The sequence below is a fragment of the Tachypleus tridentatus genome, chromosome 7, assembly GCF_004210375.1.
Source record: "Tachypleus tridentatus isolate NWPU-2018 chromosome 7, ASM421037v1, whole genome shotgun sequence".
NCBI lineage: Eukaryota > Metazoa > Arthropoda > Merostomata > Xiphosura > Limulidae > Tachypleus > Tachypleus tridentatus.
Genome location: NC_134831.1, coordinates 118,529,165 through 118,601,253, shown reverse-complemented (window position 1 = coordinate 118,601,253; position 72,089 = coordinate 118,529,165). Strand labels below are relative to the sequence as shown.

At 32.6% G+C, this 72,089-nt stretch overlaps 1 protein-coding gene across 1 annotated transcript; it reads right to left on the bottom strand.

Annotated features, from left to right (window-relative positions):
* Nucleotides 1-27,154: 27,154 nt before the first annotated feature.
* LOC143257790 (puromycin-sensitive aminopeptidase-like) lies at nucleotides 27,155-51,663 on the bottom strand. The gene is made up of 13 exons (XM_076516822.1): nucleotides 51,504-51,663; nucleotides 51,310-51,343; nucleotides 49,280-49,479; nucleotides 42,085-42,192; nucleotides 41,505-41,618; nucleotides 40,043-40,197; nucleotides 39,096-39,208; nucleotides 36,822-36,970; nucleotides 35,870-36,034; nucleotides 31,788-31,943; nucleotides 31,380-31,440; nucleotides 30,928-31,064; nucleotides 27,155-27,668 (listed from the first exon to the last, which is right to left on the bottom strand). The coding sequence occupies exons 1-13, from the start codon at nucleotides 51,636-51,638 to the stop codon at nucleotides 27,534-27,536; spliced, it is 1,662 nt and encodes a 553-aa protein (XP_076372937.1). The 5' UTR covers nucleotides 51,639-51,663; the 3' UTR covers nucleotides 27,155-27,533.
* Between the last annotated feature and the right edge of the window lie 20,426 nt (nucleotides 51,664-72,089).

Below are 72,089 nucleotides of genomic sequence, written 5' to 3'. Positions count from 1 at the left end.
TTTTTGATACTAATTACAAAAGCTATCGTAATTCTAAATATCGTGCGATTTATCTTATTAATTATGTACGAAGTAAAGGGTTTTGAAATAACGGCAAATTTCAAACAGTATCCGTCATACGGTTTCGAATAAATACTACGTTAAAAACAGACTGAAATCACAATACTTCGAGTACAGTTGGTCTTTTGTTTTATAGCAAGGACAGATTAACATGAATTAAAAACAGACTGAAATCACAATACTTCGAGTACAGTTGGTGTTTTGTTTTCTAGCAAGGACAGATTAACATGAATTAAAAACAGACAGTAATCACAATACTTCGAGTACGGTTGGTGTTTTGTTTTATAGCAAGGACAGATTAACATGAATTAAAAACAGACTGAAATCACAATACTTCGAGTACAGTTGGTGTTTTGTTTTATAGCAAGGACAGATTAACATGAATTAAAACAGACTGTAATCACAATACTTCGAGTACAGTTGGTGTTTTGTTTTATAGCAAGGACAGATTAACATGAATTAAAAACAGACTGAAATCACAATACTTCGAGTACAGTTGGTGTTTTGTTTTATAGCAAGGACAGATTAACATGAATTAAAAACAGACTGAAATCACAATACTTCGAGTACAGTTGGTGTTTTGTTTTCTAGCAAGGACAGATTAACATGAATTAAAAACAGACTGTAATCACAATACTTCGAGTACAGTTGGTGTTTTGTTTTATAGCAAGGACAGATTAACATGAATTAAAAACAGACAGTAATCACAATACTTCGAGTGCAGTTGGTGTTTTGTTTTATAGCAAGGACAGATTAACATGAATTAAAAAGACTGAAATCACAATACTTCGAGTACAGTTGGTGTTTTGTTTTCTAGCAAGGACAGATTAACATGAATTAAAAAGACTGAAATCACAATACTTCGAGTACAGTTGGTGTTTTGTTTTCTAGCAAGGACAGATTAACATGAACTAAAAACAGACTGTAATCACAATACTTCGAGTACAGTTGGTGTTTTGTTTTATAGCAAGGACAGATTAACATGAATAAAACAAAAACAGACTGTAATCACAATACTTCGAGTACGGTTGGTGTTTTGTTTTCTATCAAGGACAGATTAACATGAAATCAATATACATCGAGAGCTGTTGGTGTTTTGTTTTCTGGCAAGGACAGATTTACATCAATTAAAAACAGACAGTAATCATCATATTTCGAGTACCGTTGGTGTTTTGTTTCCAAGCAAGGACAGATTAACATGAATTAAAACAGACTGTAATCACACTACTTCGAGTGCTGTTGGTGTTTTGTTTTCTAGCAAGGACAGATTAACATGAATAAAACAGACTGTAATCACAATACTTCGAGTGCTGTTGGTGTTTTGTTTTCTAGCAAGGACAGATTAACATGAATAAAAACAGACTGTAATCACAATACTTCGAGTACTGTTGGTGTTTTGTTTTCTAGCAAGGACAGATTAACATGAATAAAAACAGACTGTAATCACAATACTTCGAGTGCTATTGGTGTTTTGTTTTCTGCAAGGACAGATTAACATGAATAAAAACAGACTGTGAGGGCTATCACAATACTGAGTGCTGTTGGTGTTTTGTTTTCTAGCAAGGACAGATTAACATGAATAAAACAGACTGTAATAACAATACACCTGTTGGTGTTTTGTTTTCTAGCAAGGACAGATTGGGCTACTGTAATCACAATACTTCGAGTGGGATTGTTTTGTCTAGCAATTATAGATTTACATGAATAAAAACACGGCTGGAAGGGCGAGTACAGTTGGTGTTTTGTGTTATAGCAAGGCGACATGAATTAAAAACAGACTGTAATCACAATACTTCGAGTACGGTTGGTGTTTTGTTTTCTATCAAGGACAGATTAACATGAAATCAATATACATAGAGAGCTGTTGGTGTTTTGTTTTCTGGCAAGGACAGCAAGGACAGATTTACATCAATTAAAACAGACAGTAATCATCATATTTCGAGTACTGTTGGTGTTTTGTTTTCAAGCAAGGACAGATTAACATGAATTAAAACAGACTGTAATCACAATACTTCGAGTGCTGTTGGTGTTTTGTTTTCTAGCAAGGACAGATTAACATGAATAAAAACAGACTGTAATCACAATACTTCGAGTGCTGTTGGTGTTTTGTTTTCTAGCAAGGACAGATTAACATGAATAAAAACAGACTGTAATCACAATACTTCGAGTACTGTTGGTGTTTTGTTTTCTAGCAAGGACAGATTAACATGAATTCAATATACTTCGAGTGCTGTTGGTGTTTTGTTTTCTTCAAGGACAGATTAACATGAATTAAAAACAGACAGTAATCACAATACTTCGAGTGCAGTTGGTGTTTTGTTTTCTAGCAAGGACAGATTAACATGAATTAAAACAGACTGTAATCACAATACTTCGAGTACAGTTGGTGTTTTGTTTTCTAGCAAGGACAGATTAACATGAATTAAAAAGACTGTAATCACAATACTTCGAGTACAGTTGGTGTTTTGTTTTCTAGCAAGGACAGATTAACATGAATTAAAAACAGACTGTAATCACAATACTTCGAGTACAGTTGGTGTTTTGTTTTATAGCAAGGACAGATTAACATGAATTAAAAACAGACTGTAATCACAATACTTCGAGTACGGTTGGTGTTTTGTTTTCTATCAAGGACAGATTAACATGAAATCAATATACATCGAGAGCTGTTGGTGTTTTGTTTTCTGGCAAGGACAGATTTACATCAATTAAAAACAGACAGTAATCATCATATTTCGAGTACCGTTGGTGTTTTGTTTCCAAGCAAGGACAGATTAACATGAATTAAAACAGACTGTAATCACACTACTTCGAGTGCTGTTGGTGTTTTGTTTTCTAGCAAGGACAGATTAACATGAATAAAAACAGACTGTAATCACAATACTTCGAGTGCTGTTGGTGTTTTGTTTTCTAGCAAGGACAGATTAACATGAATTAAAAACAGACTGTAATCACAATACTTCGAGTACAGTTGGTGTTTTGTTTTCTAGCAAGGACAGATTAACATGAATTAAAAAGACTGAAATCACAATACTTCGAGTACGGTTGGTGTTTTGTTTTCTAGCAAGGACAGATTAACATGAAATCAGACTGTAATCACAATACTTCGAGTACGGTTGGTGTTTTGTTTTCGAGAGCTGTTGGTGTTTTGTTTTCTGGCAAGGACAGATTTACATCAATTAAAAACAGACAGTAATCATCATATTTCGAGTACCGTTGGTGTTTTGTTTCCAAGCAAGGACAGATTAACATGAATTAAAACAGACTGTAATCACACTACTTCGAGTGCTGTTGGTGTTTTGTTTTCTAGCAAGGACAGATTAACATGAATAAAAACAGACTGTAATCACAATACTTCGAGTGCTGTTGGTGTTTTGTTTTCTAGCAAGGACAGATTAACATGAATAAAAACAGACTGTAATCACAATACTTCGAGTACTGTTGGTGTTTTGTTTTCTAGCAAGGACAGATTAACATGAATTAAAACAGACTGTAATCACACTACTTCGAGTGCTGTTGGTGTTTTGTTTTCTAGCAAGGACAGATTAACATGAATAAAAACAGACTGTAATCACAATACTTCGAGTGCTGTTGGTGTTTTGTTTTCTAACAAGGACAGATTAACATGAATAAAAACAGACTGTAATCACAATACTTCGAGTGGTGTTGGTGTTTTGTTTTCTAGCAAGGACAGATTTACATGAATAAAAACAGACTGTAATCACAATACTTCGAGTGCTGTTGGTGTTTTGTTTTCTAGCAAGGACAGATTAACATGAATTAAAAACAGACTGTAATCACAATACTTCGAGTACTGTTGGTGTTTTGTTTTCTAGCAAGGACAGATTAACATGAATTAAAAACAGACAGTAATCACAATACTTCGAGTGCAGTTGGTGTTTTGTTTTCTAGCAAGGACAGATTAACATGAATTAAAAAGACTGAAATCACAATACTTCGAGTACAGTTGGTGTTTTGTTTTCTAGCAAGGACAGATTAACATGAATTAAAAAGACTGAAATCACAATACTTCGAGTACAGTTGGTGTTTTGTTTTTTAGCAAGGACAGATTAACATGAATTAAAAACAGACTGTAATCACAATACTTCGAGTACAGTTGGTGTTTTGTTTTATAGCAAGGACAGATTAACATGAATTAAAAACAGACTGTAATCACAATACTTCTAGTACGGTTGGTGTTTTGTTTTCTATCAAGGACAGATTAACATGAAATCAATATACATCGAGAGCTGTTAGTGTTTTGTTTTCTGGCAAGGACAGATTTACATCAATTAAAAACAGACAGTAATCATCATATTTCGAGTACCGTTGGTGTTTTGTTTCCAAGCAAGGACAGATTAACATGAATTAAAACAGACTGTAATCACACTACTTCGAGTGCTGTTGGTGTTTTGTTTTCTAGCAAGGACAGATTAACATGAATAAAAACAGACTGTAATCACAATACTTCGAGTGCTGTTGGTGTTTTGTTTTCTAGCAAGGACAGATTAACATGAATAAAAACAGACTGTAATCACAATACTTCGAGTACTGTTGGTGTTTTGTTTTCTAGCAAGGACAGATTAACATGAATTAAAACAGACTGTAATCACACTACTTCGAGTGCTGTTGGTGTTTTGTTTTCTAGCAAGGACAGATTAACATGAATAAAAACAGACTGTAATCACAATACTTCGAGTGCTGTTGGTGTTTTGTTTTCTAGCAAGGACAGATTAACATGAATAAAAACAGACTGTAATCACAATACTTCGAGTGCTGTTGGTGTTTTGTTTTCTAGCAAGGACAGATTAACATGAATAAAAACAGACTGTAATCACCATACTTCGAGTACAGTTGGTGTTTTGTTTTATAGCAAGGACAGATTAACATGAATTAAAAACAGACTGTAATCACAATACTTCGAGTACGATTTGTGTTTTGTTTTCTAGCAAGGACAGATTAACATGAATTAAAAACAGACTGTAATCACCATACTTCGAGTACAGTTGGTGTTTTGTTTAACCATTCCCTTTTATCTATCTTGAGTTTTCTAAAAAAAACTTTTACACTTCGTGAATTACGTCATCTGAACACAACTATCTAGCATTAAAGCACACAAACGTGATTTTTTTCTGCGTGATTGTCAAAAACAACAAGATATTTTTATTTTATTTTAAAACAATCACTAGGTGATTGCGATCCAATTAACTGGAGTTAATTTCATACGTTATTTTTAGATTTAGAGGTTACAGTTAAATGCGCTTTAGGTCAAATTATATAACATGTTCTTTGTGTGATTTTCATCATAGAACAGGCTTGATGCATTCTGCTGGGTTAAAGCGCTTGACTTGTAATCTGCGGATCGTGGATTCGCACCTCGAAACCAAACATGCTCGCCCACATCATCCATGTTAGCGTTATAAAGTGACGATCAGTCCCACTACATAAGAACAAATGAAAGAATGTGTAGATATTTTAGAATTGGCCCCTGTTTCTAATAAATTATTTATTGTAAAACTGTATTTGGAGTTGGTCCCTGTTTCTAATAAATTATTGTAAAACTATATTTGGAGTTGGTCCCTGTTTCTAATATATTATTTATTGTAAAACTATATTTGGAGTTGGTCCCTGTTTCTAATAAATTATTTATTGTAAAACTGTATTTGGAGATGGTCCCTGTTTCTAACAGATTATTTATTGCAAATTATATCTATAGTTGGCGCCTGTTTCTAAGAGACTATTTATTATAAAATTACATTTAAAGTTGGCCCCAGTTTCTAACAAATTATTTATTGTAAAGTTATATTTACAGTTGGCTCTAGTTTTTAACAAATTTATTTCAGTAAAGCTGTGTAATATGTAATTATCTGCTAGAAGTGTTGTTTGATTCCATCATAGATGCGTGACTTCCTTCAGACAACTAGTGTATCTTACTTCCATGAAGGAAAGAGTTTATACTGATGCACATTAGATAGCATTAAGAACACAAACAACAGAAGAAAACAATTTACATAACCCAGAAGTAGATTAACAAGGCATTCCAAAATTGTACAATGCATTAAGTGTTAGAAGAATTTCTTGTTTTTGTCATTAAGAATAAAACTTAAACAATGGGCTAAATGTGCCGCCCCCGCCGAGAGTATCGAAACCTGATTTCTAGCGTTTAAGCCCTGACTTATCTCTGCGCCAGCGATAAGCTGAAACAATCTAACAACTAAATAACAGAGATCTTTACACGGACATTAGAATCCATATTTATGTCCTGTAATTATCAAACAGCCATATCATAGTTTGTTTAATTGTTTGAATTTCGCACAAAGCTACATGATAACTATCTGCCCTAGCCGTTCCTATTTATCAGTGTAAGACTAGAAGGAAGGCAGCTAGTCATACCAGCCACCGCCAACTCTTGGGCTACTCTTTTACCAACGAATAGTGGGATTGATCGTAACTCATAACGCCCCCACGGCTGAAAGAAGGAAGATGTATGGTGTGACGGGGATTGGAACCCGCGACCCTCAGATTATGAGTCGAGTGCCTTAACCACCTCGCCATGCCGGATCGATAATTTAATAAATAAACCAGGTGCTGTATTTTTAGTAATTGGATCAATCATTTGGAGATTAATAAATATATATATAAATACATAATATATTTAGCCTACATTCTTAGGCCTACTTGTAAACCTTAAAGTTTAACTTTTGATTATTTTGATTTTATTTTAAGAATAAATAATAAATCAATGAGATTTAGAAATAATTTATGTTTCAATATATAGTAACAATCATGATGTTATAACACCATATTTACCAACAATACTGGAAATGTATACGAAGTTGTTTGTAAATTAGACCTAACTGAATTAGTGTGTTTTCACTGTGTTGCAACAAATTACACAGACCTGCGATGGTTTTATTGTCTTGAATTTTTTACGTCTTCTTTTGCAATTCCTGTATGCTGAATCGAAAATGATATCCATTTTTTGATATCACGAACAAAATTGTCATAAGGCGTCATATGTACTTTTAAATAAGTGAATCATTTTCATTGAAATAGGGTCACGCTTAGTTAAGCCTAAAATGTTCACAGCCACTGGCTGCAGATTTCTCTTGGCCAATCGTGACGTGAGAGTCTCATCGATTGTTCTAGAATCCATACAAAACAAAAATAAAAATAAAAAATCTTATTTGCAGTAACCGAAATAATAGTTTGATCTGAGTAATGGTTTTGATTTAATCATGATTTATAAATCATTTTTACGTGATAGAAAAAATATATTATTTTTAAAATCTGCATAGCTGAATTATGGAAAATCCGTTATCACAACCTAAACAACTTTTATGAAGTTTAACTTCGCAGACGACCCGGTATGAAATCTGAGGGTCGCGGGTTCGAACCCCTGTTACACCGAACATGCTCACCCTTTCAACAGCGGGGGCACTATAGTTGCAGTCAATCCCATTATTCGTTAGTAAAAGAGTAACCCAATAGTTGGCGGTGAGTGGTGCTGACTAGCTGTCTTCTATCTAGTCTTATATTGTTAAATTTGGAACAACTGGCGCATATAGCCCTTGTGCAACTTTGCTCGAAATTCAAAAGTAAACAAAAAAAAATTCGTATGCCTGTGTTATGCGCTAGCCATCCCTAATTTAGCAGTGTAAGACTAGAGGGAAGGAAGCTAGTCATCACCACCCACCGCCAACTCTTGGGCTGCTATTTTACCAACGAATAGTGACACTGACCGTCACATTATAACGACCCCACGACTGAAAGAGCGAGTATGTTTGGTGGGACGGGGATTTGAACCCGCGACCCTCGGATTACGAGTCAAACGCCTTAACCCACCTGGCCATGCCGGGCCGGTATTATTGATACTACATACAATAGTTCAGGGCTCTCAACCTGTAATAGCTAGGCCTAACATTTAAAAATATTCATTCTTTAATCCATCACACACTCAAATTACAGCAAATTATTAAACATCCTCTTAAAATATCCATTATCATAATGTTTCATGATATCACGACAACCTCCATATTGAGAAACTCTGCAATACTTTACGACTGACGCACAAATAAGAATGATCCAAACAGCTGCGCTAATTTCGATTTTATATATTAAACCACGTGGTTTTTCTTATTTTCATGAATCATTACAACATAATGGACTGGTAAGCACTGTTGCCTTCCGTAGCCTCCTACACAGTTTCTAGACAGTCCACATAGCTCATAATTGCAAGTTCACTTTACAGCATACAACACCGAGTAATGGACACACACACTAAGTAGCTCACGAGTTTCACGTACTTTCGGTCTTTTTTCAGCTCTAACCTGAATGGATACTTGTGAGTTCATCTCAAACTTTCTATTGAAGTGATTCTGTTAAAACTGTACCCAGGAGGATTCGTAAGAAACATTAGTATTGCTTCTATAGAAACAGGCCGCTCGGCGTTTCGCTTATCAGATTTATGGCCTTCTTTCAATATGAAAAGTACATCCAAAAGAAATCCGTATTTAAGTTAATTTATTACGAAAAGTAAGAAGAACAAATAACTATAAGTTTCTGTAACTATTGACAAACTGAAAATCATATCCACTTTCTAGGTTTCACTTTATAATGTGATTGGTCCAACTACACTCTTGAAACCCTACGTGACGTGATACACAAAACAAACGACACTGAAAAGTAAACACTTAAAGCAGGTTTTAATTAATCTTAAGAAGATAATAAATAAGGATGTTTATTAAAAACACTAAAGTCGTAGCTCTGTTCTATATTACACTCATTAAGTGTTGAATATCTTATTGTCGCAAGTAAAATAAAAACATTTTTCTCTTGAGGTCTGTCCTACCTATAAGTTAGTCAATTTCCATATTTCTGAGAACAGTTATCTGTATCAAATATTCATGGATTTCCCACAATTAGAAAATTAAAATTAATTTCTACCACTTTGTATAACTGATACTTGAAACCGTCAGTACTTGGTGAAACAAAATTATTACAGAACAGACGAAAAACAAGAAAACTACATTTCACAAATACATCATTTATTCACGACCACGGTTTCGCCTGATGATACCTTCACTTACTAAACCATGGTCATAATAAATGATATATTTATGAAGCGTCCTGTTTCTTCTAAATTATGTTATTTACCACTTTACTTTCTACCAAAATAAAAATATAAATAGCTAAAGAAGTTCTCGGCATTTGTAAAACTCAGTAGAAACAAATAACAAACAAAAACCTGTTGAAGTTGCTTCTAATTAAGCACTTCTTTAAACAGTCTTTGATATTTATATCTTAGGGAGAGAGAAAAAGAAAGATAACAGGCTATAACTTAATTTGTAGTACTTTACGTAAACCATGATTCAGATGAGGGCACACCACTCACAGCCCGCGGTTTGCAGGTTCGAATTCCCGTCCCATCAAATATGTTCGCCCTTTCAGTCGTGGGGGTGTTATATAATATAAAGATCTATCCCACTACTTCTTTTTTTAAATTGTAACCTAAGAATTGCTGGTGGGCGGTGATCACCTGGTGCTTTCCCCTCTAATCTATTGCTGCTAAATTAGGGACGACCAGCGCAGACAGCCCCTCGTGTAGGTCTGCGTGAAATTCAAAACAAACACAATCCAGAAATTAGGTTAACAAAATAAATCACATTATACTTTAACATCACCAAGAGTTTGTTCTTAATAATTATTACATATGAAAAAAGAAAATAACTATTGCGTTATTCCATCCCATATTTTAGAACATAATTATGATACTCAGCTGCAGAACGACAAGTTCCACTTCTACGTGAAATAAGGTAACAAAAAGCCTATATGAAAACTGTAAACGTATGTCAAAATAGAGAAAATCATGCATGTATAAAACCAAGAGTCTTACGTATTTTAATTTAGAAGAACCTTGAAGGATAAATGTCTTTCATTTCAATTCTCTTTCATCGTCTCCAGTTTACACTAAGAAATTCTATAATCTCCACTCAGATGTCTTCCACAAAGCTCTGTGTATTTCATACAACAAAATACATATATATATATATTTGAACACTACCCTTTTCGCACACCCGGATCATTTCTTTCTGAACACATCTATATGTTATTGAATTAAAAAATAATAAAACATTTTCTATGGTGTCGTAAACCATCATTTTGAAGTTCATTGTTTAAGTTCTGTCGTATATATTGGTGTATATGGAAGGCATATGAATACCAGAAATAAACGACCTTATAAAAATGTATTTTTTTATTTAATTAGACACTCAACGTTTCGCTTTCTCAGTAGAGCTCGCGAGCCGAAACTCTTCCACATATTTATCTACACGAAACAAATAAACTTAAATCAGTTAGATGAGCAGGGTGTATAACTGGTAGATATTTCATGTTTCCATCACTCTTATTTGGTTATAAGTTCATTTCAAGATAAAGGCTAAAAAAAAATGTTATTTCGAGTTAGTTTACTCGGTTTTATTATGTGCTGTCAGATATAAAATCTTCATATGAGAGGGAGAACAAGTTTTCTCCTTGTCTCTGTCAAACTTCGTAGAATACTGATGTGAAGAAATACCTCCAGTTGCGTCAAATGAATACTTATATGTATCTTATAGGGTAAAACATATTAAAAACTGAATATTTCATGGGAAACCCTACTTTCTGTATTTTCAATTGAACAATCGAATGTTTCAGAAGAAATATGGAAAAAAAATTCTTGACATAAACACGAGGAGAAAGAAAGAATTGATTTTCCCCTCTACCCAGGGAAGAAAAACATATCTTAAAGGGTCAGAATCGAACAAAAGTGAGAGTTTGTTTTGAATTTCGCGCCAAGCTACTCGAGAGCTATCTGCGCTAGCCGTCCCTAATTTAGCAGTGTAAGACTAGATGGAAGGTAGCTAGTCATCACCACCCACCGTCAACTCTTGAGCTACTAGTTTACCAACGAATAATGGGATTGACCGTCACATTTTGTGAAAGTCCATCCAAACCATGTGAAGTAGTTACATGGACATACAACAGACAGTACTATTATATTTATATAGATAAGTAGTTACATATACATACAACAGACAGTACTATTATATTTATATAGATAAGTAGTTACATAGACATACAACAGACAGTACTATTATATTTATATAGATAAGTAGTTACATGAACAAACAACAGACAGTGCTATTATATTTATACAGACAAGTAGTTACATGGACATACAACAAACAGTACTATTATATTTTTATAGATAAGTAGTTACATGAACAAACAACAGACAGTGCTATTATGTCTATATAAACAAGTAGTTACATGGACATACAACAAACACAACTATTATATTTATATAAATTTGTAGTTATGTGGACAAATTAACAGACAGTATCATTATGTTTATATAGATTACAAAATGGAGGATAAAATTACATTCAAATTACTTTACGGCGAGAACTGGATTTAATTGACAGAGTATAATATTTATCAGTTACTTTTCTGTCTCCACATGTCAGAATTAAGTGAGTATGTTTTAACACTATGTTGTATATTCATACATTCTACTCTAATCAGCCTACTCATCATTCAAAGGTACCAGCAAACTATAGACTTCTTGATACCGGAGTGAGTGAAGTAACCCCAGCACCAAAGGAAGAAGACTACAGTGGTAATTTTAAATAAGAACTTGTTAGTCAAATTAAAGAAAATGCTAAATCAAAATAATGTTAAATATGCATGTGAGCAAATCACGTGACAAGCACACCCAATATACACTCGCGATAGAAAGTCATATGTTGAAACTACATTTTGATAAATAACAACAGAGAATAAATTAACGCGTCTAAACAAAATATATGCAATGTTTCGAGAAGATGCCCTTTGTAAAACAATAAACACCTTATTACAGTGGACTTTGGTTCAGGCTGTTATATTTAAACTATATTTATATTGATTTAACAACTGTTACGAAGTGGACTTAGTTAATTTGGTCATGTGTATTTCTGTAAATCTTAGTTATGCCATAACGTTTCAGAAGTGGGTTAACTATTTTTAATACAATATGATGTTTCCATTTTAACACAGAATTGTTTATTATTATTTGTCTGCTTGTAACATTGGATTCATCACAATGTAAACTATTTTAATGTATTTCGGTTCTAATTTCTATGTTACATTGATCCAATAGTACGGAAATTTTGGGAAGGCAGACCTTCCTTCACCAAGGTTATACTAACGTTAAAATAGGTTTCAAATCTAATTATTTATTTATTCCAGTTAAATAGGATCATTTTTAAACACTTAAATATTGATAAACAAACGACAACTTTCGCTAAAAATAATAAAGGTCCCTTTGTTGTTTTACGGCCTGGTGGTTTGGTCTCTTTCTTGGTTTGTGGCCTGGCATGGCCTGATGATTAGGTCCCTTCCTTGGTTTATGGTCTGACATGTCTTTATAGCTAGGGCCCTTGATTCGAGACCTGCAAGTTACGAGTTCGAATCCTATCACTGAACATTTTCATTTAGGCGTATGACCATTATGTGCCAACACTTACGTTTCCTTCTGGGAGAAATTCTGTACATTTTTCCAAATGAAAAACAGAAAGCAGTAAACAATTTGTGAATCGAATAAAGCCAGACTAGTTTTAGTGATCGAGTTATTGTGGTAAATAATCATAATGTGTCATATTAAATAAACAGAAAAACGGAAACAAAACCACGTTGTAAAAGAACTTAGCGATAAATAATATACAACAGTACATCCTTTACAGATAAATATATAAAAGTAAAGTACATGCTGCTATTATACTAATTCGAGGAATAATGTATGTTATTATATATGTATATATACTGTGTACCTTCATAAATCACATGTTATAGTTGTTATATTATATCAGTAGTGATATTTCTATCTGTTATAGCTCACTTAACAAAGTTTTATCACTTTTAGTGCTGCATTTGCTATCATATTTGGACATAAAACTTTTTTCACTTATTTCTTAAACATTCGTATAGCCCTTACATTAACCCAGTTAGACAGCTACACAGCAGAGCTCAGAAATAATTTTAACACAAATTTCATAATTAATGCTTATAAATTATATAAAGTTTTCCTACATCCAAAAATGTGTTATTACTAATAATGAATCATAAATAATTACAACGTATAATCTTTATCGTTACTGACTTATAAATAATTATATTATATACAAACTTTTAAGTTACTGATTTATAAATAATTATATTACATACAAACTTTTAAGTTACTGATTTATAAATAATTATATGTACAAACTTTTATGTTACTGATTTACAAATAATTATATTATGCACAAACGTTTAGGTTACTGATTTATAAATAATTATATTATAAACAAACTTTATGGTTACTGACTTATAAGTAATACTTCTTTTAAATAGCGCCCCTATGATTAACGACTTATAATTTTTCTCTAAACCTTTTAATTATTAATACACTCTAAACAATTTCTTAAATATAAATTTTCGATTAACAAGATCTTTATATCGGAAGTATGTGGTGATGGTATTTAGTGATTGTTTTTTATGTTTAAAACGCTGTAATGCATTTTTTTTCTTCAGAAACACTCCCATCTCTTGATAAAATAGCCACGCCTAGTTTTCACTATAAAGATGGATAAATTAGAAATAAAACTGTGGTTCTAAGACAACTACAAACGTAGATGAACAATGGGATACCCAATTTGTGTCCACTGCGGCGAGACTAGCCGATATTACAATAGCTTAAGTGGTGGGCTCTAATTATAGGCAAAGGTTTCTAACAGAGAGACTGTACATACCCGTTATGCGCTTCTTATTAGTGGAAACATGCTTGGGAATTTCAAATTCTATACCAATTATTCTTCATATAAGACGACCGAATGTCTATTATATATAATTATTTTGCTGGATTAGACATGGGTTGAACTTAACACCCACTATAAATCAATGGAAAATATTAGAATTAACAACACGTGTTTTGGTAACAACCCCCAACCTACACCTCACCACTTCCCTGTTAACGCCCCTCGCTAGTACAGCGGTATGTCTCCGGATTTACAACGCTAAAATCAGGGGTTCGATTCCCCTCGGTGGGCTGAGCAGATAGTCCGATGTGGCTTTGCTATAAGATAAACACACTCCCTATTAACACTGCTGTTGTTAAAAGAACCTGTTGTTGAATATGCTTAGAAATTTAGGGTTAAACTAATAATCGGTCTCCATACGTCAAACCACACTAACAAAAAAGAAAGTCGTATTTGTTTAATATAAAACTGATTCTGACGGACATCGTCACAGGGTAATATAGATATTGTTCTGAAGCTATAAAGAAATAAACTATATCAACGTTTCATTTCTTGCCTAGAACATATGGCCGAAACGTTCTCCGTCACCTCTTTGTAATTTTGTTTTTCTTCTTACTTGACATCTCTGTAACTACAACAGTTTGTGGATTTCGTGAGAACTACGTTTCGTTTTAATCTCTTATTTGTACGTTTATACTTATAATAAAGTTTGATCAGGACGATATATGTTATCTCAGCTTGAAAGTATGTAAGAACAATAGTTGTATACTTTCGATGAAAAATATATATTCGCATATATTATACGAAATAATCGTTCGCCGCGGTCTCATTTATTTATTCGTTACATTTTCAAGGATCAATCTGTATTTTGTCTGCCAATAAATATTGTAAAGTATTGTGTTTGTATCTCATGCTCACAAAGGTTATATTCATAGCGTAATAAACATTGTCATTCTTTAAGATAGTGTTTTAAAAAAAAATTCGATGACCTACAATTAAGTAATCCTTTCGAATTTACTTTGTATTCTGTTTCACGAAAATAAAGCACCTTGAACAAACTACCTTTGCAACTAAATTTTTAGTGTTGATTACATAATTACCATATTAATATGTAATATTAAATATAATTCCCCAATACTTTAACTCACGCATTAAATCAACAACAAGAATATGACGTAAACTGCAGCGCCCCCACCATCCTCATTCCTCTTTAATTTATTCATATTCGATTTATTTAAGGGTGACGTGATTTCGATCACATATCTTAGGCCTACTGATTTGCTTCGCCAGTTTTACATTCAGACATAAGAAACTCTTGTCTCTCATTGACTAGTTCTGTTATTTAATTAAACGATTCTGGATAATGACATCTAGAAGACCAAAAATACATTTGAAATGCTATGATTTGAAAAATTAAGAAAAAATATCAACAGTCTTCGTTATTTTAACATAAATTTTAGGCCTAATAATTTCTAACGTTTCGCCAAATTTCGGCGTCCATACCTCTGTCAGTACAGGAACGTTCAAACTTATTTTTTATCATCTAATTTCCGAGAAAACATAAGTTTCTGAAATAATTACCTCGATTTCAAAAAACGAAAAGAAATTAAATGTTATGAAGTAATTACGTTCCATATCTTGTGAATTATAAGTTCAGAGAAATATAACTGGTTAAACTCGTGTGACGTTCGTGTTCAAAACCGAGAAAACGTATTAAACACTGTCACTTTTTTATCTCGAAATTAAGTAGACCTTATTTATCTTGTATGATATACTACAAACAAAAATATCTCGAAATATAAAACTCCAATTTCACTTTATAATGTTGAATTATAGGCATTTTATTTTATAACCACAATTTATAATAAAGTTTAGTAAAAGATCTGATACATTTAGGGCACAGAACGAACTGACATTCTTTCAAATAAATTTTGAAAATATTGTGTTAACTTTCCAAAAATCAAACCAAATTATGATTAATATTCCCAGTTGTTATTTATTGAGACTAACGACCTAAAAGTGACAAGTAAAACTAAAAAAACTAAAATGTTTGTAACGATCTAATAAAAAGTATATAACTAAAACAACGAGAAAAATCAAATCATCAGACGAGAGAAGAGAATGTTATCTTTAGATATAAACCTTATCAACTCATCCTGAAAGTTGTGTTAAGCTACAATATAACATCACGTAGGGTTTAAACTTAACTAGAATGGGAGTTTAGCTGTAAAACTTGATAACCTCAGAGTTAGTTAGACATTAAGTTTGTTTCACTTTTTAAAATATTCTTGCTTTATCTCACAATTAATTGAAATCCTTGTAAACGGAATAAAGTTTCATAAATGTGTGTTCTTACAGCAAAGCCACATTAGGCTATCTGGTGAGCCCACCAAGGGGAATAGAACCCCTGATTTTAGGGTTATAAATCCATAGACTTACCGCTGTACTAGCGAGTGGTAAAGTTTCATACCTAAATCCTAACTAATAATGTAACGTTATAACTCTGTAATTAGGAACTTGTGAATGAAAAAATGTCCATATATTTGTTCTTTTTTTTTACTTATGTAACATGCTAATTATTTAGGCTTAAAAAACGATTAAATTATCAAATCTGACCGTGTTGAAATAGAGTGTTTGTAGACACACCAAATAAATCCTTTAATATGTTCGACGCTACATCTTGTCAAATATGTAATGAAATATTATCTCAGACTGCAGATGTTTTAAGAAACATCCTTCTTGTGTTTATTGAAGTTGCTGGTCAGAAGTCTGTAATGTGAAAATAGAGTGAATCGGTGGTATTTTGATGTGTAACGTGAAAATAGTGATTTGGTTTGGTTTGAATTTCACGCAAAGCTACACGAGGGCTATCTGCGCTAGCCGTCCCTAATTTAGCAGTGTAAGACTAGAGGGAAAGGCAGCTAGTCATCACCACCCACCGCCAACTCTTGGGCTACTTTTTTACCAACGAATAGTGGGATTGACCTTCACATTATAACGCCCTCACCGCTGAAAGGACGAGCATGTTTGGTGCGACGGGGATTCGAACCAGTGACTCTCGGATTACGAGTACACTGCCTTAACCACCTGGGAAGATAGAGTGAATGCATCAGTTATATTTTGATGTATAACATGTATTTAGAGTGAATGAGTGATAATTGACATTTAACAAATAATCCGAGTTGACCAGTCATACATTGAAGCATTATTTGTAATTAGAATGGATCAATCACATTTTGGTGTGTAACCTGTAAATAAAATGGATCAGTCGTATTTTGTTTCAATCGCTAACTCAAAAATATTGGACGATGTTAGCCCGGCATGGCCAAGCGTGTTAAGGCGTTAGACTCGTAATATGAGGGTCGCGGGTTCGAATCCACGTCGCACCAAACATGCTCGCCCTCCCAGCCGTGGGGGCGTTATAATGTGACGGTCAATCCCACTTTTCGTTGGTAAAAGAGTAGCCCAAGAGTTGGCGGTGGGTGGTGATGACTAGCTGCCTTCCCTCTAGTCTTACACTGCTAAATTAGAGACAGCTAGTGCAGATAACCCTCGAGTAGCTTTGTGCGAAATTCCAAAACAACAACAACAACACAACAAGCTATTCAACAGTCGTAACTTAAAATACGTATATATCCTAAGAATCAACAGTAATGTAAATAAATATTATCTCTCATCAATACTCTGGTAACACTTCATCAGCACGTGGCTCCTCTCACTCTCACCTGGTGGCGCTGTGTTAGTCTAAAGAGCTTATAATGCTAAAATATGGAATTTCGATATTCGCAGTGAGATAAGCACAGTTAGTTTATAGTTTATGCTTAACAAGCAAGCAGTTCATCCATACTTTGCTTGTTGTACCTCAAATACAGAAAGGAAATAATGACTTCCCAGCTTGACGATTGTATGTATAAGTATATTTAAGTCGTAGCATATTATATATGATATATGTCATTGGAAAGGTACTTTGTTCCCATCAGACTAGGGCCCGGCATGGCCTAGCGCGTAAGGCGTGCGACTCGTAATCCGAGGGTCGCGGGTTCGCGCCCGAGTCGCGCCAAACATGCTCGCCCTCCCAGCCGTGGGGGCGTTATAATGTGACGGTCAATCCCACTATTCGTTGATAAAAGAGTAGCCCAAGAGTTGGCGGTGGGTGGTGATGACTAGCTGCCTTCCCTCTAGTCTTACACTGCTAAATTAGGGACGGCTAGCACAGATAGCCCTTGAGTAGCTTTGTGCGAAATTCCAAAACCAACCAAACCAAACCAAACCCATCAGACTGCACGACAATTGAGAAAATATTTTTGGAAATTGTTTGTTTGTTTTAGAATTTCGTGCAAAGCTACTCGAGGGCTATCTGCGCTCGCCGTTCCTAATTTAGCAGTGTAGGACTAGAGGGAAGGCAGCTAGTCATCACCACCTTCCGCCAATTCTTGGGCTCCTCTTTTACTAACAAATAGTGGGATTGAACGTAACATTAAACGCCCCACAGCTGACAGGGCGAGCATGTTTGGTGCGACGGGGAAAACCTGCCAACGTTCATACCAATGTATTGTACCTGATTGTCAAGGCTCATACGTATATAATATTACATTATCGCTTTGTTAAAAAAATCAAATCAAAAGAGAACTACATAAAAGCCTATTTCACAAACGTTTAATAAAAGACTGGTAAGTTCAGATTTAAATTTGTCAAAACATCCATCACATAAAAATGTGACTATTTTCTAAAGTAAAATTATAGTTTATATTTTTAAAAAATCAAAACACAAAAAGTAAAAAAAACAACAAAAGAAAACAACGAAAATCAGTTGTTTGTTATAAAATAACTTCTTTAGTAATTGTCCCCCGCTGGGACGGCGGTAAGTCTTCGGATTTACAGTGCTAAAAATCAGGGATTCGATTTATCTAGGTGGTCACAGCAGATAACCGGATGTGGTTATGCTATGAGAAAAACAAAACAAAAAAACTTTTAGCAAGTAAATAAATCATCTTTGGTAATTTAATCACTAAAGGAATATGTCTAAGCCTATTTTCTTTGTATCATGGTTTAATACTGCCTGACAAAGTGGTTTTACCAGAAAAATTGCAAATTAATATAAAGCTTTTGTCATAGACGTGTGTTTTTACTTATTTTGAACACTTTTTTTTTCATTACGTCATCGTAAATTGACCAATACTACTGCGTTTGCGCTTCTTCGGTGTGTAATGTGCGAAGTAAGTAGTTTGGTAAACCTATTTCTCAAATCGTAACAAATACCAATCTTAAATGATAACTTTGTATCGTCCGCTTAATTAAGTTTATACATTCTCGTTTCCTGAAAATCAAACACTTATTTATCCTTGGTGTCATAATGCAAACCGCAGTAGAACTTATAAAGGACATTGATACACTGTACTCAGGGGCGTAGATTCTGGGGGGATGGAGGGTATATATCCCCCCTTCATTTTACGTGGGGGGTATGGTGCATACAATTATCCCCCCCTACAGTTTGGTCTGTTGAATTGTTTTATTGCATCACAGGCCTACAAATTGTGTATTTGTTCTTGTGATTGTCGTGTTCTTACCAATCGAATAACATGATTAGGCCTAGATGTAGGCTTTTTCAGTAGCCGAAATGTACATCTTTAATATAGGCGTGCTAGTTCGTAAGTATAAGTCAGTAGGCCTAAGTATACACGCAAGTATCGTGGCAACAAGATTACTCTGTGACTGCATGTTTACAGCTTTCAGGTTTACGTAACCAGAGATTACCAATTTGCAAATTGAACAGACCATATAAGTGGTTGCAAAAATCATCCCCCATTTCGGGTGTAAAAAATCTACGCCCCTGACTGTACTGACTTTCTACCTACATTACTTGTGAGAAGTCGACAAGTAAATTAACCTAATTGTTCTAAGAAACGCAAAGAAGCGAAATGCAACTTTTTTTAAAGAATATTTTTATGATTGTTTAGGATTATAAAAGATACAAATATGGATTAATCGCAAGTTTCGTGTAAGAAACACGGAGAAAACGAGGGTTAAAAAGACACTTCTTCAAACAAGCCCGTCGTGCAAGTAAGATATGTATTGTAACAATATGTTACAATACTATTGTGAATACAATAAAATAATTGTCAATTCAGTGAAGAATTGAAACAATAAAAGTGAGGCGGTTTTGGTTGTGATGATACGGAACAATTAGAGAAATTTGATTTAAGAAAAACAATATTATCACCTGCCACCTGATAAGATAAAAAATGTCTACATTGTGTCGTGCCATCTGCAAAACGCGTCAGTAGGAGCTGCCTACAAATATTGTACTTCAAGAACTTGTAATCAGAAGTCTTTAAAATAGGCCCCGCATGGCCAGCTAGTTAAGGCACTCGACTCGTAATCCGAGGATCGCGGGTTCGAATCCCCGTCGCACCAAATATACTCGCACTTTCAGCCGTGAGGGCGTTATAATACGATGGTCAATTCCACTACTTGTTGGTTAAAGAGTAATCCAAGAGTTGGCGGAGGGTGGTGATAACCAGCTACCTTCCCTCTAGTCTTACACTACAAAATTAGGGACGCAAAATTCAAAAGAAACCAACGCCTTTGAAACGTCGTGGGAAGTTACAAATCAGGTTTCGTCTTCGTTTCTTCTGACGGAACAATGCTCATTCGTTTCGCCCTCGACGAGAATTTTAACACCTTGTACATTTTTCTTTTTTTGTAGTAAGTTCCGGAGGCTAGGATTCTGTTTTTATTACGTATTCTATTAAATAATTTACAGTAATAGCATTTTTTTAGAGATCAGATATTTCGACACCAACCCGAGATTTTAACCACATTATCAAGCAGGCCCGGCATAGCCAGGTGGGTTAAGGCGTTAGACTCTTAATATGAGGGTCGCGGGTTCAAATCCCCGTCGCACCAAACATGTCTGCTCTTTCAGCCGTGGAGGCATTATAATGTGACGACCAATCCCACTATTCGTTGGTAAAAGAGTAGTCCAAGAACTGGCGGTGGGTGGTGATGACTAGCTGCCTTCCCTCTAGTCTCACACTGCTAAATTACGGACGACTAGCGCAGATAGCCCTCGTGTAGCTTTGTGTGAAATTTAAAACAAACCAAACTATATCAAGTGATAAATAATCCTGACTAATGTTATTATATCATAAAATAGCTCATTTAGAAGTGATTCTCTTCTATAGTTTATACATACAGGAATCATTTTACAAACGTCTGCATTATATTTCTCTTTCACAATAGAGCTAAATATACATATTCATGACATGTATGTGTTCACAATCCAAAGTAACATCTGATAAAGTTTCGCCACAATGTTAGATTAACGACGTGTGGTTAGCAATAAAGAAATCTAGAATTTTGTATGACAAAGACAAAATAACGAATAGATTAAAAATGCCCCCCCCCCCACTGGCTCAGCGATAATCTCTAGAATTATGATGCTACAAATCGACTTTCGATACCCGTAATGTGTAAAGCAACACTTGAAATTCTTTCATGCAGGATTAGAGTAAATTAATCTAAGAGTCTTCAATCTCCTTTTTTATTAAGTATATTTTTGTGCGTTAGTAATACCAAAGGTGAGTGGGGCGCGCGTGGATCCGATTTCATTTGATTACTCATCAGGTTCTATACTAGCCTACACTCAAACTTAAATTCTTTCAGGCAGGATTAAATTAAATTAGCCTGTGAGATCTTTAATGTGGTCAAATACATCAGTCTAAAGAGTTTGATTTCCTGAATTGAAAACTACAATCGGTCAAGAGATGATAGAAATATTAATTAAATGTTTGTATTTGAAGAAAAAAAAAAGAAAAGTTCAGAGTCGTTTTATGAGCCCTTTTGCAGCGGCTAAAAATCATAAAAGTACACAAGCTCATTTGAACTTCTTCCAAAATTCAAACGAGTCATAATTTTCATTTTCTGTTTAAGCGTAGGACAGTGCTATAAATATCTTTGTTTCGTCAAATAGGTGTTTCCTTCTTGGTCTATAAAACATTAATCGATACGTGCAGCACATTGTGTTAAACCGATTTTGAATAAGCAACTCATCAAGTCACATGACAACTACAGTCAATGGGAAGAGTTTATAACACCACCTTAGAGACTCAGATCAATGATTTAGAGCTTCTGAGCAGGAATTATCGCTTGTACTTAATGAAATTGGAGAACAAGGAAATATATTACACTTTGCAACACAAGGGCTATACAGAAAACCATCTGCAACTAGTAAAATCCATACCTTAGTAACAAGTGGATCAATAGAACAAGCAGTGTGTGCATGAGTTTTTAGTTGTTGTTTTATAATCTTCATACCTTATGTCAAACGAATTTTGATGAAAGTAAACGTCACAGAACAGATAATCATACTCATTATAGTATAGCGCCCTCTAGTTATACTACCATATATTTCTTAAGAATTTCGCTTTTGTCAGCTCACCTTCTAGTTCAGTTATTAATACAATGTTTATATGCCAGGGATTATCTTAACCAGAAAAAAACAAAGATTCCTATTTAAAGTAGTTGTCTGACAAGATGATATAATAGACATTTAACTGTAGGATTGTTTGTTTGTTTTTTTAATTTTGCGCGAAGCTTGTTTTGTTTGTTTTTGGAATTTCGCACAAAGCTACTCGAGGGCTATCTGCACTAGCCGTCCCTAATTTAGCAGTGTAAGACTAGAGGGAAGGCAGCTAGTCATCACCACCCACCGCCAACTCTTGGGCTACTCTTTTACCAACGAATAGTGGGATTGACCGTCACATTATAACGCCCCCACGGCTGGGAGGGCGAGCATGTTTGGTGCAACGGGGAATCCGACCCGCGAACCTCGGATTACGAGTCGAGTGCCTTGACCACCTGGCCATGCCGGGCCGCCAACTGTAGGATATCTTGCTTGAATGTGGAACGTTTTGTATACTTTGATCTGAAGAAGGATTCACTCTAAAATCCAAAACTTCGTACTAGAGAAAAACAAACCAGACCAAAACCGTGTGCATAAAATATATACAGACTTTTAAATCCACAGCCTAATATATCTTTCTCTGAAATATAGGTGGAAAATTTTAAAATCGCAACCACGAAAAGAATAATTTCACATTGAAGTTTCTTATTAACTGTAGAGGTACAAATTAAAGTATTTTTGAAATAATATAAATGAAGTTTACTCTAACAGTAAATGTTTTACATGTATTTTATAATGAATTAAAGTAAGCTGCGTTTTAACATGAAGCGTTAGGTTGGAAACCAATACTCTAGCGTCATGAATAGCTGTAACGTAGTTCAATAAATTAATAATGTTACTGAAAATTGAAACTTTACTATTTATAAAACTGTTCTTAGACTTCGAAACGACTTTTAAACTCACGATAAATGTTCAGAGTTCTACCTAATCTAGAACTGAATATTTTATCGACAATCCACGACAAACAAAGAAATTCTGAATTAAAATTGTTACAGCTCGCTTAAGCTAGCTAGCTGTTTTTTTCTTGGCTGGCCTCACATCGCTTACAGGCTGACTTCTTGCCGATGAAGGTATTTAATGTCTTTGTAGAAATACCAACGTCCGAAGTTAATTCTCAAAAATTGATCAGTTCGTAATGTTAGAAATGTATAAACGTTCCTGGTCAAACTCTGTCATATTCCAATTAATAAGCGTTAACCACAATTACAGCTTCTGAGGCATATAATATACTAACTGTAGCTAACCAACAATATATTCTGTTCTGTTTCATGGCGCGTTGGTTTTTCGTTTAGAGCGAGATTCTCGAATGTTCAACAACATTCAAAGTACGCTAGCATTTTCGTAAATCATATATTGTTGATTCTTACTCTCGATAATCTTCTACAAATTTAAAGAACAGGTGGGACTTGCGTAATATACATCACATGCATCAAACTGAAACAAACTTAGGTATTAAAATAAATTCATAACATTAAATCCGTTATAGCTATACAAATAACTTAATGGTACACTCGTTCCAAATGAGTTGTTCAAAACTTAACGCGATACTCGTTAATATTCTCAAGAATCAGTTGCACTTACAAAGTTAAATAAATAGAATTCATTGCAAAGTCTTAAATTCAATAAATATTGTAAAACAAACTTACAAAACACCAGTGAATTACGTAATAACAATATCTATCCCAGAGGGTTAACGTTCATTTGTAGCTCTGATATACCCAGTTTTATTTAAGGTATAACAGATGTGCTTCTTCAAAAATTAAGAGCAATAAATATTTTTATTTATTGCTTTTGAAGTTCATGTGCAACATATAGAGTGCATAATTCTTCTCATGATTCATGACATTCGCACGTTTTACTGACATCACAACAGTACATATTACAACTATAACGTCTCTTATGTGACGTAATTGTACTGTATAGTGACTAATTGATAAACAATACACTACTGTATTATGATATGAGTGGTTAATACAGGTAACGCCTGCAAAAGGGCTTCGACCCCCTATCGACGAAATAAACCGAAGTGATCGTAAAAGCTCTGAATTGTCACAATAGATTTACAGTACAATGATGAGTAGTCGAGAAGATGTCATACTAGTAATAATATTTCCATCTGTGTTTTTTTGTTCTACTTTATTGCAAATCTGTTCGTGTACTACCAACACTTTGCTTACCTCAGGAATCAAATCTCGAAGTTTAGAGTTATAAGCCTTCAACTTTACCGATGAATCGCTGAGGAATATATTAAAGTAAAAATTAATAACACCTTTATTGGTAAATTCTCAATAAATACATGACATAGCGGAACATAACGGTTTATTATAATGTCTCCAAAAATTCAGCGATAAGTTTGAGGGCTTATAACACTAAACCTTGAGGTTTAATCCCTGAAGTGGAACAGTAGAGGTAGCTAATTATATAATAAAATAATTTGTAGAGAAAAATCTCACATATAAACTTTAGTTTTAACACGGTGACATTTCAAACCAGAAACAAAGCTGTTGGTTTGGGGCAACAAGAGCCCCAAAATTAGGGACGGCTTGGTGCAGTGGGCTGACAACCTACTCACTTAAATACTTGTTGAAGAATCCGCAAGCGATTGCGGCCCTATGTTCCTAGATGGAATCTAATGGTGATAACTATCTAACATATTGTTTTTAAAGGTGATTTTTTTCGTAATACTAATCTTAGTGTAGTTTACAACTAAAATCAAAAATTATCAAAACATCATTTTGTTTTCTTGTTCATTATTAGCTTTCCAACTTAGGTAAAATCAAAATGTATTTTATCCCAAAACATCATTTTGTTTTCTTCTTCGTTATTCCAGATTTCCATTTCCTACTTAGGTAAACAGGTTTGAAAGATAATATCTTTATTCGTAGGCGTCTCAAAATTATAATTTTTAAATAATATTTTTAGTTTATTAGGTTAATATACCACATAATTACTCTTTCAAGAAACTGTATATTCAGAGGATGTTGCATCGGCGACATCGCTATTTGAAACAACAAAATATGTATTATTACAGAAATAATGTTTTTACTTCTCTTTTTATCTGTAATGCTTTAACGAAAATTGTATTCTATGTAAGATTACTAGAGAAACATATGAATTTGTTTATTTCATTTCAAAGTTTTAAAATGAACTGTTGTATTTATTTTGTTAATAAACGTCAAAAGCTGGTTAAAATTCGTCTCTCTGAGCTAAGCGTCATTCTTTCTTCTATCACAAGAGGTTTTATATAGCTAGACGTCTGAATTATTTACGAAACGTTCTCCACTAGGAGAGCAGGAAGTCTTCGGATTTGCAATATTAAAATTAAGGGTTCGATTCCCTCAGTGGAAACAGAAGATAACTCGATGTGGCTTTGTTGTAAGGAAATACACACATACATATTTTCGATACGCGCTAAAAGAAAAATATGATTTGCTCAAAACACAAAGCAGTTATAAATTACGTTAGAATATTGGTAACTAGAACGTGCGAAGATTCCGTATTTAACAGTTCAAAACCATGACGAAGTATATGTAGGTAGAACGTGCGAGTCAATTGACCCTTAAGCGTTACATACCCGCTCGAAATTATTACATACAGATGAATGTGTATACTAAGTGACCTTTAAGATGTTTATGTAACTTTTTGTTCTTATTACGATGGTATTTTCCAGAAACAGACTGAATCCACCCGTGAACATAACAATGAAGCTACGAAAAAACTTATCTTTCTCCAAGCGTTAGTTGTGCAAATGATAAGTTATATAATGTATGTGATAATGAAAACCCAATGTTAAAATCAACTGTGTTTCTCTCCAAGTTCTCTCATTTATTTACGTTCCAAAGAAGAAAGAATTTGCCAACATATTACTTATGCCTACGAAATTGTTTGGGCATTAGAAAACAAACTATAGCCCACTAAGTTCGAGGGTTCAGTTACAGTAGAGAAAGAATAGTCTGATGTGACACAAGGATACCTGCAGTTTTTAGAGAAATCAAATCTTACCGCTACTGTACTTATCTCACACGTGTATTTAAAAAAAATATATATTTACGTGTAACAATGATAATATTTATTACAATGGAGTTGTAATTACCTACTTTAATTGTAATGATGATGTAGTTACGATGTTATAAAGCAGTGAAATACTAACATTAGTTGGTCTAATACTATGGTAAAGCTGTGTTATATTCTGCTAATAATAGAATCATAATATAATTATATGGTCATATTTTCTGCTAAAGTGAAATGATGGATAATATTAGTATTCTAATACAATGAAATATAATAGATTAATATAAACACCACCTCACTATCTCCAAATTTACTTATTATCAAATCTATGATATCTAATCAAAATCACACCAGACATGCTTGCCCTTTCAGCCAGACATTGTAATATTATAGTCAATCCCACTATTCACTGGTAAAAATAGTAGCCCAAGAGTTGGCAGTGGGTGGCAATGACTAGCTGCCTTCCCTCCAGTCTTATATTGCTAAATTAGGGATGGCTAGCACAGGTAGTCCTCGTTTAGCTTGGCACAAAATTTCAAACAAGCAAATCTAATGAAAATCACTGAAAGTTACATGTCCCAGTATTTATATCCGAAAATAGTAAGTATCTGTGTTCACCAAATTCCTTTACATCTTTAGGCTTGCAGAAATTTATTTTAACGGAAATTGTACATTTTCAATTCTATGTTTCTACGTAAACAGTATATGTATATTATTATACCAATTAATCTCTCTTAGTGTTCACACATTTCTCTCTGGAGTGTACCTTAAAATTACCATTACCTGATGCAGAGAGTAGAACAGATTCTACTAAGATTCTTTCTGGTGTTTTTCCAAAAAGAATCATCCGTATTTATTATTAAGAAAGGCATAGAAAACGGGACACTAATATATAAACAGCATGTTTACAATACTTGTTCTCAATAAATAGTGAAATGTTTAAAACAAATATTATCCCAAAGATGAAACAAATAGCAACAAATCGTTGTTAAATTATAGATCAATGACATCAGAAAGAAAACTACATTTTAATGTTAAAACACTGCTAATCTTATCCTTATGTTGTAATATTAATCAAATATTCAATGTCTTAACCCAAAATGTTAAACAGATGTTGATAATATTCCTTGACCTCTTCTGTTCAGTAGTTTTTTTGTTACTGTCTATTGTAATTAGAGATAAAATCACAAACGACTAGTTAAATATATCTTAATGGCAACTGCATGTCTCGATAACCAATCCCTATTAAGACGAATAGTCTGCAGCGACTGTTGTACAGTTCTTTCTGTTTCACAAAATGGCTTCTTAGAGAAGAATTCCTGTTAAAAGATGTTAATACAGGGAATGAGACGTATGATGAAATTCATAGTATGTATTATAAGAAGACTTATAACACTAAAAACAGGTCTTTGATGCCTATAATGGGCATATCATAGGTAGCCCATTTTGTAACTTTGTGCTTTACTACAAACAAATATGTTATATGAAATAGAAACTTCAAGTAAAAGATAAATCTTATAGAAAACTGTAGTCTTGTATAGTACTTTACCAACTGAAAAACAAAAATCTTTAATAACAAAGTTTAGCATTGTGGTTTCAAATACATCATGTAACAAACAGAAGATCAGACTGAACAATCTTCATAATTTACTGATAGTAATAAATAGTGGATTAGATCTAAAATTCTTTGTAATTCAATGGTTGTAATAAACAGCAGATTAGATCCAACAATCTTTATAATTCACTGGTTGTAATAAACAGCAGATTAGATTCAACAATCTTCATAATTCACTAGTAGTAATAAATAGTGGATTAGATCCAACAATCTTCATAATTCACTGGTGGTAATAAACAGCAGATTAGATCCAACAATCTTCATAATTCACTGGTTGCAATAAACAGCAGATTAGATCCAACAATCCTTATAATTCACTGGTGGTAATAAACAGAGGATTAGATCCAACAATCTTCATAATTCACTAGTAGTAATAAATAGTGGATTAGATCCAACAATCTTCATAATTCACTGGTTGCAATAAACAGCAGATTAGATCCAACAATCCTTATAATTCACTGGTGGTAATAAACAGAGGATAAGATCCAACAATCTTCATAATTCACTAGAAGTAATAAACAAAGGATTAGATCCAACAATCTTCATAATTCACTGGTTGCAATAAACAGCAGATTAGATCCAACAATCTTCATAATTCACTGGTAGTAAAAATCAGATCACTAGCTCCAAAAATTTTCATAATTCACTGGTTGTAATAAACAGCAGATTAGATCCAACAATCCTTATAATTCACTGGTGGTAATAAACAGAGGATTAGATCCAACAATCTTCATAATTCACTAGTAGTAATAAACAAAGGATTAGATCCAACAATCCTTATAATTCACTGGTGGTAATAAACAAAGGATTAGATCCAACAATCTTCATAATTCACTAGTAGTAATAAACAGATGACTAGATCGAACAATCTTCATAATTCACTAGTAGTAATAAACAAAGGATTAGATCCAACAATCTTCATAATTCACTGGTAGTAAAAATCAGATCTCTAGCTCCAACAATCTTCATAATTCACTGGTGGTAATAAACAGAGGATTAGGTCCATCAAGCTTCATAATTCACTGGTAGTAAAAATCAGATCTCTAGCTCCAACAATCTTCATAATTCACTGGTGGTAATAAACAGAGGATTAGGTCCATCAAGCTTCATAACCAAGCTTAAAACCTTTATGGTGAAAATGGAAGGTTACATAATGACAATGTTTGGAGGACATGGGATGTTCTTCATACTAATCTATAATATATCACTACACAGTCTACTGAGAAAGTTGTTGGTGCCACTAAAGTGTAAAGGAATTTCTTATGAGGGTGAATTAGCCTTTTGTGTAGTCAAGATACAGAAACTAAAACTGAATTAGCTCTGGAGATTAGAAGGGGTGGGCTCAGAGTTGTTTGAAATTTATGACCTTTCGCTAAACCATGTAGTTCAATGTCCTTTTATTAAGATGGTTGCTGGTTGATAAATAGACATATCACCAGAAGTTATCTTCAATTTTCAAAATAAGTGGATGTATTTATTAAAACAAATCGTTTTCACTCACTTTCACAGTTGTATGATAATTGTTTTTATTTCAATGATAACTAGCTGCTCGTTTCTTGAAATATTGTGAAAAATTTCCAATATTTTACAGTAAATGTACAAGAAGAAAAAATCAGTTTATGGTAACCCACCTCCAGAGAAAAATGGAACACACAAATACCTGACACCTCAAGAAGTATTATATAGAGATTTGACAAGTTTCACATTGAATACTTGTCACTTCACTAATTTGTTGAGTGTTGTGTATTGACACTTGTAGAATTAAAGTTAGAGAAAACTATACTATTGTCATTCTCATTTTCTAGAACCATCTATAAAATGATAGTAACAGATTAATTTTTAGATGTCTAATTTATACAATTACTAAAATTAATTTTCTACAAAGTACATTTCTCATGGCTTTAAATATTCACTACAAAAACTGAAAAACATCAAGAGAAGCCACGTAACATTACAAACATGGCTGGCTGTAGTGACTTGTTAGGAACAGTAAAATGAACAATTATTAAACAAAACTTATAAATGTGAAATATTACACTTTTACTCTATCTACCAAATAAGAACAGCCTAAACTTATAGAAGGAGAACATACAGAAACAGCCAATTCCATAACCTGTATACGTCCACTTAGTATTAAATATAAAACATCCAAAACAGGATAAGCATACACATGTATACTGTGTCACAGCATCTAACAGAAAACAGAAAAAACAAATGAACTGTAATGATAATATGTTCCAAGTTTTTCTGTTTTACAAATGCTACTGGGTTTTAAAATGTTGTATTTAATTTTAACTTGTATTTAGTGAAACAACCATACAGTATTTACTTGTTTGAAAAACCTACTTATAAAAAGTTTCAGTAAAATTATGTTGATGAAAATGATGACCATGTTTTTGTACACATTTTGTTTTAAACTTTTTGTTATATTTTACAAAATGCTTATAAAACACAAACGCATTACTTTTCCTTTGGTGAACCACCAACAAGAAACTAAATCATATAATTAAATATCTGAATGGAACCAAATACAGCCTTCATAAACTCTTGTCCTTTAGGTTTATAATTCAGTTGTCATCTGAATTACTATGTCAAAGAAAAGTATTATTCAAAATAATTTACTGAAGTTGTGTTTTCATTGTAAATCATTCTATTTTCATTCTTTCAATAGATTTTAAATCAAAACTTTAAGGGTTCTTCATTTAATAGTTTACCACATCATTATGTATCAAATTCAACCTATAACGTGCTTGTTAACTGAAACTGTTTTTATTTGTTTGACTGCAAGCATTAGCTAAAATAAATAATTATTTTTCATTACAAAATTATGACTTTAAGGTAAGTTTTACAAATATACACTCAGAAACAAAGATAGAGTCTTACAAAACAAGGCCGTGTAACATACACAACAATAGAATAGTACTAAGTAATCACTTTGTAAAGTTAATAAAATAAACTCTTACCTTCACCCATTCATTAGGTTCTACATTCTCTACAAGAACTTCCATAGTTGAAGCTTCTAGAAGAACTTGCTTCACTATCCGTTCTGGAGACTTCATTGTTGTAATGTTAATGGGTACAAGTAACCTCAGATTATCCCCTGAGAAAAATTATGAAAGCTTTTAATTTCTAAATAATAACAACACAATTGTATATTCTGTCAGAGACAAAATTAAATCAGTTGAGTGATTTAGGTTAGAATGTTTTAATAATTACCTCAAATGCTAAATATTTGTATATGATTAACAGTTTTGTCTAATTGTGATAAATTATGTTTTCCACATTAAGTTCTATTTATTATATACTTATGTTCAAGTTTTAAGGCAGTATGGATATATAAAATAAGAAACAGAGATAAATATTTAAGGATGTCATGCACAAAGAGAATATCATTACCATCAGTGTTTCCATCAGCACAGAACTTTTTTTTTATTCAAAGAAAGAATCTTACGTTTTCCATTTTGCCTGCATGACACCTGTAAACCAAAATAATGTCTTAAATTTCACAAAGTGATTATTAATATTCACCAAAAAACACAGTAAACATTGAATTTTATTAACACTTTCAGTGAACATACAATTAAAGGCATACATTCAAACTTAATACATCATAGAACAGTTTCAAATGTTATTTTTACAAAAGTTAAGATAATACTGGATATCACACTCATTCTTTCTATAACTTTGGCATCACAGAATATCAAAATATGTTTTGTATACAGGTCTTAAAGAAAACAAAACAAACAATACTGGAAGGGAATGACATTGTTACCAAAAATATTTAGTTTTATAGATGAAAAAAAAAACTTTAAGAAAGACTTACTGATATCACAGGAAAACCCTTTTGTTTTGTCCATGTGCTCATGATAGCTGCCACGGGTTTCTGACTAGCATCTTCTAACGCCTGCCAGGGATCTTCAGTTTGAGCATTTATGTACATGTGTCTTGTCAGGTACGTGTTCATGCCTTTACTAAAAACCTAAAGAAAGTACTAGTGTTTACAAATAAACATACACAGATAAATATATGAAACAGCTGCTCACAATAATTTTATTTCTCTTCAAGTATATCAGTCATCATATGTTACAATTACTACAAAATTAATCATGAACTACACGTTTAAGAATTGTATTCATTTAGACCTGAAACAATACATGAGAGAAAGAAAATAACACAATTAACACAAATCACAACACTGTATTCATACACCCAGTTGTCCCTAAAATATTTAGTAATAGGACTCGAAACATCGCAGCCTAACTCAAGCACTGAACAAATAATAGGTGATCTAATTAGATATAAACTAGTGTATTTTTTAATGGCGAATATTTGACTCTATCCTGAATGGTAGTTAGGTTTATGTAAGGTTTCTACCTATTTGAATGGTAGTTAGGTTTATGTAAGGTTTCTACCTATTTGAATGGTAGTTAGGTTTATGTAAGGTTTCTACCTATTTGAATGGTAGTTAGGTTTATGTAAGGTTTCTACCTATTTGAATGGTAGTTAGGTTTATGTAAGGTTTCTACCCTATTTGAATGGTAGTTAGGTTTATGTAAGGTTTCTACCTATTTGAATGGTAGTTAGGTTTATGTAAGGTTTCTACCTATTTGAATGGTAGTTAGGTTTATGTAAGGTTTCTACCTATTTGAATGGTAGTTAGGTTTATGTAAGGTTTCTACCTATTTGAATGGTAGTTAGGTTTATGTAAGGTTTCTACCTATTTGAATGGTAGTTAGGTTTATGTAAGGTTTCTACCTATTTGAATGGTAGTTAGGTTTATGTAAGGTTTCTACCTATTTGAATGGTAGTTAGGTTTATGTAAGGTTTCTACCTATTTGAATGGTAGTTAGGTTTATGTAAGGTTTCTACCTATTTGAATGGTAGTTAGGTTTATGTAAGGTTTCTACCTATTTGAATGGTAGTTAGGTTTATGTAAGGTTTCTACCTATTTGAATGGTAGTTAGGTTTATGTAAGGTTTCTACCTATTTGAATGGTAGTTAGGTTTATGTAAGGTTTCTACCTATTTGAATGGTAGTTAGGTTTATGTAAGGTTTCTACCTATTTGAATGGTAGTTAGGTTTATGTAAGGTTTCTACCTATTTGAATGGTAGTTAGGTTTATGTAAGGTTTCTACCTATTTGCACTCAAACTTTTCTTTCTTGTCTTCTCTTATTGATGAATTTTAAGAGCTAACTGATCAAAAACCTTCAAAAATGAGTAACAGTGTTTATGCTGAATATGGGACCATAAACATTCCATGAAAGCCATTTTCTTCATTCCATCAACAATTATTTGGATTTTTTACCTTTGTTAACACTATAATTCCAACATCCATGTGAAGCCTCTTTGTTTGCAGACAGAGACACATAGTTTAAATATTATGAGAAAGTACAACTGTGCAAACACATTAGTAACTGAAGCAGATCAGAGCATAGGAACCTCAAAAAAGTGTGGCCTAGTCAACATATTTCACGTTCTACAAGTTACACCTTTGTTTGTTTACTTAAGCACAATAGGCTGTCACTTCTGTGCCCACCACAGGTATTGACACCTAATGTTTAGCAGTGTATAGCTCTTGTCCTTACTGCTGAACATCTGGAGGGCTTTCTAGAGGATTGTTTTTTTGCATATCTGAAATAAATACAATAATATGGTTTATCATAAATAAAACATAGGAGTTTTGGAGTGATAGAGTTACACTTCCAAGGACTTTTCCAGGATCTCCTATTAAAAACCAGTGATCTTACAATATTTACAGTACTGCAAAATGTGTTTACAATATTCTGACTTATTATAATTTTATTAACCCTCTTTATAAACCTCTTCCCTGTAATCTTTTCAGAAATTATAATCTCTAAGCTGATGCCAGGGCAAAGTTAAGCAAGAGGTTCCATAACTTCAACTTACATGTGGAAGTATTTGACATGAGAAAGGAACTGCCAAAGCACTTGTTAATAAAACAATCAGAAAAACTCATACAAGATAAATATACAGTCAGAAATGTAATCATGAAAGGGTCCTGAACTAATAACTACAATTTGATTTGTTTTGTTTTGAATTTCACACAAAGTTACACAAGGGCTATCTGCACTAGCTGTCCCTAATTTAGCAGTGTAAGACCGGAGGAAAGGCAGCTAGTCATCATCAACCATTGCCAACTCTTGGGCTACTCTTTTACCAACAAATAGTGGGATTGAGCGTAACATTATAATGCTCACACAGCTGAAACGGTAAGCATGTTTGGTGTGATGGGGATTCAAACCTGTGACCCTTGAATTACGAGTCAAGTGCCTTAACCACCTGGCAATGCTGGAGCCCAACTACAATTTAAAAATGTGCAATTCATACATTTACAAAAGAAAGTACAGAGATAAATAGATTGAAAAAAAAATAACATTAATAACAGACCCATCCTTTATGTGATATATTTATTATTATATTACCTTTAAAAGTTTGGAAATTGTAAAATAAATACAATTTGCTAACTTGTAAACTACTTTGAAATCATCTTCATAAAAAAACACACCATGTCTGAATTATTTAAGTAGGAAATAATAAATAAATGTACAGAAATGACAGATCTGCATGACATTCTATGTGGTGAAAGTTTTATCTGTGAAGGCCACAAATTTAAATATTTATAATTCCCAACTAAAAAACACCTCAGAAAGCACAAGTTGTAATTAGGGTTAGAAAACTGCATTTTTTTATTACTTAACAAAAAGAAATGTTGATAAAATATGCATTATTTTTAGGTGACCTCAGGAGAAATGAAAATGGAGGAAAAGACAGAATTTTTAAAAATTTAATGTTCTCATTTATCTTTATATGACTACATTTAAAATCAGTTCTTATTACTCCTAAAATATAAACACATTATTGAAAAAATGTCTTATATGATTGCACTTGATAGTGCATGTTTGGTGTGACAGGGATTCAAACCTATGACCCTTGGATTACGAGTCAAGTGCCTTAACCACCTAGCCATGCTAGGCCACCTTATAATGAAAACACAAAATCACATAACATGAAGTCTAGTGCATGATAAATAAAAAAATAACATCAATTCATATCATACAGTTTGCGATTTATTTTATCTTTTTCAGTAATTTCAATTTTTTTTCTTTTTTCTTTCCAAGATATGAAATGTAATGAACTGTAGTTTCTTTCAGTTTTAAATCTTTTTGTACTAATGATCTAAACTAACCCCACAGATGCATGAGAAGTCAAGCCTAAACCTACTAACTAACTGAGGTAATATGGATATATCTCAAGTCTGAAGCCTAAACCTAATCATTATTTGATTGAATACAGATGTTTGAGGATTAACACCATGTGGCAGCACAAGCTTATAGAATAGAAGGGGTCTGTTTTGAAACAACTTTAAAATGAGTACAGATGTAGCTTTTACAAGCAACGTACAGCAAGTTATAATCAAGTGTGTATGTATATATATATGTATATATTGATATTTTTCTCATAAAATAAGTAAGCACATGATACCATGAGGCATGTGATTAAATAATTACTAATAAACATTGCAAAACTTGCCTCTCATGTTGATAGATATAGCCATGGTTATGTAATGACACAATATACAATTATGTTATATAGTGGTTTTTATTTTATTATCAGTTGTTGAGTTATCAAATGACTACAGTTTAAGTTCAAATACATTTAAATGATGTCATGTTTTACATTAGAAGTGTCTGTGTTTGAGATACATTTTTTGAGTGTTATTAATTTCCATGAATGCAAACATACAAGTGTTTTATATAAGTAATGCCAGTGGTTGGACAGGATTGAAACTCAAGTTCTAGGTTTAAATGTTAGTTGTCATATACCGTGCCACCATTTATTTTCCTATATTTATTATGACTACTGTCAAAGCTATTCCAACTTACCTCAATTGGATGACTGTTGTGCAAAGCATCGAGTTCCAGAGCACGGGTATAGACATCAGTCACAAACTGAGTCCAAATTTCATATTCAGAAAACAGATGATTGACACATAAGAACTCAATAAATGATGCAAACCCTTCATTTAACCAGAGATGTGTCCACCACTCCTGAAATAGTTAACGTTTGATATTTGTGAAAAGTTAATTTAAAACAAATGTAAAGAACTTAGCCAGTATTACGTTACTATATACATGTTTAACAGCCATACAAGTAGCCTGATCGTCATTCTATGAAATACTAGCTATTTGAATAGGATTAAAACTTTTAGTGAAAACATTCAGGCTATATTCTTTCATTTACAGTTTTAACCAGTTGAAAAATTCATGATATAAAACCCATCTTTAAGTAAAATACTTTAACAGCAAATCTTAACACATATATGATAGACTAGAAAATACACACAATACACCAAGATTATTTTAAATAAATGATACTTAACCACAGAAGACTACAATACCTGCTTACTACATGTAGCTTGTAATTATTTTTGTGTTAGAGCAACACTCTTCAATAACCTTTTTTAAACTAGTATTATGTGTATTTTAAATCTTACTTTAATACCATTAAAATTAATAATAAAAACTCAGGTATATTAGTTGACACATTATTCTTTAATTTCATGAGTTATTTTTTAAAGATGTGTGTAGAAGATATTACCATGTGACAAGTCTTCTTTTTACATTTTTTCTTGTAGTTTAAACACCCAAATCATTGAATGGCACCACCCAACCTTTAGTCTGTGCAACACCCACTATATATATATACAGTTATTTTAAAAACAATAAGAAACTTTCCCTTCAAACAGCTTATATATAATACCTATTTGATCAGCTGTTGAAATGTCAAATTATAATTACAAACATGCAAAGTGTAAATAATAACAATTAATTTTACCATAGTTACTAGATTACCAAACCACTGGTGAGCAAGCTCGTGCCCAACCACCAGGGCTATCCACTGCTTCCGATCGGCCGAGGTATTCTGTGGATCAACAAGAAGACACGTTTCACGGTAGGTGACTAGCCCCCAGTTTTCCATGGCACCTAAAACATGAATATCATGTGTTTGAAAAACACTACCAGATGAAACTTTAAAAACTCGTACAAAAAAAAGTCACAACACATACATGAGGTAACTTCAGTTTTGATCACTCTTCTACTGTCCTCACCTAGTTTCACAGATTTTTACATCAAAAAAAAAATAATTCATGTAACTTTGAAATTTGCATCTCAAAATATAAAAGATATATCAAAATGTCTACAAAACAACTATACCTTATAAGGTTTTCTATGTAGACTATAAAGTGCATGTTTTTCTTATAGCAAAACCACATTGGGCTATCTGCTGTGTCCACTGAAGGGTATGTCAAACCCCCGATTTTACCATTGTAAATCTGAGGACTTTTCGCTGTCTCACCTGAGATGTAGACTAGAAACTGGTGTAAAAAGTTTTACTATGATGTGATGGTTTAAACAGTAGGGAAACAAAACAGTCTTAAGATTTATGTAGAGAAGAAACTGCTCTTTCTGTTGGTTATAAACATGTAATCCATTGGCTACTTAAAATTCATTAGCAAACAATCTCTAAAGTCAGGAGAGAGAGAGAAAGGAAGGGCTTCTCTGCTGAGTTTAATATATCTAGAAGGTAGAAAGTTTAAATTTTAGATTAATAGTTATAACTATGTATAGTGTCTTTTTCAGATTGGTTGTGAATAGCAGTATCCTATTTTTGATGTCAGAAAAACCAAAAGTAATAATTTGCTAACACTGAAAATATATTACAAATGGGTGCTTAATTCCACTAACACATATAGACATTCTTATTAAGTGCTGCCCTCTATTTTCTTTTTTTCACGTGCAATAAGCCTTTTATTCCTAAGTACCTTCTTGGTTTACATGTTTAATTGATTCACACATGCAAATTATCACGTAACAAATCAACAGCAACAGATGTGTAGACAGTAAACAAGGAAAGGGTGGAAGTAAGTACCTGCTGGAAATATTTACAATTTAGGAAAATTATAACAACACCATCAAATAGTGAGATTAAAGTATGCTGAGAGGTCCACATGACTCCAGGAGTTCCTCCAATGGACAATGCAGATAAGATGCCAGGGAAAAGTGAGGTACCTAATTTTATTGGAAGACACCCAGAATAGTTAACAAGAAGAGCGAGACAAGGAAGAATAAGCCAATCAAAAGCTGAATCTAATTGGTAATAGTAAAAGAAGATAGACCATGAATAAAACATAGTTGCCAAAGAATGAACAAAGAGGAATGGTAGTGATGGAAGGAAACCATGTGTGCAATATAACAATGAAAAGCATCAATGGGACACAGAAGTATAAACAGATCAAACTGGGAACAGAGGTGGGAAATGGAAGGAAGGAAAATTAGTAAGAAGGAGAATTACCCTCCCTAGCTGTCAAAGTTTTGGGAACAAAGGATCAATCCAGGTAAAGGAAAAGACAGGAGAAATTACACAGAGCACATGAACATCGATGACAAACAAATCAGACTGACAATATTGAAAAGCCAAAAAAGAAGGAACTACTCTTTAAAGGATAAATAAAATATGGAAGAAAGGTTCAAGCAGAGGTAAAGTAAGACAATGAAGAATTACATTGAAAACCCAATCTGGAAGAGCTGTATGCCATAAAGAGTGAATAATCTGGAAGGAACATAACAGGAGTGGCAAGATATGGGAGGTAAAAAATTTATGGTACCAGGAAAATTGAAAGGTCTGGGATAAGAATGTCCGATAAACTGTGATGTAGGAATTCAAAGACCCCTCAAATAATCAAGAAACAGTGGGATGAACACATGAGAATAATCAGCCCAAAAATCAAATTGCAGAAGACATTCCACTTATGTTGATAAACCTCCTTGTAAGAAGATCAAACAGAATGTACCAACAGTGAAGCTATTTTCTGGAATAAACTAATTTTTTTGCCAAGGAGTGAATAAAAACTAGGCACAAAGACAAAGGATAGGAATGGCTGAATTAACTGCCCAGGACTAAGGCTACCATACAAAGGATGGAATGTTTGTAAGAAGCAATAATAGAAAGAGCAGAATGAATATGAAGCAGCAAGATTCATGGTTAAGCAAGCCAATATGGAGTAATCAGAAAGACACAACATGAAATAGAGTGGATGACAGAAATTACCCTCAGAAATAGGACAAGCATACAAAAAATTTTCAGTCCAGTCCTGACTGAACCAATTAACAGCCAGAGCTAGTGGATGAGGTACCACAGACCAAAACTGAGATACCTTGGTACTGAGGATAGTAGTAACTGCATCCAGGTAAAAAGTACTCAACTAAATACACAACCACTGGATCACCTGAAGATCTAGAGACCATTCCATCAGATAAATTGTGCTTGGGCAGAAAAACTAATCCCCAACCACATTGAAAATATCAGGAACATGATACACAAAAAATGAATAGCTTGTGTGAGAGCCCAAAAGAGAAGATCCAATGTCCAAGACAAAGGAAATAAGAATGGATGCTTCCCTGATGATTGATATGACAAAACCACAGAAATGTCTGCATGAATCATAACCAGATGACTGCAAGCAAGAGGAAGAAAATGATCCAAAGTCCACTGGACTGCAAGCAACTCCAGGATATTGATATGGTAAGACCTTTCTGTCATAGACCATAGACCTAAAAACATTGGTGTTTGACCCACACTTCTCAGCCATAGAAGAGAAGCATCCATGAAAACATATAAATCCAGACAAGGGGAATAAAGTGAAATCCCAATGAAGTTTGAGCCTTGTCCAAGCACCAATGCAGATTGTCAACAAGAAAAAGAAAGGTAATAGAAACATCCAAGGGATTTAGTGCAAAATTTCATTGATTACAAAAAGTCCACTGAAGGAATTTCATGCAAGTACAACCAATGAGGATAAGTGCCATTAAAGAGAATCATTATCTCTAAAGAGATAGAACCTCATGAGCAGTAAGGGCAATGATATCTACCAGCTCCACTGAACAGAGTTGAAGAAGAGAAGGTTGGTTCTGCCTAAGATGAGTGATGAACACCCAAATGGATAAGATATTGGATTAAACAAGGAAGGATTTCTCCAACTTGATCAGCCATCTGACCTAGCCGCTTCTGAAGGAAACAGATAAATGTGTTGCATGAACTCCAGTTTGGAAAAAGCCAAAAGAAGCCAGACATCCAAGTAATTTTGAAATGCAAGCCTCAAGTTTGCATAAGACCACAAAAATCTTGACCATCTGATAAAAGACATAAAAGCCTGTGGCAAGTCCAAAAGAGAAAAATGCAAAAACTATAAACAGCCCTTGGACGAATAAACCAAAGACAGGGTCTTGACTGTTTCAAAATATGGAGATAAAAACTTGAAATATTAACTCTGGTCATCCCTAAACTCAGATAAAAAGCCCACTTGAGAGCGAGAAATGACTCCAAGATAAAAACAGTTAGAACCAAAAAGTGATTGAAATATGACAGATCTATTACAGGCCACCAGTCTCCAGTTTTCTAGGCAACCACACACAACCTGGAATAAGGCAATGGAGAAGAGTAAACTACAGGTTTGATGGCATGTTGAAAGAAAAGATCTTGTACTGCCTGATCCAGATGTTGACATGTGGGAAGATTCCAAAGGAACAAAAAGGAAAATTGCAACTAAGACAACAGAAGAAGAGAGAGGAAATGGATAACAAGTCCCTGCAATAAAACCTGAAGGACCCACAGATCTGTAATGAAATCTTACAATAAATGAATAAATTGGGATAAACAAGCCCCCCTTCCCCACTAGACTAGAAACCACAGCAATACTGTTGGCAATGTGACACTCATCATCAAAACAAATGACAAGAAGAAGAACAGGTAAGGGTAGAACAGGAAACAGATATAGGGAATTTTTGAGGCTCTGTGCGAAATAAATTATCAACTAACAAGGAAAGAGTCAACTGCTGTTTCATAGATGCTACCAATAATTCTAAAATTGTAAGAAGATATATAATGACTGACCTATTAAGAAAAAGGGCAAGATATAAGCCTAAAGATAAAAAGATGGTACACAAACATAATCCAAAACCACATCTCTCCCCAAACAATCACAACAACAGAGGGACCATATATATAAAGAAAGAGCCAAAGCTGACAAACATACCAATAAGGAGATAATCTGGTCAAATATATCCCCCTAGAAACCTTCAGGATCATGATGGATTAGCTCAGAGAAAAGGTGGATAGAGGACAACCACCTCAGGATAGACATGAGAACAATATGAAGACTAGAAAATTGGCATAGTACAAAAGAACAGGATAACCAGGATTTGCTTCCAAACAGGTAAAATGGGTTACAAGTGAAACACAGGAACAAATAAATGGTCTGATGGTAGACCAAAACAAACTGGTCTGCAGTCTTCAGAGGGCAAGGCATACTGGCACTATCATTTAACTGAAATACAAGACACTCATCATGAACCCCAGTATCAAGAGAGGGTGGATATACAAAATACTGAATGGAAGGAGTGTTGTGTAATAAGGCAGAAGATAATGGGAAATCTGGGTAAGGGATAAAACAGAACACACCTGAAAAATCATGTCAAAAAGAGTCATATTAAGCTTAACAGAACCCACAGGAATTCCTGGATGAGACATAACAAATTCAGGTGGTAGAAAATAGCTGTCTGAACCATCATCATCCTGAACAAGTCAAAACTGTTCAGGAGGAACTTGAGCAACATCAGAAGAAGTGCTTCTAAGTGCTACTTTATACTAAAAATGTCTTACACTTTTGAAAAAAAACATTCATACCTGTACTTACAGTTAGATTACTGGCAAAAAAAAAATGATTGTCACATATTACACAAAGAGCATACTTTACATTGGTTAAAATCCCTTATGAAGAGTTTGGACATTCTGCCTTGACCACTTGCAATATCAACTAGCTTTACATACCTTCTGTTGTCTCCATATATATCCTATTCAAACAAAATTTCACCATAATCTATCACAAGGAGTAACCTAAAACTTTGATCTCTTCATAATTTTCATGATTCATTTCTGTGCTGGGGGCCATAACTACATAAATTTATAACATACAAAGATAAATGTTTGGTAAAACAATAATATATCTGATATCTACAAAACATTTTCCTTAAAAACTTACCATGTTTGAAAGAGTAACCAGATCTTTTGGAGATATGAGTGAAATATCAAAGGTTGCTTTCAAAGCAGGTTCATCCCAGCATGGAAACGCACGTCTGGCATCAGTTGGCTAAGTCGTATAGAATTACAGTAAAACAATTCATATGTCAGTATTTAAATATTGTTTAACACTCAGTACTTACAAACCTCTAACTTATGATCGGGTTATTTCTGTTAAAAATACAATTTTTCAATTAGATAACAGAATTACATGAACATTTTTATTTTGTATTAAGGACATTCATGATAATTTCCTAGGACTAAAAATGAAATATTATTACCAATGACTTCAACACCTACATAGAAATAAGATCACATGACAGATTTTCTAATTAACATGTTAATTAAATACACTGTAAATATGTGTAAAAGTCTTTAATTCTATAAGGAAAAACAATTTCTTCCTTCAAAATGTGTTCTCATAGTTAAAATGCTAAAAGATAACTAAGGATATATTATCATCCACAAATAACCCAAAAGAAAAGCTAAACATTTTTGCCAACCATGCTTTGATTCAAAACTGAATACTTTTTAACTGATATTACAAACTTTTTTATCATGAATCATTTATACATATATCTTTCTAATGTAGATTAAAGTTCAACCAACTAAATACAATATATACAGTGATATTAAACACATTATATCCTCATTATACCTTTCCAAATCAAAGCCACTGGGAAATGTTTGACTTTCTAAGTTGTGTCCCTGACATATACAAACCTGGCCAACCTTACTGGTGATGTTCAATTACCATTTTCTTATTCTTATAATTGTTAAGCTTCAATAGCAATTTGGGATTTTAAATTATCTGTAAGTACATCCATCTGTTGAATATTAAACTGTTTTCCATTGTATGTTTCTTTACCCATTGGCATGAGGTAATCCAATTTTTTAGTTGGTATAACTTAAGGATTCAAAACATATAGAAATGTCATGAACTACAACAGTAGTTCATAATAAGGATTGCAAGGAATGCACAAAACCCTAGTAGCATCGTCAGAAAAAAAAGCACTTTATACAAATATGATTCAGTTCAAACAATACTTTAAAACCTTTACTATTGACTGCTGAGGATACACCCAAATAACAATGCAAGAATCCACCAAATGTAATTCTAGATAACTAAAATATGGGTTTGTAGTTTGAGTAAACAATGTCTGCAGTATCTCCAAACTTGTTTCCCTAATTTTTTATAATTCCTATTTGCAAATATTAAATTAAATATTAAATTCCCAATGTTTTATTACTTTCTTATCTCACTATACCAAGAAAATCACAAATTATTAGTCTAAAATAGTTGACCTTAATGTGAAATAAGGACAGTCCCACATCCCAAATTTAAAATTAGTTTGATTAAAGAACTTCCTTCTGATCCGTGATGATGAGAAAACCCACTTGTAGAAAAAAATGTATGTACATAATATATATATATATATATATATGTCAGGTTCACCTGATGATGACTGAAAAAGGTCAAAAGGTTGCTTGCTCCTCTATATAGTTTTCTATACTCATACCAGCCATTTCTACATATATAATTTCCTTCTGATGTCCTTAACATCTAACTAGACAAGCATAGAAATTACAATACAGGAGAGTAAACAGTAGGTAAGAAAAGTTAAATAACATTTATGGTGATTTTTCCAAACATATTTATAAATCATAAGTTAGCATTTTCCTAAATTGTAAATCTATCTCCAGTGATACTTACGTCCTTGACACCATAGCTATTTCTTGAACTCCAGTGTTTTCACTTTTAGCCTCTTTGAGCATTTAGAATGCTTACTTCAGTCTTTTATACCATACATGTTCACGTTTTTGAACATAAAATGGCTTTTAGTCAGGAGATAGGGCAAGAGAGTGTCAGCAGAAGTAAGTTATTGTAATACATTTTCAGTTTAGGAAAATGTTAACTTCCAAAACATATTTACCATCTGCTGAGACTATAGCTAGAATCACACAAAGAGAGGCAAACTGTTCCCAATTTATTCAACTTGAAGACTGGCAGGAATGGACAGGATCCCTATTAGTTTTACTCATTGTTGTCAATGAGTGGCAGTCCATTAAAAGATAATACCATCCAGTAGGCACCTAGATGGCCTTATAAACATCCAATTTCAACAGACTGTTGCAACTTGTAGTACTTATGGTGAAAGTGGTTGCTAGTGTGGAATTGTAAAAAGAAGGCATACGTGCCTGGGCCACACGCACTTAATCCAAATGGACAAGATATTGCATCAGTGAAAAATATATTTCACCATTTCTGATAAGGAAGCTTACAGTTACAGTTTCTGAAAGGATGATTTGAAAGTGTTGTTCTACTAATTGGTGAGATGGAGCCAAAAGAAGCCAGTCATCAATATGATGATATATGCACAGGTCCAAGGAATGCAGATGACAAGAAAAAGCATGAACAACTCTGCAGAAGACATAAGGTGCTGATGCAAAACCAAACAGAAGAGCCTGGAACATTAGCACCTGAGCTTTGTGCATAAACCTAAGAAACCACCAAAAAGATCATGCTATGGGAATATGGAGATAAGTACCAATAACATTGAACTTTGTCATCCAGGGTACTGGTATAAAATGCCATTGTAGATTAAGAAAAGATTCAATTGTAAAGTAAGGAGAATCTAAAAATTAGTTAAGATAGGTCAATGATTGGGTACCAGTATCCTTTGTCCTTGGGTATCATACCATAAAAATAATGAGAATAAAATTCTAGAAGAATGGGATTGACCCCCTCTACTGCTTTCTTGATTTGACTCACAACTCTCTTATGGCCCAGGAACAGAGATTCACCCATAGTGGATCTGTTGGTTATAAAAAGGAAACAGCTTGAGCAGGCAACAGTGGAGGTGATGTAAATTGAATGGCCAACTCTGAAGCCAGAACCTGGAATACTCATAGATCCCTGATGAAAGAATTCCAGGATGTCCAAAAAATTATGTAATCATGCTCCCACTTCTCTCCTGCCTCCCCAAGATAGTCAAGCCTACCTGAGCCAAAGATCCCCAAGAATACAGATGGATCCTTTTATAGGAACCAAGAGACCTGGGAACCAAAGAGGGGGAGGAGGTTGGAAAACACTACAGGCTGATTCTCCCAAATCAGAGTCAGAAAGATAAGAAGCCAATAACACTAAAGGGGAATGTTTAATGAGCAGTATCAATTTAGAATTCTAAGGTCTTTAGAACACCAGGAAATAAAATGAGTTGGAGAAAAAGAGCTTTCTGTAACTCCCTAATGGCAGAAGATGGAAATGAACTCTTTCTAGCAAAGCATCTTTGCCTAATAAATTTCAACAACAAACCAACCAGGAAACCAAAGAAATAATGGAAGAAGATGATCTGACTGTGACAGATATCAGCAAAATCCCCTAACTCATCATCAAACTGCTAAGAGAACTATTGATGAGCTTCAGACAAAAGTTGGGTTGAAGATAAATACATTAGGGCAATCTATTTAAAGTGATCACATCTTCCAAGCTAGATCACCCACAGGTCCATAGGGAATCCATCCACTGAGAATCTAAATAAGTCTTTTCCTGGTGGTGATTAGTCAAAGTATGCTAATGCAATAAATATGGACAAGGCATAGCTATCCCATTGCATAACTCCAAGCAAATCTCATAGCATGGCTAGCAATATCAGGAGAAAAAGGAAAAAAAATCAAGTCGTCACTTTCCATCTTTTCTGCTAACAAGGAAGGAGTACAATCAAATGCAATAGGAGAAACCCCCCAAACCTCAAAAACCAGAAATACTAATGGAAGAAAAGGGGTTGGAGGTGGCTGATCAAAATGATTCCCTGTTGAGAACCACCTAGTAAAAGAAGGAGTCAGAAAAGACAAGTCTAAATTCTCACTAGCCATTTGCCAAAGCAAACTATAGAACCCTTTGAAAAGACACCCTTGGTCTACATGCGTCTCGATCTCATAATGGATCACATCACAGACAGCTTTGATTGACTGTCAACAAACACTAAACAGCAGAGGTGGAAGAGAAGAATTCTGGTTGACTTTTGTATCAGAAACATTAACTCAGAAATTCATATCCTTTGGTAAGTTTTTCTTTTTTTATACAAGTAATGTATAAATATAAAAATAATGATAACAGTAGAAATGCCAACCATGCTCAAAATCACAAGATAAATAGTAAATAATCACAGCACTCTTGTTTCTTGTTGACAGAAAACTGTACCAAATGTTTTGTCTAGAAAAAATGATTATATTGTCACGATGAGGTGGTTACATACAGTTACTAGATAGAGGGCACATTGAATTTGGTAGAGAAATTTCCAAATTAAAATTTGCCTAATGCAAATGCAAACTAACGTGGCAGAGGTTTAGTTTAGAGAGAAAGAAATCGTAAGAATTCTCTCTCCAACTGGGGTGTTCAGGAATGATGTGGTTCCTCTTCGTCCCCTTTCATGAAAGGTTATTAGGTTTAGTTTTTTTTTGTTTTTTTTTTATTATTATTTATTAAATAATTTTTTACTCTTTTTTTGGTTGAAGGAGGACACTCTTAATGTTATCCTAGACCGAGGCAAAGGCAGCATCGGAGAGAACGGCCAGGTCCCGTCCCGGAAGGCAGAAGTCAAAGTAATTATGAACATGAACTCAAACGACCCAAATCAGGGTCTGGCAATAAAGTTGCCTGGGCTGGGATCTAAAAATCCAATGCCTAAGTTTTTGCTGTGGGGGGAAACAGGAGTGCCCCGAGAAAACCCACTTTCACAGGACAGGCGCCGAAAGTTTTGCCTGTCCTGTGCCCGATATATGAAAAAGAGAATACATATTATTAACATGAGTTTAGTTCTTTAGATACTTTGTTGTGTAATTTGTGATTCTTGAAATATGTTGTAAGGTGAAATGTATTTTGTTGGTGCACTAGCTAATTTGTATAGCGATGCCGTTAGTTTGTTTCTGTTTTCTGCTTTTAGATAATATTTATGTGATATTTCCATTAGTCTATTTTTAGTGTTGGTAGGTTGCTGATTTGATGTATATAATTTACTGGTGTGAATGACGGTAGACTGAATGCAGATCTTAGTATTCTGTTCTGTTGAACTTGGATTTTCTGGAGTGTGTTATTTGACATATTGTATGTTACTTGACATCCATACTCTATTAGTGGACGGATGTAAGCCTTGTATATTTGGATAATGGTGTTTGGTGAACATTTCGATTGTCTACTGGTTAGAGTCATTAGGTGTGAAATCCGTTTTCTAATTGATGAGTGTATATTGTTAACATGTTTTTTCCATGTTAGTTTTGTGTTCAAAGTGATGCCAAGGAATGTGATGTTTTTGCTCATGTTAATGGTTGTATTTCCAAGTGATAATTTTATTTTTTCTAGATTTTTTCTTTGTTTTTTAATTTCTTGTAGAAGGTGATTGCTTGTGTTTTGGTTGGATTTAACACGACTCTCCACTTGTTGCTCCATGTTGAGACGTTGTTCAGTGATTCTTGTACGCGAGACATGGCCATCACTGGGTTTCTGTAGGTGCTCCAGATGGCGATGTTGTCTGCGTATTGTGAATTATGCGTGTATGTTAGATTTGGGAAAGGTATGTCACTAACGAAAATAATATATAGAAATGGAGAGAGGACTGATCCTTGGGGCACTCCTGCGGTTTTATTAAATGATTTAGATATAGTTTTATTGACTTTTACTTGTGCTGTTCTATCTGTTAAGAAATTTGATATCCATTTAACTATAGTAAGATTTATTTTCAGGTGTTTTAGTTTGTATTTGATGGCATTGTGCATACGTTATCAAATGCTTTTTTGACATCTAGGGATACCCCAATGGTTACTTGGTTGTTGTTGAAAGCTTTACAGACTGATTCGGTGAGTCATGTGAGGTGATCTGTTGTTTGTCTGTTTTTCCTGGAGGCATTTTGGGATTCTGGAAGGATGTTATTTGATTCACAAAAATGGAGAAGACGGTTGGAGATAACTCTCTCCATCAGTTTGCCAAGGCAGCTTAACAGACTGATGGGATGGAAATTATCTGGATTGGTTCTGTTGGTTTGTTTCTTTGGGATCGTGGTTGTGATGGGTTTTTTCCAAGTGTCAGGGTAATATCCAGTTGCTAGTGAAATGTTCAGGATGTTTGTGAGGTGTTGTAATAGGAGAGTAAAGCTTTTCTTTCAGAATAATGTTTGGAATTTGGTCATGTCCGGGGAAAGTATTCTTCAAGTTTTTGATATTAATTTTTAGTTCAGTTATGGTTATTTTTCTATTAATTGAACTTGAGTATGCTTCTAGTGTCTCGCCAGGGAACTGTGGTGAGAATGAAGCTTGGTTTGTATTTATGAAGTTGTTGACATGATGTTGGTGTTGTGTGTCAAAGTCTACTGAATTTAGGTCGCTAAAGGAGGATTCGTAGTAGTCAGCTAATAGGTCAGCTTTCTCTACGTCCGTCCTTGCGATTGTATTGTTGTGTGTGATATGTTGTAGCATGTGATTTGTATTTTTGTCTGAAGAAATACTCTTGAATTTTTTCCAAAATTCTTTTTGATTGTTCTTGATTTTTTCTAAGTTTTTACAGAAGTTTTGCCAATTAGTTTCTTTTGCTGTTTTAATTTCTTGTTTAATTTTTGCATTTGTTCTATTGATTTGTGTTTTGATAGATGGATCACGTGTAATATAGTGTGTTCGTCTTAATTGTCTGCGTTTGATTATTAGTGCGTGAATTTCTGGTGTTAGAGTCCATTGATTATGTGATTGCTTTCTTCTTGTTTTAGGAATTGTGTTTTTTATGGCTTTCTGTATGGCTTCTGTAACTTGATTTACATAATTGTGTAGTTCTGTTTTGTTGTTAGCATGTTCGATTGGGTGGGGTAGGTATGAGTCCAGAAACTCATAAAGGTATCATTGCAGTGACTAGATGGGATTCTGACTTAGAGGCGTTCAGTCATAATCCCACGGATAATTTGCCTAAGGCAATCGAGTGGGATATAAAAGACTGAAATAAACATTCTTATATAAGCTTATATAAGCAAAAAATGGAAACTCTGAATATTGAGAAATGACCATAATGTCAGCAGATGAAAAGTATGTTTTGGAACTTGCACTTTTAAAACTGACATCAGCCATTGGTCTTATCTTACCAGCTTACACAATACTTTTTTTTTTAATTTTCTTACCTTAAACTGGGTCACTGCTGCATAATGTACTTCACCCTCAAGGGTTGTATATTTGCTGCAATAAAACCCCTTCAATTTTTCATTAAGAACTCCAGAAAACTCCAAATACAATTCACCTTTACCAACAATCAAAGGTTGACCAAAGGTCAGCATCAGTCTTTCATCATCCTGAGATACTTCAATATTTGTGGCATTTTGTTCTTGATGAAAAAAAGAAATATACATTTTATAAAAATTAAAAGTGGAGGTTGGTTCATTGTTACAAATAAACAATATTTTCAGCTCCTTCATCCTTCTTGTGTTGAACTCTAGGATGATGTCAGTCAATCTTTATCAAGAACAGGAAAACGTGATGGAAAATGTCCACAAATAATAAAATCATATTCAAATTTGTAAATACTGAGTTCATACAATATAGCCTTTAACCAATATCACTGGAGAAGACTAGAATACAAAGTCCTGATGATGACATAAACATAACATTATGGATAAAAATTTTTTATGAAAGTGTTATTTAAGCTGAACAATGAGATTAGCACATCAGCTAAAAAAATAAATCCCCTAAACATGCAGTTAAGAAAAGTTCAACAAGTACTTAACATCCAAACACGCAGTTAAGAAAAGTTCAACTACTTAACATCCAAACACGCAGTTAAGAAAAGTTCAACAAGTACTTAACATCCAAACATGCAGTTAAGAAAAGTTCAACAAGTACTTAACATCCAAACATGCAGTTAAGAAAAGTTAAACTACTTAACACCCAAACATGCAGTTAAGAAAAGTTCAACAAGTACTTAACATCCAAACATGCAGTTAAGAAAAGTTCAACAAGTACTTAACATCCAAATGTTTTCTTGCAGCAGTTAAACAATGCTAATACTCAATAAAATAATCAGGAAATAATAAAGAATACTGAATATAACTGAAACTTCTAATACTTGATCTGATTTCCTGCAAGTAACTGATACAAAATATTCTTGAAAGGATTATCATGCTGGGCTATCCATTACAGCAAACATTGTAGATTTCTATCTGCATGAGTTTCATACGTAATTCCTTAAGTTCTCTTGATTTAAATGCTATAATACAGTTTAAGTTCAATCTACTATACTTTCAGTTTCTGTAAAATAAAAACAATCAACAACTTGATCTCTGACATATCAGTTATGGAGAACTTAACTCTCCTGAACAATTTAATTGTAAAATAAATAATAAGACACTTACTTCTATAAACACTAATCATAAAAAATGAAACAAACATTACCAAAATCATGAAAAATTACCTAAAGCTTAATTTGTACATTATGACACTGGTATTAAGTTTAATAAACAGTTTAAAGTAATACATTTATAATAAGGGGTATTGAAGTTTTACTGAGATACATTCCGATATTTGGTTCCTACTGGAATAAAAACAAGTGTAAAAAACTCTATCAATATCATAGTTATTATTTTTTTATGCCCATAAAGGTTGGTTTATTTTATTATATTTAGGTTTTGTTATCTTACATAAAAAGTAAATACAACCTAAATTCAAAACCTTAAATATTTTCAAAGTATATATATTAGGCTTACAAAATGAGATGCACTGACAACAAAAAAGCCTAACATATTTTATCTAACAACATTTAAAAAGATAAAACTGAGAAACCCAGCACCAAAAATCCAGTCAGAATTCATATGACCAACCAAACAATTAGCAAGCAGTCACCTAATCTACCTTCTCCAATGAAGCATGTGTCTCACTAATGTTAAAAAAAAGACAGTTGTGCATCTCAAATATTTTCAGTATGTGCTCTTATGAGAAATAAATTAGTGACGTTGTATTCTGGTCATGTAATTTTACCATGACTCCTCCGGCCCACAAACCCTAAAGAGATCTACCTCCTGACCCCTGTCCAAAAAGGTTTGAAGACCCCTGTACTAGATTATCATGTTTTCACTTCTTCCTGCTATAACTCTTTTTTATTCCATTGACCCATCTGAAAGTTGTGTAACAAATTATAAAATTAGATGTCTTTGCATTCTACCCATTATTTTCTGAAAGAGACCATACCATACGTCCTAGAATAACAGTTGAAATTATTAAGTCTATTAGGTTCAAAAGAATATTCAGAGTGATAAGTTGAGAAATATCCAACTACTAGTAAGCACAGACTTCTTCACTTAATTGTTGTAGTCATGGATAAAAAATAATAAAAAATTCAAAACAATATTTTTTTACCTTAACTTTGATGGTTTCATGACCTTCAAATACAAGTTTCTGCAAATCAGGTCTGAAACTGATGTTGTAGTGAGCTGGAAGTACATTTACAGGCAGTCGTTCAAACGGTTTGGAAACTGAAGTAGAATCTGGCATGTTTCACTTGTCTCAACCCTGGGACTAAAACAGAAAAACATTATGAAAACTAACAGTTAATAAATAAAACTCAACTTGATTTTACTAGTTTCAGAATGAGGTGTTTTTTTTTCACTAATTGTCCACAACTTTGAAATTAGATTATCACTGATAAGGTTATTCACAAGAGGATTATTATCACACTGGATACATAGAAATTACTGGAAAGGATAAGTGGAAAGAGAAAACAGAGTTGCACTAGAAATGTGACAAAAAGTAATAAATTAGTATTACATCAATTAATGTAATTAGTGGACTACATTATCAATTAATGTAACTAGTGGAGTACATTAATTAATTAATGTAATTAGTGGACTACATTATCAATTAATGTAACAAGTGGAGTACATTAATTAATGTAACTAGTGGAGAACATTGTTTTTATTATGAAATGATTTGGATACTTTAGCAGATGTATCTATATTTATTATGATTCTCAATTGCTGGGAGAGTTTATTCTAATGAAAATATCTCTCTTGATATAAAAGAACTTGACAGCCTTGCTGACAAGATAAGAATGTTAGAAATGAGTTCCAGTGTTCAGAAATGTAAATACATGGACTTCAAGTAAAGTACAAAAATACAAAAGAAACTTAAAGAAAACAGAAACGTGAATGGAAATATAAAATGACTTAAATGTGATTATTTACAATAATAGAGTAAAAACCATGTAAAGCATTGATGGTTGGTCACGTATTTCAAGAAATAGAAACCCATTCAAAAGAAAGTCTGAAGAGAACAATCCTGGCATTTTGATAGATAAGTCATTCAAACCATCAAAGCAATGCTTTGTTTTCATTAGTGCAGCTAATATAATTTTAAGTTGTATTTATAGACATTTGATTTCAAGAGAATGGAAAATTCTTTACATATACAAATCACTAGTTATGAGTTTATTTTTCTGTCATAATGATAATTCAATTTATCATTTAGTTTTTTAATACTACATGTTAGGGCTTTCTCTACATGAAATGCTTATTGAATTTAATTTGTGGTTTAGAACATATGGATAGCATAAGAAATTGAGAGAGTTGCTACAGTGCTGGTTGTGATGTTTCTATTCTACAGTACTCCAGACAATTTCTGTCATAATCAGTTTGGTACTGATCAAATTTTGTCTCTATTAATATCTGTCAGAAGTATTCTGCAATCCAGTAGCATGGACAAGTATACAGTATATATATGCAGTATTACATTATTTTACATCTGGCCTCAAGAAGGTATTTCAGAAAACACATGCACACAGTTTACACACTTATTTAAGTTCCTTAATTCTCTCTAGTTATGGTTATGAAAGTCATGTCCTCCTCCTGTTCTTAGCACAGTCCCACATTTTAACTGGGTTCATACAATAAAACTCCTACACCTATAATTACAATCCTCATTACACATTCTACCTTTCCAGCCTTCACAAAGCACCTTAAATTTGTTTTATGCCTGTTTTGCACAGAAAAGGCTATTTTGCAATCAGTGCTTGTTACCTAAAAGCTTAAAGCTATTTGACACAATCTTAACATACTAAAAATTGATACCATGCAGTTTAATGGCACTTTAATTTGGGAGAGTTTCAAAAAATCTTAAAGATCAGTAATAGTCCCACTTACTAAATCTTCACCAATCACAGAAGACTTGAGTACAAGTTATTTGTGTAGAGAAATGTACAAGTACAATATATAAGGTTAGCAAAAAATATTTTGATGTTTATTTAGGAAGTCCAAGTAATTATGCAAATAAAACAGGAATACTTTAAAATAAAAATAAGTCATCCCTATCTTGAAATTCAAACGTTTAATATAAAAATATTTTCATGTTTACCAAGAGACTGTCAATTTCCATTAAGATACATATACTATATTTGGAATTACAGTAATTGTTATTTCTCTAATACAAACTCAGTCCATTGAGCAAGCAACACTGCTTATGGCAAATGTGGTGCAAGTTTAGGCTTACAAATAAGTACAAACCATAAAACCACTCTGAAACAAAGGAAAATTACCAAGAACCAGCTTAAATAATTTAAAAATGACAAGAAAATTGATCAGGTCTCCAAGTTATCAAAAACATTAATAACTGAGGGTTCTGTTGGCAAACATTATCAATTTCAAACTCTACAACCAATTCATTGCTATTAGCATGTTCATAAATGCAATCTATCAATAATCCAATATATCATTCCACTCTTAGTTGTGGATTTCTTTCTTTTTAACCACAATGCAAGTACCTACATGGAAAGTTAAGTCAACAAGTGCAACCAGTAGACATACCAATTCATATTGTAACATATCAGTGACAGTGTACCTATGATTGATAGATAGAAAATAAAAAATTACATGTATCTCTCAAAAAGAATTAAATGTATTTTACACATATGTGTTAGCTATCTGGAGCACTGTTATATATATTGGTTATACATGGAAACAATTCAAAAGAAAATGACAGCTTGTTTTTTTAGGCTAGTGAGTTAAACACAAACACTTGTATATACAAATTTTATTTATTAATGTTCTACAAAAAGAACATTGTTATTCTTAATGTTATCCCAGAGCAACATGTTCAAAACTTTCTATGCTCACGACAAACTAGGAAAATAATGTTAACTTTATGGCACACTCATCTGACCAAACACCCAAAAAGAGGACATGTGAGTGTTACTACATGTACAAGAATTCCTCATTTACTCTACTCTGACTTCCTGTCTTAAGATAACAAGGTTACACTGGTCTAAATAAACTTGATTATTTCATACAGTTATGATAAAACATGCCTGATGGTATACATTTACAAAATTTAATGGCACACCATGTGTAAACCACTGTCCAAGAATTTTAGTTGAATTTGTATTTTTTTTTCAATGTCTAAGTAATTTTTTTTACATACATCTCTGAGTAGTGAAAAAATATTAGAAGACTGGAAGTTGGCTAATGTTAGTCCAATATTTAAAGAAGTGATAAACATTGTCCAGACAATTATAGGTCACTTGGTCTTACATCAGCAGTTGGAAAAGTTTTGGAAAGTGTGATTAAAGATGCATTACAGTGTCACTTACAGCAGTTTGATAGAATTCTGAAGAACCAGCATGGTTTTACCAAGGAAAAGTATTGTTCAACAAATCTGATATTCTTTGATAATGTTATTGGAAGAGTTAATGAAAGAAATACTGTGGATTTGGTTCACCTCGATTTTCAGAAATCATATGATAAGGTTCCTCACAAAAGACTTGTAACAAAAATTAAATTTGTGGATTTGGAGAAAATGTTATAAAATTGGTTAAGAATAGAAAACAGAGAGTAGTAATAAACTGAGTTAGATCCGACTTAGTCACAGTTACTAGTGGTGTGCCCCGCCTTTCTGTGCTGGGTCCTCTACTGTTTGTGATGTATAATAATGTTATTGACTCTGGAATGACAAACAAAATATTGAAGTTTAGAGATGACATTAAGATTTTTGGAGTAGCTAATTGTATCAAAGATGCTACAAGGAGATTTATATCATTTGATGTACTGGATCAATGCCTGGTAGATGATGTTTAACTACACAAAGTGTAAGGTGATACTTGTAGGTTTTCAGAATTCAAGCTGTTACAATTTAATTGGGAATACGTTAAATATGGTGGTTGAGGGAAAAATCTCCAGGATGTAATCTGAAAATTATGTAAGTCATCTACACACTGTATTGTAGCTAGCAATAGGGCTATTAGGATTCTGACTAGCATCTATAGAAATATTTATACAAGACAAGAAATATTATTGTTTCACTGTATACATCACATGTAAGGCTTCATTTAGAGTAATGTGTATACAAAATACACTGAACTGTCAGAGACATTCTGAGAAGAACCATTAGGATGACACCTGAAAGATTGAGGGATTGACCTCTGAGGAGAGACTAAAACCTCTAAACTTGTTTTTGCAGGAAAGGAGAAGGGTCAGAGAGCCATCTACAGTTTAGACAGTATTACTTTTTAAATGAGATGGTTAGCTTTTGGATTGAGCTGCCTTTAAGGGTGGTGGAAACAGAAAATTTAACTTAGTTCAAGAAAAGTAGTAAGGGATGGTTATAGGGGGAGCTGGAAGAGCTATCTTTCTTGAGCTAATAAGATCATTTTTGTCCCTTTAAAGTTTTATAAATGTTTTCTCCAAACGGTCAACTTTGTATTTTCTACTTCTACATTCTACCATTCAAACAGACAATCAAAACAAATATATCTAATCATAACAATTTGGAACAAATGAATTAAGTCCCTCCTTCCACATTTAAGAAAACAAAACCAAAACTCAAGTTTCTACTCACTGCTAAATTTACTGAAATCACAAACTATTCTAACAAAGCAGCTAATCATCATGAATTTTGTACATGTCTAAGAAAAACTACTTTTTCTTAAGATAATTAAAATATGAAACTGCCTAACCTAAATCTTGATTCAGACCTTGAAATGTTTTGTAGCTTGAAAGTGTGACTATGTGATGGAGTGATAAAATATGAGATTTAGATTTTTTATATTAGCAGTAATGAAACTCAAATTTGGAAGTCCATATCTAGACATTATGAGAAGCAAATTATACTTTTATTTTGTTGATATGGTTCTGTTTACCATTCATTTATTACACTATGTAACAAAACTTTTACTTTTTCTTGTTCCTGGACAGAAAGTGTTATTTCCCAATTGCTTATGCCTAAACTAAATGTAAAAGACCTATTTTTCTCTTCAAACATTGGTTTTGTGACCTGGGAACATGTAATGAAAACATGATGAGAGACTATATTTGGGGGCTGACATGTGAAAGTGGTTTATATTACAGTCTCAAGTCTCGAAAAACTACTCACTTCTAAACATTTTTGTATAACTTTAGTATAAATACATGTAAATCTTGATTCATATGTTATGTTATTCTATTCAGACTTGATGTAAATAAAAATGTGCAAATTTGCCAATTTTTACATATAAAATAGGTTAACTTCTAAATTTCATTATCCAGGTCACAAAACCAAAGTTTGAAGGGAATAATGGCCGTTTTCTGTACTTTTACAACATAAGCAATTACAAAATAACACATATTATCCAGGAACAAAATTTGCATTCCATAGTGTTATTTCTTTAAATTATTAGTTCAACCGTAAATGGGCCCAGCATGGCCAAGTGTGTTAAGGCATTCGACTCATAATCTGAGGGTTACGGGTTTGAATCCCCATCCAACTAAACATGCTCGCCCTTTCAGCCATAGGGACGTTATAATATGACTGTCAATCCCACTATTCCTTGGTAAAAGAGTAGCCCAAGAGTTGGCAGTTGGTGGTGATGACTAGCTGCCTTCCCTCTAGACTTACACTGCTAAATTAGGGACAGCTAGCACAGATAGCCCTCAAGTAGCTTTGTGAGAAATTCAAAACAAACAATCAACTGTAAATTTCTAGTTATATTAAAGTGCTAACTTAACTTTTAGCTAGAGCATATCGAATTTGAGTAATTTATGTCTTTATATTGGCTCTGACACAAATTTTTTCTAGCAATAAAGTACAGATAATGTTGTTAAAGATTATATATTTTAGCTAGTCACATGAGATTTAACCTCATAGCCTAACCACCAAATAAAAAACCTGCCTTAAGCTTAAATGTGTTAGTTCATAAAGATAAAGCATATTATTGCTGATTGTTACTCAGTAACTTTTTAATTTTTAAATGATTTGATTTTGGAATAAGATTTTTTTCTTCTGTTTCTTTTTCCTAATTCCTTGTTTATTGAAATTAATAACATTGAGATTTATGTTGTATTGTTTATTAACAGTTCTATCAAGTCCTGAACAGGCATAGATTCAATAGCTTTCTTTTTTTTTTAATATAATTGATAAAATTTGTATTCCAATGTTTTAAGGTTTTATTTCTGAATCTTATGGTTATTAACATTTAATAAATTGTTTTTGTTCTACCCTGGTCTGAGCAGTATTGATTTGATATATTACTACATGTTTTAAAACAGGATTACATATACTATACTTGTTTTTGGTAATATTGCTAGAAGTAAAAATAATAAATATCGTGGCTTTTTTGCTCATACGGTAGGTATGTCCTTCTGATTTAACTTTTCTCAAACATTAATATACTATTATATCACTATATTATAACATTATAATATTAATTTGACGGGCTATTTTTGATTAATAACCTTACTATCGAGGTCAGTCGTTATTTCAGCTGTGCAGGTTAAATTGGTTCTCCAAAGAATCTATACTTTTACACACGTATAAAGTTCTTACTTCTAAATACAGAATTCTACCATTTTTTTTAATCGCGTTGTTATTCAACATTGTGTAAATAATTTTACAAATAAAAATTATATGGTAATATTTATTATTACTATTAACATAAATGTAATGCTTAAGTCTCCCAAACTATCCATAAAATTAAAAGTGATGAATGACAAGGCCGTTAAACTTTTGTAGTTATAATGTTTTTTGTTAAGCCTAAACTACAGAATTAATTTGCATTTACGTAACTAAATTTAATAACATTTGAAAATGCTAAATATGACTTTTTCTCAAAATAAGTGTTTAATTATATACTTTATTGTTGTTTTTTTCAGATTTAACACCCAGTATAATTTTATAATATTAGTACATACAAACTTTAACTTTAAAACTTACAGTTTAAAGATGATAATAACAAAAAATGAAACACCAGATAGTTTGACGATCCGAGGGGTTATATTTACCAGCAGAACACCTGTAGTTGCAATCCACTCCCGTCCACCTGTTCTCATTTTTTTATAATTTGATTTTCACATTATGTAAAAATGGCCTGTGTCAAGTTCGTTTGTTAATCGCTTAGCATAAAGCTACACAATGTATTATCTATGCTATAACCATTAAAGATATCGAAACCCAGTTTTAACATTATGAGTTTCCAGGCTTACTGCTGCCCCACGGGGGACCTCTTTATTGAAAAACTAGTAAAATAAAAATGGCATATCTCGCCATTGATACCAATTTGATCTCTAGAACATTGTTTCTGTTAAACTGTTCCTCAATGACTGCATTATATACTACTAACATCTTCTGATATACATATTTGTTATTCCATCTGTGGTACAGCCGTAGGGGTATGATTTGGCCTGTGCCAAGACCCCTTACAATTACATCAGTGATAAAGTGTGTCGATTCTACCCTAATTAAGCTGTTCAAAGTTTACAATCACCGTCAGCTGGTTAGAAAATATACAGAATGTGCTGAAAATAACAAAACAAACTCTGTAATTGCTCGTGAAGTTTTACAAATAGTAAGTTTCGTTTTGTTCAGTGTTACTATTGAAACTATCAAAAACTGCATCAAACCTCTTAATAGTTTGCCGCAGCCAGAACAGAATAAAGCTGTTTAATCTAATGACATATCAAATGTTGTTGATAAGATAGCTTATGGAATTCATTCCTCAATAAGGAGTAGTATTGAAGCTATGTTAAATCATACTTCATGGTCAAGGAAGTGTTAAAATCTTTCATTTAAGACTATCGGACTCCCCAGTCTGTAATATAATAGTGGATTCATAAGGGCAAGGTCAGCTAAATGAACAAAGAAGAAACATCTAATATTAGCTAACTCATGTGTGCGGCCCTAAACCATCTGCGATCAAAACTACTAGTAATAACCGCTCTAAACAACAAAGTATGTCTGTCCACCAGCATAACGATGTAGGGTTTAAAATATTCAATAAAAGTTGAAAAAATTTTGGCCTGCTTTCAGTGAAGGTAAACTCAGTTACATATAACAACAACAGTGCATTAGAAAACAATTTACAGAAAGCTTTGCCCTGTTTTCAGTGAAGGTAAACGTGTGTGTGTATTTAGATAAAAAACAAGCTGTTACAGACGATTTTCAACTAGCAGACGACATACGCTATGAAACTGAACACACGCGCTACCTGCTCAGGATTGTGGAAATTTCGCCATTTTGATGAGATTTCGAATTTCAAATAAGCACAGACTACTGGCACCAAAGATTCAAATATTTGGTGTATGCAAAGATTTTAAAAATGTATAGGGTCTTTCTATGGGACGAACTTTCTCGGTTAATTAGCCTGTACAGTAGTTGGTTCTTAGAGTTGAAAAGGGGTGGTATGTAAAATTCAGAACAAAAGATAATTTAAAAGTAAGAACCGGTTTACTGGGTTGAATTTTAGTTTTGATCTATGCAATTAGTTTGCTTTAATCAAATAAATAATAAATATGCACTTTATAACCAAACCATTGTCCATTAACATCATTAAAATAAGGTTTTTCTGCCTGAAATATACTTAAAATTAATAAACACTTTATTTTACAATATTAATGAAGTGAACAATTATATTTCACCAGAAAGCATAGCTGTTTATTTACATTTTAGTCTAAAAAATGGAAAATAAAACGCCAGCCGTGTTATCAAAAAAAGGAAAGAAATAAAAAAATGGAAATTTGTTTGTGTGTTGTGAATTTCGCGCAAAGCTACACAAGGACTATCTGAGCTAGCCGTCTCTAATTTTGCAGTGTAAGATTAGAGAGAAGGCAGCTAGTCATCATCACCCACCGCCAACTCTTGGGCGACTCTTATACCAACGAATAGTGGGATTGACCGTCACTTTATAACGACCCCACGGCTAAGAGGGCGTGCATGTTTGGTGTGACGGGGATTTGAGCCCACAACCCTCGGATTACGAGTCGAGTGCCTTAATCACCGGGTGGTGATAACTAGCTGCCTTCCCTCTAGTTTTAAATTCCAAAATTAGGGATGGCTAGAGCAGTTAGTCCTCGTGTAGCTTTGCAAGAAACTAAAAACATAAAGCCATCTCTAATTACCAGTCTAGGTCTTCTTCCAATTTTTGATCTGGCATGGTCAGATGGTTACTAGTCTTACACTGCTAAATTAGGGACAGCTAGCGCAGATAGTTCTCGTGTAGCTTTGCGCGAAATTCAAAACCAAACCCACCGCCAACTCTTGAGCTACTCAATCATTAATTAAAAAATAATATTTTTTTTTTTCGTGTGGAATATAACTAGTTAAGATATTTACAAGTTAATATAACTTAATTGTATTGGATGATCGATTAGTTACCATAACTGTTCACAGTATATTTGACTCTAGTATCAGTAACAACAAACATTAACATAATTTGCCCGCTGATACCCTCTCAAAACTTTAATATTATAGGTTAATATGCTTTCAGCATAATTTTCCCCTGTTATGGCTCTTTGATATCTTAATAATTTTTTTACAGAATTCGCTCTCCGATACCTCAGTAAAACTTTAACAGAATTCATCCTATGTTATCTCAATGGTACTTTAATAAAACTCGCCATCTTATACCTCAACAGAACATTAACTTAATTTATTCTTTCTCTTGATGACGAGAAACTCACTTGAATTAAAAATGTATCTCAGAACGGCTGGTATGGGTATTAACACATATTGATAAGAGAGAACAACGTTTCGACCTTCCTAGGTCATCTTCAGGTTTTTCTGAGGTACATTTTTAATTTATTCTTTGATGTCTTAACAGAATTTAACCTCTACTACCTTAATAACAATGTGGATGATTTTGCTCTCTGATATCTCAGTAAAACTTCAGTTGGACTTGTTTTGTGATGTTCGAACAAAATTTATTCTGTTATACTTTAACAAAACTTTAATATAGCTCTCCTTCTAAAATCTTAATGAAACCCTAACAGAACTCGGCCTGATATGGCTTAGTAAAATCTTCTCTCTGATACCTTATGAACTAGGCCCGGCATGGCCAGGTGGATTAAGGCGTTCGACTCGTAATCTGAGGGTCGCGGGTTGGAATTCGGGTCGCACCAAACAAGTTCGCCCTTTCAGCCGTGGGGGGATTATAATGTGACGTCCAATCCCACTATTCGTTGGTAAAAGAGTAGTCCAAGGGATGGCAGTTGGTGGTGAAGACTAGCTGCCTTCCTTCTAGTCTTACATTGCTATATTAGGGACGGCTAGCGCAGATAGCCCTCGTGTAGCTTTGCGCGAAATTCCAAAACAAACAAAACCTTACGAACTTTAATATAATTTGCCCTTTACTATTTTTTCACAAAAGATCTAACATGGATTGGCATCCTGATGCCTTTAGCGAAATCTAACATGAAAAAAGTTCTTAACCTCATCTTGACAGAGTTTAGCATTCTGATGTCTTTACTGAACACTAACGTAAGATAAATTTCCAGCCAAATTTTAACGGAGATTAGCATTCTGATGCCTTGACCAAACACTGATGTAAAATAAGTGCTTAGCCAAATCTTGATAGAGTTTAGCACTCGGATGTCATTACCAAATACTAACGTAATATAGTGTCCGGCCAAATCTGAAATTTTGATTAAGTTGCCAATATCTTTAATATCTCCAGCAGAGACTATGTTTTCATTAATATACAAACTTTTGACATTTTTCAGATTGTGATACTTTTACAAAGCCGTTATGTACCTTAGCTTTGTAACTCTATAAATGTAATTTTTGGCCTCTTATACCCTTATAATTCTTTAACAGATTTGGACTTCTGGAAACCCTAACCCTTTTACCAATAAAAGTTCATATCGTATATAATAAACCTCTTCGATATCTAAAAATAATTAGCTTTTAGTGTACTTTTATTGCATAAAATTAGATATGTGTGTGTATGTATCTGACGTAAATGGTTAAATGTTTATTTCAGTTGCTTGTTATTGGAAAGATGGGCGATTATTTTGTAATGATGTATTTTATATAAAAAAAAAAAAAAATGACGCTCTATGTGTTTCCATAGTAGGGATTCCCCCCAAAAAAAATTAAATACGGATACTTTGAGATACATTTTTAGTCTGGTGAAGAGAATGAAATTACCTCTCACAAAGCCCGGAAACACTAATTTTTTAAAATATGTTTGTACCTTTAAAATTATAAGTAATATACCTGAAATATCGTTGTGCACTGTGAATTCCAAAATTTGTGTCAAAGCAGCCTGTTAACTATTGACTGGAAGTTGGACAAGACTGGACAGACTTTATCCCACTTTTATTTGCAGCTAAACAAAGTTGGTCAATAGACCATCGAAATTCTTCGCGTTATAATCCTTTAGAATTACCGCTGAGCCCACAGGAAGGGAACTTTATTTCGTGTTAATTGCAACGGAAATCTGGGGGGGGGGGAAAGAGTAACTAAAACTGGAAATAAAAAGTGGGGAAAAAAAGTAACTAAAACTGGAAGTAAAAAGTAGGGAAAAAGAGTAACTAAAACTGGAAATAAAAAGTGAGGAAAAAAAGTAACTAAAACTGGAAATAAAAAGTGAGGAAAAAAAGTAACTAAAACTGGAAATAAAAAGTGGGGAAAAAAAGAGTAACTAAAACTGGAAATAAAAAGTAGGGAAAAAGAGTAACTAAAGCTGGAAATAAAAAGCTGGAAAAAGAGTAACTAAAACTGGAAATAAAAAGGGAAAAAAAGAGTAACTAAAACTGGAAGTAAAAAATGGGGAAAAAGAGTAACTAAAACTGGAAATATAAAGTGAGGAAAAAAAAGTAACTAAAACTGGAAATAAAAAGTGGGGAAAAAAAGAGTAAATAAAACTGGAAATAAAAAGTGGGGAAAAAGAGTAACCTAAAGCTGGAAATAAAAAGCTGGAAAAAGAGTAACTAAAACTGGAAATAAAAAGGGAAAAAAAGAGTAACTAAAACTGGAAGTAAAAAATGGGGAAAAAGAGTAACTAAAACTGGAAATATAAAGCTGGAAAAAGAGTAACTAAAACTGGAAATAAAAAGGGAAAAAAAGAGTAACTAAAACTAGAAATAAAAAGGGGGAAAAAAGAGTTACTGAAACTGGAAATAAAAAGCTGGAAAAAGAGTAACTAAAACTGGAAGTAAAAAATGGGGAAAAAGAGTAACTAAAGCTGGAAATAAAAAGCTGGAAAAAGAGTAACTAAAACTGGAAATAAAAAGCTGGAAAAAGAGTAACTAAAACTGGTAATAAAAAGCTGGAAAAAGAGTAACTAAAACTGGTAATAAAAAGCTGGAAAAGAGTAACTAAAACTGGAAATAAAAAGCTGGAAAAAGAGTAACTAAAACTGGAAATAAAAAGCTGGAAAAAGAGTAACTAAAACTGGAAATAAAAAGGGAAAAAAAGAGTAACTAAAACTGGAAGTAAAAAATGGGGAAAAAGAGTAACTAAAACTGGAAATATAAAGCTGGAAAAAGAGTAACTAAAACTGGAAATAAAAAGAGAAAAAAAGAGTAACTCAAACTAGAAATAAAAAGGGGGAAAAAAGAGTTACTGAAACTGGAAAAAAAAAAGCTGGAAAAGAGTAACTAAAACTGAAGTAAAAATGGGGAAAAAGAGTAACTAAAACTGAAAAAAAAAGCTGAAAAAAAAGAGAACTAAAACTGGAAAAAAAAAGCTGGAAAAAGAGTAACTAAAACTGGAAATAAAAAGCTGGAAAAAGAGTAACTAAAACTGGTAATAAAAAGCTGGAAAAGAGTAACTAAAACTGGAAATAAAAAGCTGGAAAAAGAGTAACTAAAACTGGAAATAAAAAGCTGGAAAAAAGAGTAACTAAAACTGGAAATAAAAAGGGAAAAAAAGAGTAACTAAAACTGAAAAAAAAATGGGGAAAAGAGAACTAAAACTGAAATATAAAGCTGGAAAAGAGTAACTAAAACTGAAATAAAAAAGAGAAAAAAGAGTAACTAAAACAGAAAAAAAAAAGGGGAAAAAGAGTTACTGAAACTGGAAATAAAAAGTGAGGAAAAAGAGTAACTGAAACTGGAAATAAAAAGCTGGAAAAAGAGTAACTAAAACTGGAAGTAAAAAATGGGGAAAAAGAGTAACTAAAGCTGGAAATAAAAAGCTGGAAAAAGAGTAACTAAAACTGGAAATAAAAAGCTGGAAAAAGAGTAACTAAAACTGGTAATAAAAAGCTGGAAAAAGAGTAACTAAAACTGGTAATAAAAAGCTGGAAAAGAGTAACTAAAACTGGAAATAAAAAGCTGGAAAAAGAGTAACTAAAACTGGAAATAAAAAGCTGGAAAAAGAGTAACTAAAACTGGAAATAAAAAGGGAAAAAAAGAGTAACTAAAACTGGAAGTAAAAAATGGGGAAAAAGAGTAACTAAAACTGGAAATATAAAGCTGGAAAAGAGTAACTAAAACTGAAATAAAAAAGAGAAAAAAGAGTAACTAAAACTGGAAATAAAGAAGGGAAAAAAAGAAAAACTGAAACTGAAATAAAAGCTGGAAAAAGAGTAACTAAAACTGGAAGTAAAAAATGGAAAAAAGAGTAACTAAAACTGGAAATAAAAAGCTGGAAAAAGAGTAACTAAAACTGGAAATAAAAAGCTGGAAAAAGAGTAACTAAAACTGGAAAAAAAAAGCTGGAAAAGAGTAACTAAAACTGGAAATAAAAAGCTGGAAAAAGAGTAACTAAAACTGGAAATAAAAAGCTGGAAAAGAGTAACTAAACTGAAAAAAAAAAGAGTAACTAAACTGAAGTAAAAAATGGGGAAAAAGAGTAACTAAAACTGGAAATATAAAGCTGGAAAAAGAGTAACTAAAACTGGAAATAAAAGAGAAAAAGAGTAACTAAAACTAGAAATAAAAAGGGGGAAAAAAGAGTTACTGAAACTGGAAATAAAAAGTGAGGAAAAAAGAGTTACTGAAACTGGAAATAAAAAGCTGGAAAAAGAGTAACTAAAACTGGAAGTAAAAAATGGGGAAAAAGAGTAACTAAAGCTGGAAATAAAAAGCTGGAAAAAGAGTAACTAAAACTGGAAATAAAAAGCTGGAAAAAGAGTAACTAAAACTGGTAATAAAAAGCTGGAAAAAGAGTAACTAAAACTGGTAATAAAAAGCTGGAAAAGAGTAACTAAAACTGGAAATAAAAAGCTGGAAAAAGAGTAACTAAAACTGGAAATAAAAAGCTGGAAAAAGAGTAACTAAAACTGGAAATAAAAAGGGAAAAAAAGAGTAACTAAAACTGAAGTATAAAAGGGAAAAAAAAGTAACTAAAACTGAAATATAAAGCTGGAAAAAAGAGTAACTAAAAAAATAAAAAAGAGTAAAAAAGAGTAACTAAACTAGAAATAAAAAAGGAAAAAAGAAGAGTAACTAAAACTGAAATAAAAGCTGGAAAAAGAGTAACTAAAACTGAAATAAAAGCTGGAAAAAAAGTAACTAAAACTGAAATAAAAGCTGGAAAAGAGTAACTAAAACTGGAAATAAAAGCTGGAAAAAGAGTAACTAAACTGAAATAAAAGCTGGAAAAAAGAGTAACTAAAACTGAAATAAAAAAGGGAAAAAAGAGTAACTAAAACTGGAAGTAAAAAATGGGGAAAAAGAGTAACTAAAACTGGAAATAAAAAGCTGGAAAAAGAGTAACTAAAACTGGAAATAAAAAGAGAAAAAAAGAGTAACTAAAACTAGAAATAAAAAGGGGGAAAAAGAGTAACTAAAACTGGAAATAAAAGTGAGGGAAAAAAGAGTTAACTGAAACTGAAATAAAAGCTGGAAAAGAGTAACTAAAACTGGAAGTAAAAAATGGGGAAAAAGAGTAACTAAAGCTGGAAATAAAAAGCTGGAAAAAGAGTAACTAAAACTGGAAATAAAAAGCTGGAAAAAGAGTAACTAAAACTGGAAATAAAAAAAAGTGGGAAAAAAAGAAACCAAAACTGGAAATAAAAAAGCTGGAAAAGAATAACTAAACTGGTAATAAAAAGCTGGAAAAAGAGTAACTAAAACTGGTAATAAAAAGCTGGAAAAGAGTAACTAAAACTGGAAATAAAAAGCTGGAAAAAGAGTAACTAAAACTGGAAATAAAAAGCTGGAAAAAGAGTAACTAAAACTGGAAATAAAAAGGGAAAAAAAGAGTAACTAAAACTGGAAGTAAAAAAATGGGGAAAAAGAGTAACTAAAACTGGAAATATAAAGCTGGAAAAAGAGTAACTAAAACTGGAAATAAAAAGAAAAAAAAAGAGTAACTAAAACTAGAAATAAAAAGGGGGAAAAAAGAGTTACTGAAACTGGAAATAAAAAGCTGGAAAAAGAGTAACTAAAACTGGAAGTAAAAAAAGGGGAAAAAGAGTAACTAAAGCTGGAAATAAAAAGCTGGAAAAAGAGTAACTAAAACTGGAAATAAAAAGCTGGAAAAAGAGTAACTAAAACTGGAAATAAAAAGCTGGAAAAAGAGTAACTAAAACTGGTAATAAAAAGCTGGAAAAGAGTAACTAAAACTGGAATAAAATAAAAAGCTGGAAAAAGAGTAACTAAAACTGGAAATAAAAAGCTGGAAAAAGAGTAACTAAAACTGGAAATAAAAAGGGAAAAAAAGAGTAACTAAAACTGGAAGTAAAAAATGGGGAAAAAGAGTAACTAAAACTGGAAATATAAAGCTGGAAAAAGAGTAACTAAAACTGGAAATAAAAAGAGAAAAAAAGAGTAACTAAAACTAGAAATAAAAAGGGGGAAAAAAGAGTTACTGAAACTGGAAATAAAAAGTGAGGAAAAAAGAGTTACTGAAACTGGAAATAAAAAGCTGGAAAAAGAGTAACTAAAACTGGAAGTAAAAAATGGGGAAAAAGAGTAACTAAAGCTGGAAATAAAAAGCTGGAAAAAGAGTAACTAAAACTGGAAATAAAAAGCTGGAAAAAGAGTAACTAAAACTGGTAATAAAAAGCTGGAAAAAGAGTAACTAAAACTGGAAATAAAAAGCTGGAAAAGAGTAACTAAAACTGGAAATAAAAAGCTGGAAAAAGAGTAACTAAAACTGGAAATAAAAAGCTGGAAAAAGAGTAACTAAAACTGGAAATAAAAAGGGAAAAAAAGAGTAACTAAAACTGGAAGTAAAAAATGGGGAAAAAGAGTAACTAAAACTGGAAATATAAAGCTGGAAAAAGAGTAACTAAAACTGGAAAAAAAAAGAGAAAAAAAGAGTAACTAAAACTAGAAATAAAAAGGGGGAAAAAAGAGTTACTGAAACTGGAAATAAAAAGCTGGAAAAAGAGTAACTAAAACTGGAAGTAAAAAATGGGGAAAAAGAGTAACTAAAGCTGGAAATAAAAAGCTGGAAAAGAGTAACTCAAACTGAAATAAAAAAAAAGCTGGAAAAAGAGTAACTAAAGCTGGAAAAAGAGTAACTAAAACTGGTAATAAAAAGCTGGAAAAGAGTAACTAAAACTGAAATAAAAAAGCTGGAAAAGAGTAACTAAAACTGAAATAAAAAAGGAAAAAAAAGAGAACTAAAACTGGAAGTAAAAAAAGGGGAAAAAGAGTAACTAAAACTGGAAATATAAAGCTGGAAAAAGAGTAACTAAAACTGGAAATAAAAAGAGAAAAAAAGAGTAACTAAAACTAGAAATAAAAAGGGGGAAAAAAAAGAGTTAACTGAAACTGAAATAAAAGTGAGGAAAAAAGATACTGAAACTGAAAAAAAAGCTGGAAAAAGAGTAACTAAAACTGAAGTAAAAATGGGAAAAGAGTAACTAAAGCTGGAAATAAAAAAGCTGGAAAAGAGTAACTAAAACTGGAAAAAAAAAGCTGGAAAAGAGTAACTAAAACTGGAAATAAAAAGCTGGAAAAAGAGTAACTAAAACTGGAAAAAAAAGCTGGAAAAGAGTAACTAAACTGGAAATAAAAAAGCTGGAAAAGAGTAACTAAAACTGGAAATAAAAAGCTGGAAAAAGAGTAACTAAAACTGGAAATAAAAAGGGAAAAAAAGAGTAACTAAAACTGGAAGTAAAAAATGGGGAAAAAGAGTAACTAAAACTGGAAATATAAAGCTGGAAAAAGAGTAACTAAAACTGGAAATAAAAAGAGAAAAAAAGAGTAACTAAAACTAGAAATAAAAAGGGGGAAAAAGAGTAACTAAAACTGAAATAAAAGCTGGAAAAGAGTAACTAAAACTGGAAATAAAAAGCTGGAAAAAGAGTAACTAAAACTGGAAATAAAAAGCTGGAAAAAGAGTAACTAAAACTGGAAATAAAAAAGCTGGAAAAGAGTAACTAAACTGAAATAAAAGCTGGAAAAAGAGTAACTAAACTGAAAATAAAAGGAAAAAAAAGAGTAACTAAAACTGAAGTAAAAAATGGGGAAAAAGAGTAACTAAAACTGGAAATATAAAGCTGGAAAAAGAGTAACTAAAACTGGAAATAAAAAGAGAAAAAAAGAGTAACTAAAACTAGAAATAAAAAGGGGGAAAAAAGAGTTACTGAAACTGGAAATAAAAAGTGAGGAAAAAAGAGTTACTGAAACTGGAAATAAAAAGCTGGAAAAAGAGTAACTAAAACTGGAAGTAAAAAAATGGGAAAAGATAACTAAACCTGAAATAAAAAAGCTGGAAAAGAGTAACTAAAACTGAAATAAAAAGCTGGAAAAGAGTAACTAAACTGGAAATAAAAGTGGGGAAAAAGTAACTAAACTGGAAGTAAAAAAGGGGAAAAGAGTAACTAAACTGAAATAAAAAAGTGAGGAAAAAAAGTAACTAAAACTGGAAATAAAAAGGGAGGAAAAAAAGTAACTAAAACTGGAAAAAAAAAGTGGGGGAAAAAAGAGTAACTAAAACTGGAAATAAAAAGTGGGGAAAAAGAGTAACTAAAACTGGAAATAAAAAGCTGGAAAAAGAGTAACTAAAACTGGAAATAAAAAGGGAAAAAAAGAGTAACTAAAACTGGAAGTAAAAAATTGGGAAAAAGAGTAACTAAAACTGGAAATATAAAGTGAGGAAAAAAGTAACTAAAACTGGAAATAAAAAGTGGAGGAAAAAAGAGTAAATAAACTGGAAAAAAAAGTGGGGAAAAGAGTAACTAAAACTGAAAAAAAAAGCTGGAAAAGAGTAACTAAAACTGAAATAAAAAGGAAAAAAAGTAACTAAACCTGAAATAAAAATGGGGAAAAGATAACTAAAACTGAAATATAAAGCTGGAAAAAGAGTAACTAAAACTGAAAATAAAAAGGAAAAAGAGTAACTAAAACTAGAAATAAAAAAGTGGGGAAAAAAGAGTTACTGAAAACTGAAATAAAAAGCTGGAAAAGAAACTAAACTAAAAGAAAAAGAAGCTAAAAATGGGAAAAGAGTAACTAAAGCTGAAAAAAAAGCTGGAAAAAGAGTAACTAAAACTGAAATAAAAAAGCTGGAAAAAGAGTAACTAAAACTAGTAATAAAAAAAGCTGGAAAAGAGTAACTAAACTGGAAATAAAAAAGCTGAAAAAAAGTAACTAAAACTGAAAAAAAAAGCTGGAAAAGAGTAACTAAAACTGAAATAAAAAAGGGAAAAAAGAGTAACTAAAACTGAAGTAAAAAATGGGGAAAAAGAGTAACTAAAACTGGAAATATAAAGCTGGAAAAAGAGTAACTAAAACTGGAAATAAAAAGAGAAAAAAAGAGTAACTAAAACTAGAAATAAAAAGGGGGAAAAAAGAGTTACTGAAACTGGAAATAAAAAGCTGGAAAAAGAGTAACTAAAACTGAAGTAAAATTGGGAAAAGAGTAACTAAAGCTGGAAATAAAAAGCTGGAAAAGAGTAACTAAAACTGGAAATAAAAAGCTGGAAAAAGAGTAACTAAAACTGGAAATAAAAAGCTGGAAAAAGAGTAACTAAAACTGGTAATAAAAAGCTGGAAAAGAGTAACTAAAACTGAAGTAATAAAAGCTGGAAAGAGTAACTAAAACTGAAAATAAAAGCTGGAAAAAAGAGTAACTAAACTGGAAATAAAAAGGGAAAAAAGAGAACTAAACTGAAGTAAAAAATGGGAAAAAGAGTAACTAAAACTGGAACATAAAGCTGGAAAAGAGTAACTAAAACTGAAATAAAAAAGAAAAAGAGTAACTAAACTAGAAAAAAAAAAGGGAAAAAAAGAGTTACTGAAACTGAAATAAAAAAGTGAGGAAAAAAGAGTTACTGAAACTGGAAATAAAAAGCTGGAAAAGAGTAACTAAAACTGAAGTAAAAATGGGGAAAAGAGTAACTAAAGCTGGAAATAAAAAGCTGGAAAAAGAGTAACTAAAACTGGAAATAAAAAGCTGGAAAAAGAGTAACTAAAACTGGAAATAAAAAGCTGGAAAAAGAGTAACTAAAACTGGTAATAAAAAGCTGAAAAGAGTAACTAAACTGAAATAAAAGCTGGAAAAAAAGAGTAACTAAACTGAAATAAAAGCTGGAAAAGAGTAACTAAAACTGAAATAAAAAGGGAAAAAAGATAACTAAAACTGAAGTAAAAAATGGGGAAAAGAGTAACTAAAACTGAAATATAAAGCTGGAAAAGAGTAACTAAAACTGAAATAAAAAAAAGAAAAAAAGAGTAACTAAAACCAGAAATAAAAGGGGAAAAAAGAGTTACTGAAACTGGAAATAAAAAAGCTGGAAAAGAGTAACTAAAACTGGAAGTAAAAATGGGGAAAAGAGTAACTAAAGCTGAAATAAAAAGCTGGAAAAAGAGTAACTAAAACTGGAAATAAAAAGCTGGAAAAAGAGTAACTAAAGCTGGAAAAGAGTAACTAAAACTGGAAATAAAAAGCTGGAAAAAGAGTAACTAAAACTGGAAATAAAAAAGCTGGAAAAGAATAACTAAACTGGAAATAAAAGAGAGAAAAAAGAGTAACTAAACTGAAGTAAAAAATGGGGAAAAAAGAGAACTAAAACTGAAATAAAAAGCTGGAAAAGAGTAACTAAACTGAAAGAGTAAAAAAGAGAAAAAAAAGAGTAACTAAAACTAGAAATAAAAAAGGGGAAAAAAGAGATAACTAAAACTGGAAATAAAAAAGCTGAAAAAAAGAGTAACTAAAACTGAAATAAAAGGAAAAAAGAGTAACTAAAACTGAAGTAAAAAAATGGGGAAAAGAGTAACTAAAACTGAAATATAAAGCTGGAAAAAAGAGTAACTAAACTGAAATAAAAAAAAGAAAAAAAAGAGTAACTAAACCAGAAATAAAAAAGGGGAAAAAAGATAACTGAAACTGAAATAAAAGCTGGAAAAGAGTAACTAAACTGAAGTAAAAATGGGGAAAAGAGTAACTAAACTGGAAAAAAAAGCTGGAAAAAGAGTAACTAAACTGAAATAAAAAAAGCTGGAAAAGAGTAATAAAGCTGGAAAAAGATAACTAAAACTGGTAATAAAAAGCTGGAAAAGAGTAACTAAACTGAAATAAAAAAAGCTGAAAAAAGAGTAACTAAAACTGGAAAAAAAAAAGCTGAAAAGAGTAACTAAAACTGGAAAAAAAAAGGAAAAAAGATAACTAAACTGAAGTAAAAAATGGGGAAAAAGAGTAACTAAACTGAAATATAAAGCTGGAAAAAGAGTAACTAAAACTGAAATAAAAAGAGAAAAAAGATAACTAAAACTAGAAATAAAAAGGGGAAAAGAGTTACTGAAACTGAAAATAAAAGTGAGGAAAAAAGAGTAACTGAAAACTGGAAATAAAAAGCTGGAAAAGATA

Excerpts from the sequence above, each read along its gene's own strand:
- LOC143257790 (XM_076516822.1), bottom strand. The coding sequence starts at position 51,638 with ATGCCAGATTCTACTTCAGTTTCCAAACCGTTTGAACGACTGCCTGTA. Across the intron at positions 51,344-51,503 it reads ATGAAACCATCAAAGTTAAG|GACGTATGGTATGGTCTCTT; the intron begins GTAAAAAAATAT and ends CTGTTATTCTAG. Across the intron at positions 49,480-51,309 it reads TCTCTTTCAGAAAATAATGG|AACAAAATGCCACAAATATT; the intron begins GTAGAATGCAAA and ends TTTTTCATCAAG.